General features: G+C 37.9%; 1 protein-coding gene across 1 annotated transcript; it reads right to left on the reverse strand.

Annotated features, from left to right (window-relative positions):
- Nucleotides 1–1,391: 1,391 nt before the first annotated feature.
- ZNF804B (zinc finger protein 804B) lies at nucleotides 1,392–46,672 on the reverse strand. Its single transcript, XM_064441820.1, has 4 exons — nucleotides 46,378–46,672; nucleotides 39,410–39,738; nucleotides 11,709–11,839; nucleotides 1,392–9,021 (listed from the first exon to the last, which is right to left on the reverse strand). The coding sequence occupies exons 1-4, from the start codon at nucleotides 46,670–46,672 to the stop codon at nucleotides 5,331–5,333; spliced, it is 4,446 nt and encodes a 1,481-aa protein (XP_064297890.1). The 3' UTR covers nucleotides 1,392–5,330.
- Between the last annotated feature and the right edge of the window lie 25,417 nt (nucleotides 46,673–72,089).

A 72,089-nucleotide genomic window follows, 5' to 3' on the forward strand; every position in this document is an offset into this window, starting at 1 on the left:
TGAGATCCTGTGGAGTGGAGACAATGTCTGGGTCTTCCTAAGGCTGGACACTGCACTGAGACAGTATGTTAACTGAGGGAAGTGAAAAGAACGTCTTGAAGCTAAGCTTAGGCATAAGTAGCTACAAATATGCTTTTCTTTTCTTTTGTACTGTCTCTAAATATCTGCTTCATTGGGCTTTCTATTTTTAAGTTAAATAAAATCTATATTTGCTTCCTCCAGAAGCCTCTCCATCTGGCAATAAGAGACATTTCAAGCCGGGCAAAACATTTGTTTTTTATTCTCAGGGAAGCAACAGACCTAAACGTAGGTTTGGCCTGAATAGACGAATTGTGTTAAAGAGATCTGGGATTCAGGCTTTAAGAAAGGGTAATTAGTAGCTAGCTTTACCAGGAATAGGAAGGTGTGGACAGCTTTATTTCTTCAGATATTACATCCTAGTCAAAACAGTATCACTGTTCAGCAACAAACAGGTGAGATCGGACCTCAACTGGAAGCCTACTATAGTTAACAGTTAATGATGTAGATATTAACTCACAGGGTATTTCCTTCAGACATGCCACACTTTTTATTTGTTTGCCCAATTCTGAATTTTGTTTTTAAGATGAAAAAACACAGATGAATGGAATTAGATACACTGTGTCAATTATGTCTCTGTTGGTTTGCTGTGATTTCAAGATTTTATGGAATGCCTGAGTCATAAGATGTCACTGCATGGTAGATTAATATTGTCCCAGAGATTGGCCAAAACATTTCCAGCTATGCAGACAGACCTAACAGAATATGACCTCTACCACAGCACAACTCAAAAGACAGTTTTATCTGTTACATGTACCCATGCAGAGACTTGTTTTTGCATTACTTCAGTTTTTGTGCTCACCTGGAGACGTGTAACTTCTGAAACTGTCTATTAATGGCAATAACTAGCTTTGCAATTACTATTAGTATAGCAGCAGTGCCTGGGACCTCCAAAGCTGAGTACCTATATGACAAAACCCAAAGCCTTGTGTCAGAAAGCTTACAATGCAAATGAAAGATAGATAGAAAAAGGATACAATAAATAAACTGGAAAAATACAAAGTAAAAGAGAAACATGAAATAAGGAGATACTTATCATGACTAAGGTAAGTTCTAAAGAATGGTTAAAAAGCGAATAAGTAATACTTTTGTGGATCCCACTGTTAGCTTCTTTACCGAAGCACCTTCTACACAAACATTAGGAATCATACCTCAGAGACTTTATTTGGGGATCCTGACAAGTGAGTTATAAAAGTAATTCTAAGCAAACTGATTAGTGCATAAAAATATCCAGGAGGATGTTGATCCATTAAAAGTACTTGCAAAAACCACATAGATAGAGTCATTTTTTAAAGGAATATTTATTTTCAGTTCCATTTAAACAACCCACTTTTGTAACACATACTAAAATCTTTAGGAAACAGTCTAAGAAATTTCAGGATTATAGCCACAGGGATGAATTAAATGCATTTCAGTTCTGCAGATTAAAATACAGAATATGTTTGCACCATTCTGCATTTTACTACTTTGCTGCCTTTTGGTATGCTTTACATTAAAAATACATGACTGACACTTTTTATACCAGTAAGCCTTTTTATTGAAAAAAAATATTATTGCATTAAACTACATTCCCAGGAATTCCTTGAATAACCTAAAAAAAAGCCGCATTGCATGTACAATAGTGCAATTCACTTAGCTACTGTATAATATAAAACACTTTATACAGAGAATACAAAACAAAATTACTAGTTTACATATTATACTAGCCAGAGTATTATCCAGTTTTAAATATAAACTTAACACTTTTAAAATCAGTATGGTCAAATGGCATTTTTATGCAAATCTGCACAACAAATATACAAGTTAAATGTATTCCAGAAGTGCCTCAGTTACCCCCAAAAGAAAACCCAACAAAAAAAAAATTGTCATTGTGTAACTCAGGAAACCTTTTTATTGGAAATTTTAGTGTGGATGACCTGTTTCCTTGGATTATGTATCAAGAATATACGACCAAGCCAAAATAGATTATTAACTTGGAGTGTATATATCGTTGCCACCAGGATACTGTAATTCTTTTAAAAATCAGTCTAAGTTAAATCAAAATTGTAGCATGGCTCCATACATCAGGCTCAATTATGCTTTTAATTACAATAATGATACATATTTAAAGTACATTGCTCATGAAAAACAAATATGGCTGCAAGTAGAGCACATATATCATCTCAGCTGTGCTGATAATTTTATTACATATCTTCAAGAAAATCCCTTCTGTGTACTAAGAATGATATTAGACATTCCCTTTGTTGGTACCCAGTGATTGCTGTTTTGCTATTGTGCTCTTTCTTTTCCATCTTAATCTTTTTTTTTTTCCATCAATATCTCTCAAAATCCGTATTTCCATTGTTCCAAGAACTAAATTTATTCTTTATTTTCTATTCATTTGCCTTACCAGATCATCCTTGTTGGTTCATTCGACGATGCATGGACATCCTATGATTTGGTTCCTTCCTAGAATCCCATTGTCTTGTGCATACATCAAGGGAAACGTATACAACTATTTTCCATGAATGATCTACGTAGTAGGGTGTGGTTAAGTTTCAACTGGTCATGTTTCTTGCCATAGGAATTTCTACAGTATTAACACTTCCTGTAAGAAGCAGGGATATGAAATGCGTGTGTAGGCTTTAAAGATGAGACTAGTCTGTCATTTCTTCTGTTCCACTTTTTTCTCTTAGTGTTATCTAATTAGGTTCAAATGAATTTTTATACACAATGAGAACAGCTGTTTTTTCTTGAATGAAAATGGAACTGGGCTCATAAATGTAGAAGTTTGTAGGGCTGGAAATGCATCTTTTAGGCCGGTATTAGCCCTGACCTGGTAGTAGTGGCTGTGCCGCTCAGTCAACCTCTTCTAGGGTAGAGGTTGACCTGTTCCTTTAAAATGCCCAATTCAGAGTGTTCCTACAGAATTATAACTAACGTTTCCGAGTGGTCCACTGAGTAAGGGTTCTCCATCTGAGCAAGCAAGTACTAATTTTCAGAGGTGTTAAGTCACTTTCAGTGAAATATGTTTGATTCTGAGAAAATAAAGTTTCAGAAGTATAGGAATGATTTGTAAATTCAGATCTAATTTTGAGAATATTTTAATCCAAAAATGAAAGGAAGAATTTTAAAACTGTGGAAATATTTATTTTTAACATCTTTCCCAAAGAAAATTTCTGGCTTTGTTAATTCTGAAGTAATATTTTTAATTAAAGGAGTTCCCTACAATTAAAATGAGAAAATTAAACCGTAAAGATAAGTAACTCCAAAATGACATACCATTTTGTTAATAAAATTAATAAACCAGATGGGAATCCAAGCAAAAGATATTTGAGGATGCTGGTTTCACCAACCTTTTTCAATACAAAAATGTTTTGCTTCTGCTGACTCTCCAGATTTTTTTCCTGATAGCTTTTTTGATGGTTAAAACATTAAGTATCCAAAGAAACTTTAACTTTGAAATCAACTGCAAAACAAGCCATCACAAATTGTAAAGCCATTCGAAAATTCGGCATAATACCAATTTATGCTGAAGCAGCTGCTTTTAGAAATTAAAACAATTCCATTTTATTGCAATGGGTCAATCCAGTTTGACTAAAACTAAGTTAGAAAATTGGTCCTAAGTTTTATTTTAAATAATGAACTTAATTGCGATTAGATTTCTCATTTTCTTCAGATAGCCAAATATAATGGAATAAAATACTCCAGAAGTTTTTTAATGTGTTTTTTATCAATTCTGAAAGATACATTATTAATTGTGCACTACATTACTGCAAATGAATTGAAATTTTTTCAAATGTTTCTAATCCAAACAAACAGGTACTGTCCATCAGACACTTCACTCTCCAATTATACTGGGAACCATGCCTGCAGTCTAACCAAAATTTTAAGCTTAATTTCATGCTAAATATCTCATGTTGAGTTAGAAACATTATAAAAATACTCAGAATGTGCCATTCAAAGAGATGCAGAGCCCTCACCTCTTTCCAGATACACAGTTATTACTAGCAACTTCAACCACACGTTACCCTGAAGGCTGGATACATGCATTCAAACATTGCAGATTCAGAACTTCAATTTGTATGTTGAGAGTTTAGGAAGCCATGTGAGAATCTAGACTTATTTGTTTAGATTCAATATACCCTGAAGTGCTGAGAACTGTGTCATGGTTGTCTATGAGACTTGACCTGGAGAGCTGGTTTCTGCTCAAAATTTTACTTCTGCATTTTTTATTATTTTATAGGACCAGCCAATTGTTTATGTTATTTGTGAAAGGGACAAAACATATTTACACATTCCTTGGGCATGTCAGAGCGCTGTTTGGTAGGAAAGAAGTGTTGTGGCATTGGTCAAGGGTCATTGAGATTCAAGGCCGGCACATGCTGCTTGGCTACTCTGGGCTGCTGCAGCCCACCCCTGACATACCCTATGCTACAGCCACAGGCAGGCAATGACAAAGAACTTCGCTTCATCCCCTTCTTTCCTTTGCCTTCTTGGATGCTTGGCTCAGGGAAAAATGTAGCAGCCTGCTTGTGCCAGCACAGAGCCCCGTACACTAAGGGAATTTTTTGTTGTGTACCTGTGGCCAGACTGCAGTCCCTTTGCACTGTACGAGCAACACACCCTAAGGATAAAATCAATAAAGTATCTTTGAGATGTTGTTGTGACCCTTTTCTTCAAGTGTTAACTCATCACCCCTCACTCTGAGGATCCCCAATCTATTTTGGACAAGAGACAGAACCAGGGACTTGTGGTCCCAGATACCTTCTTTTTTGTTCAGTCTCAAATACCTTAATGAGACCAAGTACTATGCCGTTGCACATACACACTCAGAAAATATACTATGGGCATACACACTTAGAAAAGCAAACCTTTGACATGGTCAAGATTGCTCTACCTTAAATTGCACTGCTTGAAATCATTCATCAATGTCGACACTGTTGGTCCTATTGTATCTGGGAGTTGTGGTCCTATTCCTACTGTCAGTCACAGACTTCACTTATGGCTGTTCTTTCCAACATTCTGTAGAATGACACTAGCTGGACCCTGTCCTCCTTGTAATAGTATCATAAAAAACTTTAAAACAGCTTTTACTCAGTGATATGAGAATTAAATCAATATTCGTATGCCGTCAGCCAGAATGTGGACTTCAAAATATTTGCCATTGTACTCTCAGCAAAACAGTAGAATTCCCCTCAGACATGAGATTGAACACTGAATAGTTTATTTTATTCAAATTTGGTTTTGGAGCCATGGTGTAATCATTTGGGCTAGTTTAAATAGCTAGAAACACTGAAAACCTCTTTTATTGTCGGTAACTGTTGGGTCTGGCTACAGCAAGAATGGTGATGGGGCTCTTGCCCTTGGAATAATGGATGAACTAAGGGATTTGGATGTATAGCAGAAGGTGTGGCTGCATTCAAGTGTGGTGTGAATAAGGCTGGGATATATGCACTGTGTGGCAGTGCGGGGAAGGACAGTGGGGAAGGGTGGAGGGGAGCGGTGGAGACCAAATGCAATGGGTGCCCTGTCAGCAGAGCAGGGTGGGTGGGAATGAGGGCTGGTGCTAATGGGGAAAGTGGTATGGGGGCAAAATGTGCCTGAGAGAGGGGGTGGAGGTGTGCCAGGGAGAGATGGCTGCCTTGGGGATGTACAGATGCCGAGACAGCAAAGCGTTGCAGCAGTGTGTGGTGGATGGTGGTGACAGTAGCATGCTGCTGAAGAGGGAGGGCAGGAACTGCTGGTGTTGCAGAGAAGGCAGCTGGTCCTGGGGCAGGCAAAACTTTCAGGTGTTTTGCCAGAAGTTGTTTCTGCATATGCTGCTGGGCTTGCAGCTGCAGCAACCTGTATTTGTCTACTTCCTCCGGTGAAAAAGTGATAGGCTGCTGTGTTAAAGCAGGGGAGGTGGATTTACTGTACACTTCTGGGTCATTTACTGTATCATCATACTTCTGCATAGCACTGTCACAAAGAGAGTCTGAACTGCCTTCTGCCCGGTTTGAGTCCATGTTTACATCACGTAGTTCTTCTTTGGTCTCTGTTGAATTAGCAACAACAGAATATATATTAGAGGGAAAAGCACCAGGGAAATCATTTGGTACTGGGTCACAGCTTTGTATAAAGGGCTGCACTTCACTAATGAAGAGATTGGATTGTTCCTTTATTGCTGTGTTCCTTTTTATGCTTGGGCTCTGATAGTCTGTTCCTATTTGAATGATATCTTTAAATAGACAATGATCATAATCAGTGCCTGTTGAAAGAGCAACATTAGTTATCTCTGATGCTTCAAAGTTGTTTTTCTTCAGACTGTTTTCCAACGAACTGATTTCATTATGCCCTGTGTCATTTTTACCTATGCTTATCAGTTTCTCTGGCAAAGGTAGCATTGCAATGTCTTCAACCGATGATGAAAACTGAAGAGAAAAGTGACTTTGGGACTGATCCTTTAATTCTACCCCACAACTGTTTGAAAATCTCTCTGAATTGTGTGTTTGTTCCTGGATTTTCTTGGACTGCACTCTTTCTAAAAGTAACTTGGCTGTCGGTGACTTTCTTTTTTCACATATGTCTTTTGCCAGGGTTTCAGAAGAGCAGGTGGCAAAGTTTTTTGACTGACTGTTCACATTCAGAGAGTCATAATGTGCAGTTTCAGTTTTTCCCAGTTCAGTGTTAGAACTCCTTTCTGTGTCCTCTTTTGTTTTGTTGTTGCAGTTGTCAGTCTCTTTTGAGAAGGATCCTGAACTGCTACCTCTTGATATCCTGCTACTAGATGATCTTTCGCTACTTCTTGAATCTCTGGTGGAAAAAGTTTTGGAGCTATGGTAGTTTTGACTTCTACTATGCACTTTGCCAGAATGCCTATGTCTACGTCTGCTGTGTTTAGATCTGTCTCTGTGTTGTAAAACTTTACTTCTTGAACATCTTTGACATTTAATTGTGCCCCTCTGTGTACTGTTTCTAGTTCTGTGACTTCTACTATGACAAAGATAATCCTCGTCCGTATCATCAGAAGCGAAAATACATATGTGCTTTCTGTGTTTACATCTGTGCCTTTCAGCTGTCTTTCTTTTTCTTTTACAACAAAAAAGCAAATTATTTCTGCTGTGATTGTTTGATTTGGGACTCACGTAGCTCACGTAGCTACCTGTACCACTAACCGAAGTGTCTGAATAGCTGGAACGTCTGTCAGAGGAGGACTTTTGAGGAGATGGAAAACTCCAGCATCTTGTGTAACTTTCACATCCTTCATTTTCTGAGTACCTGCTGCTTGAACTGGATTTATAACTAAGGAAACTTCCACTAGAGTCTTTTCCACAGTCACTTATGTCACTGTTGCTGCTGGCCATGTCTTGAACGGATCTGCAGTCATTTTGGCTTTCACGTTTTTCCTCAGAATATATTAAATGACATTTTGCAGCTTTAGACTTTTTAATCCTAGACATAAAAGCAGAATAGGAAATGCTTTCATTTCTAATGTTCTGCTTTTTTCTTTCACAGCTATGAAAATGATGCTTTAAAGATCTTCTCAGTGTTGTTGCATGAAGACTTTTTTCTGTCACATAATCCTTTTGTGAGACATCAAGGTAAGCAGGCACTTTGGGTATATTTTCATTCAAATAATCTGTAAAGTATTTTTGACCATTTTCATTCATCTCTTTCCCTATGTCTGACTCAGCTTTTTGCTTGGCCTTTCTTGGATTTAGGGAACCTTTCATCTTCTTTGGTTTCAACAACTGATTATCTTGTTCATTTGACATTTGCTTGTATTTTATTAAACCTGAGGCTTCATTTTCATCTGCAGTCTTATTTATAGAGTGCTCTTTACAGCTTGCTTTGTTTGTTTCATGCTGTTTACCATCTCTGTGATTTAAAGAGAGTCTGAAGTCAAAATACAATGGATTACAGCCATATGAAATACAGGGCTCAGTTTTTGTAAACAAAAGTAATTCTGTGGGCCACTGCAGAGCAGTGGTGCCATCTTTGCTCACAACATGGAGGAAAGGTAATGCCTGTGGCCTAACCTCTTTAACCATGGTCTCTCTTGGAAGCGTTTCCATATTCCCATTTGTGGTTTCTGAACTCTCCAAAGATTTTTCTCTTTTTACCATCCCAGGACTGTCATTAATACTGCTTGCGCATGCCAGCTGAGGTTCTGGCTGTTGTGGGAGCTCAGGTAACTGCTCAGGCAGGTGGGCATTGCTGTATTTGTAGGTGTTTGGCTGTGTACAAAAATTGCTAGCTTGGTAAGAAGGTGAAATGGGAGTTTCCAGCAATTGTTCAGACTCATTCAATTGGCTCTCTTGCTCTGTTTCTCTAAGTGATCCAGAAAAATCCAAATTTGAAAGTTGCATTTTGACTTTGCAAAATGAAGTATGAGCACGGATCTTTTCTTCTATTTCTCTATCACTGCTTTTATCATTTTCCTTTAGCATTTTAGGTTTTGCAGGTACATAACTTGATGCACAGTTATGCAAATCCATTTGCTCTTGTGTAATAAGTGGCCCTTTATCCAAGCTTGCTTTTACATCCTCATCCAAAAGTGAACCAGAACGACAGCCCTCAAGAGCTTGCTTTATTTTATGGTTGGGGGATTCACTACAATCATTTCCTTCTTCAGAGTTCTCACTGAAGACTGATGCCGAAGACTCGAGCTTCAAAGAGACTTTTTTAGAGAATGAGAAAGACACTCCCGCCCTTTGAGAAGCATTGTTGCTATCTGGGAATAATTGTGAGACTTGATTTCCAAGTGCATGGGGTCTTTCAGCAGGGAATTGGTGCCTATTTACGATAAGCTGCTGTTTCTCTAGTACGCTGCTGGAGAAACCTTGTCCTGCTCTTGCGGTGGTTCTTTGAGAACTGGCTGTGAACTTGCTGCCCTTGTACAGGAAAATGTCATCTGGTGATTGCTGTTTTTCCATGACTAATCTGGGGGCTTTAAGCAATGGTCCACTCCCAGTGATGCTGTAAGGTAATAAATAAATAAATAACTAATTAATTAAATAAATAAATAAATAAGAAAGCAAGCTGTATTAAGTAACCAAGTTAAGACAAAATTTGCATTTGACAATGTCTGTCTGGTAAAGAAGGGTGTCACTCATGCCAAAACGAAGTTTCTGAAGTTTCTACAGGGTAAATGTGCAGCCTAGCCCTGAGCTTGGGCTTCTGTCTGGACAAGACAGTCTTTACATACAGGAAATTTTAGGATCTGAAGTTACCACATGAATGCTCTTTTTCAGAGTTATGCCCATGTACATCCAGAATAAACAGTATTGTCTTTACTCTGATTTTATATCAGTGAGAATCTGGTCTGTGCTAAGTCTTGGTTTTCTGAGAGACCACCACAAAGGAAATCATGTTCAAAATGAGACACGGACTTGCAGCATCTGCAGAATCAAACTCTATAAGAGAAAAGGCAGCATTTTGCTAGCTTGCGGGGTGGAGGGATGTATGTACAACATTTTAAAGTGTAGATTTTTATTTTATCTTTATATTATTCCATAGTAAATGACTTCGTGAAATAGTCAAAGAGATATTAATGCTAAAACTATCACCAAACATTGGTGGGGACAAGGACATAGGTGGATTTCCATCAATATTAATGGCAACATCACTGCTCTCAGTATCAAGCACCATTTGACTTACTTTGCCATATTCTCTCTTTCTGTAGTCTACTTTCATTAATTACATCTTTCCTCTCCCAAAACCTCTCAGATTTTAAATCTGTGGTTTAGGTTTTTTGTACTTACAAAAACCCCACAACCTATTCTAAGAAGGCCTTAATAAACATGGTAAATCATTGATTTCTTGCAATATATAATTAACTGAGATTGGAATGAATGTTGCTGCTTTCCGTTAGAGATGAGACATATATACCTACCGTACAAATGTTATTCCAAGTAATATTTTAAACATACATTTCATTAGAACAATTATCTACATTTCCTATCAATGCAGTACTACAGTACACTTACCTGAAAAAATTTTGGAACCAGCTTCATTAAAGAGTTTGATTAAAAATTAGAAAATATTTTAATTAAATGTAAGTAAATTACGACTGCCAGATCTGTGTAACAGCTATCTATAAATAGGCTAGCGTGTTTTATAAATGTTATAAAAATGCATTGATCTTCAGCAGTAGGAACGACATAAAGACTCCCTGGAGTAGGGTCAGTTTGGAGTATGAGAATATGTATGCATTTCTGAGAATATATTTGCATTTGCCATGATTTTGGCATCAGGAGATACTAATTCACCCCTATTTGTACATCAAGAAGGAATTATCTCTTGAAGGCGTGTAAACAGATCCTTTTCAAAGTCTCCTTGGAACAGCAAAATAAAACTGCATTTTCAATTTTCCTGTGCACAAGATTAACAGTAATTTGTTGTCAAATTTCATTAGCTCGTTGTAAGGAACTCTGTTGGAACTGAGACACAATACTCGGGGACAATAACAATTGTGTGTGTGTGTGTAGACTTTTGCGCAGAAACGCTGACTTTCTGTCTTGCCTGAGCATCTGGGAACGCTACCCCTCCACCAAGATCATGGTGCTCAGCCACGCGTCAACCTGTTAGTCATTACGAACAGGAAGAGCAAGCACTGTCTTTCCAGGCTCTTGGTGAGGGATTGTGGACTCCTGGCTCTTTCTAAAAGCAAACCTGGTTTTCCCCTCCCAGTCTCACTCTGGCTTTACTTTTATCACTGACCTTATCGGTCTCTTTGAGACTACATCTTCAAGTGCACGGGCATAAAGGCACCTTCCCACAGGCAGTTACATTTCTTTCAGTAGATTTGTATGAAAATAGAGTTGTAACCATAAAAGTGATACATTAGCACTAAACTGTTACATTTCAGCAGATTACTCAAAAGCAATTACTTAGGCCAAAATGGGTATATAATAAACTGTGAATGTTATTATTTCTGGGGTACAGTAAGCATGATATGAATTTAAAAGGATGTCAGTTTAATTATCTACTTAACTCATTATGGTCATAGATTAACAGAAACAATTGTTCTGGTGGCAATCTATTCTACTGAAGCATTCAGTGTCATTAAAAAAAGGAGATTTCTGAAATGTAGATGTTTATTAGTGCAAACTTTGTACTGTATCTTGATATTCATCAATACAGATAACAGTGTTGGGCAAACTTAACTCAGTTAATTACTTGTTTTTCATTCACTTAATGATACTTCTATTACTCTATAGAGAAACTGTGAGAATAATCTCAGTATACTAAAAGTAGTGAAAATGATTCACAGACTAAGTACAGATGCTCTAAAAGGCATTTTTCCTCTCCTATTCACTTACTACCAAATGATAAGACAGTTATACTAATCTATTCAGGTCAGTTTGAATAAGATAAAATGGTGATGATATAAAAACATCTTCAAACCTCTCAGTTCAGAAAAGAAGATATTAACTAGCTACAGGAGAAAAAAACACAAACCTTCAAACAGCAAATAATTAATTCAGGAGCTTTCAATTTTATGGTTTGCAGAACAGGAACATTTGGAGTTGGGGACAGCTGAAAACAGGTTACAGTATACACAATCTCTCTGCATTACAGAGTGTAGGAGTAAAAATGTGGAGATTTCTTCTGGGACTGAGGAAAGAGGGCATTAAAACATAATATAAATTTTAAATACTTGCCATTCTGATTGCTTCCGTAATTCTGCAAGCTGGTGGAGCCGCTTGAGTGCTTTTTCCTGTTTCTTCTCATCTTTCCATGACTTTGAAGCCACATTTCGAGCAAATTCCCTTTGTTTTAAATCTTTCAATCTCTGTGTGAAAAGAACAAAAAGAGAAAGGATTAAATATGTACACAGCAGATACATTTCCTCTTACTCAATTTATTTGCTTTTGTTGAAGTTAGTATGCAAATAGAGAGCAAAAATATGCATAAAATGTTATCATCCTAAGAAAAGATTGAAAATGCTATTTTTGTCTAACAAAACAACATGATTGGACCATCACTATCTATCTATAATATACCCATATATGAACGATAGCTTTTTAGTTTCTTATGAATACACAAATCTTTTGTGTACAAATACGTTCACAAAAACGTTTAATGTAGTAGAAATTTTCCTATTTAATTCAGACAGTTGGAATTTAATCCATAGGCAAATACTGGAATAAAGCTGATCTCGTGTGTGTAATATATTTTATAGATCTCTATACCTGCACAAGTATGCAGGGAGCTATGTGTGTTTCTGTGTTGGTTTTGTAGCTTTTAAAGACTGCATTTGTTTTTCAAAAGAGAGAACTACTGTCTGAAATATTTGATCAGGAAACCCTTTTATGGCCATTTTCACAATATGTTTTTTATCTCCTTGAGCATCTATAAATCAGGTAATTCCTGTTGGAGAGAACAAAATTCTTTGCTTTTATTACATTTTTTATTACATGGTTTTGCACTGCTGAAGGAAAGTGAAGAAGAAGACACAAACCAAAAAGTATCAGAAACATCCTCTGCAAAAAAAAAATAAATGTTGCTATCTTGTGTTTGAATTCACTGTGCTCTCTAAGACTCATCAGGTCATGTCCAACCTTCCAACTTCCTGGTTCAGATCCATGCTTCCATGGTCCGTGGCAGAAACACCTTCATCCCTTCACCACCTCTCCAATGCTGAGGTGTTTGGGGAAGGCAGGTCTACAAGCCAGAAGGGAGCTCTGGTGCATTCAGCCAGGTGCCTAAACTGGAAACCTTGAGGACCAGGACTGAGAACTAAACCGCTGCATCCGTTTGCCCCTTGGTCTGGAGGTGGCCCTGTGCTCTTCTGTGAAATTCAGAACTACAGTAACAACAACAGGAAATGCTAAATTTTCCATGGATCCCAGAGAGCTGTTTTAGCAAGCTAGACTTGAAGAAAAGCTTTGGTATATCAATCATTTTTAAACTTCCGCTCAGCTGCCAATATCTATGCCTACTTGCCTGTCCACCAGCACCTAGAGATCAACATCCTAATCACTGCCGTCGTCTCATGCTGTTGTTTCCCTATAGCATGACCAAAAGTGTAACATGCGTCAATCAGTAGGATAAACTGGAGGCTGACCCAGCATTGTAGCAACAAATACTGCTTTCTGCAGCTCAGGTATGTGGAGCAGTCTAGCCATGGCACACAGCTCTGCACAGGCCAACAGGTACCTGCCTTTGAGAAACAGGGCTGAAGACAGAGAGTCCTCAACCTGTAGTGGTCAAGAGAATGATGAATGCATTAGAGAGAACTGCTTTCTGGAGAGAGCTTTAGCTTTTGTCTGTAGACAAAGAGAATAGGTGAAAACTACTGTGTCGTTGCTGTATACAATCTAAAGAGATGGCAGCTTCTTCTTTCTCCAGCTAAAATAAAGTCATCCAGTTAGTGGCAATGTCATAGTATGACAGAGACGCATGGAGGAACCCTTGGTGGAAACAAGTCATACAGGGTCCATGACTACATTCTGTGAAGAGTGCTGGAAAGCTGTAGTGAGTGTCTCCTACTACTGTCACATCAGCTGGCCTTCAAGTACAGGATTTTTTAAAAAGCCAGATAACACCTGTGAAAGAAAAATAAATGAATGCTGGGAGACTAAGAAGAGATGTTTCTTGTTTGCTCTCTGCATTCTGGACCACAAGACATGTGCCGCTGAGCACTGATCTGGAGGTCGGGGGAGCTGGGCTGCCCATGAATGAGTTGCTAAGGAAGCTTAAGAGCTGCTTCTCAACATCCTTGATGTCTCTGCACAGGCAAACTCCCTTGGATGAGGAGAGGGAGCTCCTCAAGGAAATGGTACAGCTCCAACCAGCAATAACCGTCCTGCTGCCTCTGCCTGTTGAAAGTTTAGCCATATTCATCAGAAATATTTAGTCTGTCAAACCTGTATGTTTCTCCAGAAAGTTTCTATCAGCTCCAACATCTAGTACTTCACCGAACTAGACTCTGAAACAGGACAGCTGCAAAGTCCTCTTTAAAGCTCTTAGGTTTCAGTCCTTGGGAAAGAAATAGATGCTCCACCTCATTTTTAGCTTTTTCCTGTCCTCTTACATGCCCTCCCTTACTTTTCACTTTCCCCTTGCTTGGCCAGTTATATAGCGCTCCATTCCCTTGACCTCATTCCCTGCAAATTACAGTAAAATGGATGAATATGTAAGACAACATTACTTTTGGTCCAAGAAAGAAGCTTTTAATATAATATGTTAAAGCCAAAGCTATAAAAGAAATTAGAGAATATTCCCAGAATGAATCCACACTTTCTGTCACCTAAGTAATGTTTACAAGTGCGTAAAGCTATTTAAGCAGTAAAGATCCTATCCTCCATAGAAAAACACAGGTAGTCGTGAGTCTTATTAACATCTTCAGTGTGAAGAAAGGGCAAAGAAGCACACTTGAGAAATGTCCCTTAGTGCCGCTTGCTATGGTTTAGCTGTCACCGTGAGCTGTTCAGTATCATGCATAAAGCATTCATGAGGAAAAACAGAAACAGTTTCTACCTGTCAAGGAAACAAAGAACAATGTGAAAGCTAGTACTATGGAGCACAGGTACTGCAAAGCAATGCCATTTCACTTCTTTGACAGTTAGGATGATAATCAACAAAGCAAATGGACCAACACTAAGAATAGAAGTTCTAGCAGTATTTTTGCTCTCTAAAGGCATACAGCATGTGTCAGGGAAGTAGAGAAAAGAATAAAAAAAATATAAGTAAGCATAGCAGAGGACTCATCAACTGGAGATGAAATCCAAGAAATCAAAAGCATCTACAGTCTGAACAGAGAAAGGGCTCTCCCTGCACATCCCCTCATCAAAACAAAAAAAGCTGCACTGCCAGAGCTCTGGTTAGGAATTGTAATGAAATTTGTCAGCTATGTTAGATAGACCATGGGACTGCCTGCTGAACCTGCAAAGCCATGGTTTTCCTCACTACTAACCTGTGCCAGCCTCCTGACAGGCACACAAATATTTTCTGCAGGTGGTGCACAACAGCATGCAACTGAGCAGGTACCTGAATGACAACCCTAAGCTCAGCAGGTGTGCTTGAAAATTAACATCACTTTACACAGCAATTGCATTTTTCATGTAATTAGGTACTTAACTGGGCATCCAAATACAGGCATGTGTAATAAATTATGATTTATTTAATAGCAGTCTTGTACTCTTTCCTTCACTTGATACAAATATCATTGCCTTGGAGTTATATTTCATTTTTAGACTCATGTTCTATTTTTTCTCTGGTTGTCGTGTACATGTGTGTGTGGACATTGCCATATCTAAAAGTAACCCATACCTTTTTTATAAGCACCCACGCAGGATATTAAAAGAATACGAAATAATATTCACTGTTATGGAAAGGTTTACTTATATAACTAGGCCTGAGTCACGTTGGCTTCTCTGTCTAAGTCCCCCTCAAAATCTTCTGAATATCTTCTTGTCCTCCTGAACTCTGGTATGATCATCTGGACATCCAAATGAGTTAATGGAGCTGCATCTTCACCACCTACTTTTGCTAGGCATGAAATATCAGTGGCCAAATACCTGTACTTTAACATTTTCTGCTCATCCTTAATGTTGGCTTGTTTTTAAAAATTGTTGCTTTACTGTGGCCAGTTGTCATGGTTTTAGCTGGGATAGTGTTAATTTTCTTCACTTCAGCTGGCACAGTGCTGTGCTTTGAACTTAGCATGAAAACAATGTTGAGATAACACACCAATGTTTTGGCTGTTGCTGGGTAGCGCTTGTACTAGTCAAGGCCTTTTCCAGCTTCCCATGCTCTACTGGGTGCACAAGAAGCCAGGAGGGGAGGGGGCACAGCCAAGAGAGCGGATTCAAACTGACCGAAGGGATATTCCATATCATGTAATGTCATGCCCAGTATATTAACTGGGAGGGGCTGGCCGGGGGAGGCAGGCAGCAATCGCGGCTTGGGGAGGGGCAGTGTCAGTTGGCGGGTGGTGAGCAGCTGTATCGTTTGTTTCTGGCTTTTTTCCTTTTCCATTTTATTATATTATCATTATTGTTAGTATTATCATAATCATTATTATAATTATTATTTTATTGTAATTATTAAACTGTGCTTATCTCAACCCACAAGTTCTTTTGCTCTTCCAGTTCTCTTCCCCATCCCACAGGGGTGGAGGGAGTGAGCGAGCGGCTGCGTGGTGTTCAGTTGCCAACTGAGGCTGAACCACAACACCAGTACTTGCATTTCACTGACCTATGAGCACCTGTAGCATACTTACCACTGGCTGCATTTGTAGTACCAAGATTACTTTCTTTCCAGAGTTATCATCCTGATTTCTATTCCTCCCTGTGCAGGTGAATGCTTCTCTGGATTGCTATTCATCTGATCAAAGTTTGATGCCTACAGTGGTTGCTTAGATTTTTCTTTACAACCACTGGAAAGAAACAAACACTTTTAGGGACCTAATCACCTCTTCTTAAGGCAACTGTCTGAAACAAGTGGGATAAAGTGAGATGTGAAAGTACCTCCTTCTTCTCGTTGTGTACAGAGGGTATTAAGGTATGTTGGTTTCGCTGGGATAAAGTTAATTTTATTCACAGAAGCTAATATGGGACTGTGCTTTGGATTTGTGATAAAAACAGTGATGATAACACAGGGATGTTTTAGTTACTGCTCAGCAGTGCTTACACAGAGTCAAGGCCTTTTCTGCCTCTCACCCCACCCCACCAGTGAGCAGGCTGGGGGTGCACAAGAAGTTGGGAGGGGACATGGCTGGGACAGCTGACCCCAACTGACCAAAGGGATATCCCACACCGTATGACATCATGCTCAGCATATAAAGCTGGGGGAAGAAGAGGAAAGGGGAAACTTTCTAAATGATGGCATTTGTCTTCTCAAGTAACTGTTACGCTTGATGGAGCCCTACTTTCCTGGAGATGGCTGAACACCTGCCTGCTGATGGGAAGTAATGAGTGAATTCCTTGTTTTGCTTTGCTTGTGGGAGCGGCTTTTGCTTTACCCATTAAATTGTCTTTATCTCAACCCACGAGTCTTCTCACTTTTCGAATTCTTTCCCCCCTCACAGAGGGGGAGCAAGTGAGCGGCTCTCTGGTGCTTAGTTGCTGGCTGGGGTTAAACCACCACATAAGGGTGGCTGTCTCAGACATGGACTTTTGACAGACAGAAATGGGTGCTATCGATACATTCACATTGCTACAGACAATATTCATGTTTACAGGTTTCATAAAAGAGTACTTTATATTAGTGCACTTTTGGCACATGTAATAGAAAGAAAATTGGGGAAGATATCTGGGGTTTTTAATAAAGCATGGACAAGAATACAGAGAAAATTTCATAATCTGCATTTCCCTGCCAGATTTGCCACCCTTCATACTCCAGGGCATCTCTGGCTTCAGGAATAATTTTTTCTATATTGCTTTCTCAATCACTCTCTCAGTTTGGGGACCAGAGGGAACACAGAACAGGGGGACAGCATTACTTCTTGAGCATTTTGCTAGGGGCCATGTTCATCTCATTATATAGGTCTACCTGGGGTTCTCAGTATAACTGTAGTTCAGTGCTGGGGCATAACTGTTGCTGCAAGCACACTGAGAAGCAAATGATGTTGTTATTCACAGTAGCATAACTGCATTGATGTAAACAGAAGGCAGCTTTGGAAAAAAAAAAACTCCATGCATTAAGTTAGAAAATGGCAGGTTAGTATGAGTTAAACATTTTTTTTCATTTACATTCAGACCTTTTTTCATAACGCATCCTCCAAAATATCCATCATTCTGTAATGCATTGCAGCCCCAGATAAAAATATTGTATGTACCTCTGCTTTCTTCGGTCAGCATTAGGTGTATGTCTCCTGTCATATGTAGAGAGCCTTCTCTGAATCAAAGTCCATAAACCAATGTGAGTGTCTGAGTGCCTGATCGGCTTTAAAGATTGATTTCCACTTTGCTGAAAAGCTCCTTAATTAAAATCTAAACAAATTCACCATAGAAGGGTTAAATGAAAAAACAGAATGTGACTTTCAGCAATTATTCTGTTGCCTCTAACCCTAACGATGGAACCAATTACATTATTTGTAAAATGAATTCACACTGCAAACTATCAAATGACAATGACAGTTACTAAAGAACGTAATTAGACTTTATGTCTGAAGCTTACGGTATTAGCTCTCTGAGTGAAAGGGAGGAAAGAGCAGTGAAGAAATTTGCTTTTAGTATGGTGAATAAAATCCTAAAAATAAATCAGAAAGGCTATTACATGCAGGAATTAACCGTAAGACATGAAGCTCAAAAACTAGCTAATAAATTTTCATTTGTTTTACCCATAAATAACTACAGATCACTTCGAAGAATGTGACAGTGATTGTTTTTTAGAGCAAATTATATTATAGTAACTCTTAACAGATTCAATAGTGTTAGCAGGAGTGAATGGGAAGACAGAAAGAAAATATCCTGGTATGACTGGGTTAGGGAATGAGATGATAGCAGGAGAGGGGAAAAGTCAGCCCTCAGGCATGCCCTAGGGAGCCCATCTGTTGATGAATGGGATATTGATCACAGATCCAACTGCAAGGATAAATTACAGATGGCTTTTTGGATGGCTTGTTTTTGCATGTCTTCATAGAAACTCCTGGTAAGTCTTTATAGGAAGGTAGTCTGACCTAGTGCACTGGGTCTTCATGCCAGAAAACATCAAGACCTACTAGTGCTTACCTGTGCCTTTTCTGTGGGAGCTTCTTACTGTTCAACCAGATCTGCAAATGTTCCTGGTAATTAAACTGATTTCATCCATTGCCCAAAGTGTGAGTTTGGACAAATGAATTTCAGGGTACATTTGTACTGCTCATGAGAATCCCCCAAGTAAAGTTAAAACAGATGGATTTAATGGGGGCCATTTCCACAGGGGAGAAGACAGAACAAGCACTTTGTGGAACCAATTCACTGATCTGAAGGCCTGAGCTATTTGTGGATCCACCATATGCTCCACTTGACCACCCACGTTTATATTAGTTCCAGTGAATTTATTGTCACCTGTTCCAACAGCCTGGCTGCGCACTGCACAATTCGATTAGACATATTCAGTGCCATTGTGGAATACAGAGTAATTTACTTAGTAAAAGCAACACATTTGAATGGTAAGAAACTTGGGGGAGGGACTGTATCTTCACTGCATCTCCATATATTACCTCACTCATCGAGGTGTTGGGCTCTATTTCTTAGCCAGAGGAAAAACAACATCTCATGTATTTTATTTCTTTTTCCTTCTCTTTTAAGCAGCTTAAAGAGAAGAAACTGGTATTACAGACCCTGTGCAAGATTAGCTCCTTTCAAAACTTCCAGCACTTCTTGTAATCTTATTTAAAAAATATTTAAGCCTTTTCTATATCTTTTTGAAGCCTGTCTTACCACACTGTATTACTCTGTTCTAACTATAGCAGGCAGAATACAAAATCACCTACATTTTAAGGAAAAGAGCTAAAGTCTGAATTATCCAATAATTTAACAGGCAAGTCCAAAGCCTAGCATCAAACTTTCTTCAGTGTGGTCATCAGACTTTCAGACTAAAAAAAAAATGATAGTAGAAATGATCAAACATACATTTTACACAGCAAATTCCATAGAGCTCAGGCTTCTTATGAAACAGGCTGTCTTTACCATTTTATCATTTTAAAATAAATAAATGAAGGCAAAGAGAAATGGAGTGACTTCTGAAAAGAGCAGGGAGGAGGCTGAATGAGCACTTGTAAATATATGTTTAATTAGTATATCTAATTCTTTATAAGCCCATTGAAACAAGAGAAAAAATGCCAGACATCTGAATTAAGCCTACATTTGATTTACTTGTATAATCAGTTGATTCTTGATAACTGTGGTAGTGCTGAAGGAATAATGACAAAGTATGAAAGAATAAACCTATTAGAAACTATTGTGCTATGTCCATAGGTTTACAAAAAGAAAGTTGAGTCAGCAGACCACTAAACAGCGACTTTGAAGTGCTGTACCAGAGAACAAGTTCATCGCTAAAAAGAGTCATTTTAATATGTACTTGAGATAAATCTAGTGTTGTTGATAGGTACGTCTCACTGCACTTTAGATGAAAAAGTGTCGTCAGGGCAAATAGTGAAGACTAATATGTGCATGAAGGATATTAAAAGTAGCTATAAACAGAAGCCTCATCAGATATCTCAAGGAAGTAAAATATTGCTTTTTCTAATAGGATGTAATAGTTATCCATAAAAAGCATTTTAGTGTTTTGTTTTTCTGTTCTTCTGTGTGTGTTGGTTTTTTTGTTGGTTGGTTGGTTGGTTTTTTCAGTCAAACCCCAAAATATTCTTCTTTTGTATTTGCTTAAAGTAGACTGTTCTCTTCTGGAGTAAGAGAGTTGAGGTAACTGGGAATCTAGCAATAATATTAAAACAAAATGCCTGCTCAAAGTAAAGGAGATTTAAGAAATGACATTTCCTTGCAGTTTTTGTCAATAAAAAAAGGCCGCTTTTCTAATCACCTGATCAAAACTTTTCAATAGCACAAGACAGAGGACATCCTGATTTGTTATCTTTTAATAGATAAATTGATAGAATCAAGCTACTTTGACAAGATCTATTTTACATAAACCACATCAAATGAAATTAATTACTTTATCACTTGTTAATACTTTATGGAGTTCTGTATTGGTCATGCCAGTATTTTCCCTGGCACTATGTCAGGATGACAGATCATCTTATTTATTTTCTTTAAATACTAGCATGGCCTTATCTAGCTTCTAGATTGATGCATTTTCCTCTAGTGCTCTGAGACTTACTAAAAATCAACTTTAAAGATTAGGAGAGTTTACAGCCATCTCTTTTCTAATACTTAAATGTTGGTCACTTGAACATGCTCATACAAAAATATTTAGCTCTAGATTGTTGTTTAATATCCTTCTCAGCTATTGGTAGAGTGGTACTTCACAATCATCATTAACATTATAGGTGTGACTAAATCGTCTGGTTTAGCGCCAAGTATAGAACAGGAATCTGTATTGAACAGTTCTTTTCACATAACTTCTAAGAAGTTACTAATTTCTATTTGGAGGAAAAGATTCTTTATGTCCTCAATATACTTTCAGAAACCTTCTTGCCCTCACCTCTCATAATTAGAGATTTTCCTTATGCACTTTCATATTGGGTTTGCATGGCAAGGTTTTGGTAGCAGGGAGGCTATAGGGGTGGCTTTCCTGTGAGAAGGTGCTAGAAGCTCCCCCCATGTCCAACAGAGCCAGAACCAACTGGCTCCAAGACAGGCCCACCACTGGCCAAGGCTGAGCCCATCAGCAGTGGCAGTAGCACCTCTGGTATTACATATTTAAGAAGGTGGGGAAAAAACCTGTACAACTCTATCTAGGGAGAAGAGTGAGAATATGTGAGAGGAACAACTCTGCAGACACTGAGGTCAGTAAAGGAGGGGAAGGAGATGTGCCAGGCACTGGAGCAGAGATTTCCCTGCAGCCCATGGTGAAGACCGCTGTGAGGCAGGCTGTCCACCTGCAGCCCATTGGAGGTTAATGGTGGAGCAGATAGCCACCTGCAGCACATGGAGGACCCCATGCCAGAGCAGGTGGATGCCCAAAGGAGGCTGTGACCCATGGGAAGTCCACACTGGAGCAGGATCTGGGCAGAATCTGTAGACCCATGGAGAGAGGAGCTCATGCTGGAGCAGGTTTGCTGGCAGGACTTGTGACCCTGCGGGGAACCCACGCTGGAGCAGTCTGTTCCTGAAGGACTGCACCCTGTGGAAGGGACCCATGCTGGAGCAGTTCATAAAGAACTGCAGCCCATGGGAAGGATTCACATTGGAGAGGTTTGTGGAGGACTGTCTCTTGTGGGAGGGACCCCACCAGGCTTGAGCAGAGGAAGAGTGTGTGGCGTCCTCCCCATGAGGAGGGAGGAGCAGCAGAAACAAAGTAAGTATGATGAATTGACCACAGTCCCCATTCCCTGTCCCCCTGCACTGCTGGAGGGGAGGTAGAGAAAATCAGGAGTAAAGGTAAGCCTGGGAGGAAGGGAGGGGTAGTTGGAAGACTTTTTAAGATTTGGTTTTATTTCTCATTACCCTGCTCTGATTTGATTGGTAATAAATTAAATTAATTTTCCCAAGTCGGGTCTGATTTCCCCATGATAGTAATTGGTGACTGTTCTCTCCCTGTCCTTACCTTGACCCATGAGTCTTTCCTTATATTTTCTCTCCCCTGCTCAGCTGAGGAGGGGGAGTCACAGAGTGACTTTGGTGGGCATGTGGCGTTCCAGCCAGAGTCAAGCTACCACACCTCTTTACTTCCTCCATCACATTTTTCCAATTTCTTGCCTTCTGATTTATGATTTTTACCATCCATTTTTCCTTTGTTTCCTTCATTACAATTTTAAGCCACAGAGAACTGACTTTCCTTCTAAATGAAATTAGCTGTTTATAACCTATTTGGTTGTTTTCAGTTGTGGGATTTGGGTTTTTAAACCATCTGCCCTGTACTCTGTTGTCTGTAAAATTTCTTAGGTCTCTTTCACATCTTTCTGTTTGAATTCCTCCTCCCTGTCCATTTGGCAAGCTCATTCACCTGTATGAAACTAGATTCCTTAAATAAGTGTATGTTACAGTTTGTTTTATATACAGATTTGTGCAAATATTGGATTTGCATTTACTAAATTTCCTGTATGCCTGTGTTGGTCACCACAATCCTAATAATGTATAGATTAAAGATCACTTTTTTAGACACCAATAATGTGGATGAAGTATTTTTGTGCTATTCTTGACATAAGGGAGGCCCATAGAGGCAGCAAATTCAGATGGATAATCTGTTAATTTTAATTTCTACATGCATGGGATTGGAGTTGCAGTTTATGTTCCAGTCCGTGGCTTATTTACAGGAGGAGATGAACAGATGTCCCTTTTTTTTCCCAGGGTAATTAACTCCTGAAATATCCTGGTTTAGCTTTGCTTATCTGAGACAATCTTCTGAGAACACAACTCAGTAAATTATACTGATTTAAAAAAGTTTATTTTGATTATATGTTTTTTCTTTTATCTAATTCTTTTCCAATTTTGTCTCACATTATGTGTTATCTCCTTTGACTTTAGTGTCCTTTCTTCCCTCTACTTGCCTTATCCATCTCACTTCCCAGTTCAGCAGCATTTCCCTCTGAAATAACAAAAGCAATAAGGTGCTTCCTAAGCAAATTTAGTGTGTCATGGAAAAAGATGACCAAACTGTGCAGAGTGAATGATGTCCTAATTTTCCAGTTTATAAAGGCAAAGATATTTTGGCCTATCTGGCACCCTTTTTATTGCCACATGCTTAAAATATTATTTATTTGCAATTTGTTATTTGTACTTGGTCTCTTTGAACATACTGCTGTTGCAACCTGCAGTGCCTGAGGTTTTCACTGAGAGAGTGAGATAAAAGCAAGCACATGGTCAAGATATGCAGTTCAGCCCAGTGGTGTATAACATATCATCGAGCTGCAACTTGACACCCTTCAATTATGATTCCATAATTTAAAATTAAATTAATACTGTAGAAACTGCTCCCTGGAAAGAGGGTGGAAATGAGCATGATGCACTCTTGTAAAAGCAATCCCAGACTACTACTCGTATCCCCTCTGCCCTCTTACCCATGCTCCAGACTCTGTCTCTTCATATTCACTCTTATATCAAATGTTGCTGTAAAAACACATCTAGTTGTTCATGTAGACATGAATATTTTTAATATTTTACAGCTGATCTATTGCTCACTGCTTCTGAAATGCTTTATGTTACTTCTCAAATTCTTTGCCTCTCACTTGACACAACCAACCTTTGAAGCAAGCTTTACTCTACTACTCCCTCCCAGGAAAATTTTATTCTTGTAACATTTGAAGTTGATCTTTTATTTATACCATGGCTTCTTATTCTAGTAATCCATACTTTTCTATGCTCCTGAATTATAATTATTTCTTGCAAATAAAGAAATATTGTGAGTTTATGTGCTCAAATGGAACAACAATCCTCTTAAAATATGCACCAACACATACAATATGGTGATAGTGTCTTTATATTCTTCGGACTTGGTGAGTTAAAACAATACTGTGAATTATTCTGGAGACAAGGAGAAGTAGGGCAACTAGATTATATGTTATAATTTTAAATTCTGGAAAAAAAAAATTCCATTGTTTTTCCCAGATATTACTGGTTTTGCTTTTAGAAGGACCTTGTGCAAAAACTAAAAAAGGAATTATATAAAAAACTGTGTTCATTTCCTAGAAATAACAGAAAATTGCTATAACAATTATTGTACACTTCCCACATGCTCCATGTTCAGATTTATTAGGCTATGACTTGCTGTTTTCTGTGTGTAGAGGCCCAGTTTATGATTATTTTCAAATTACAGGCCAGAATCTTCATTTTCGGTTTTTAACCAAGCAAAAGGACATTATGCTGTGTTAAATTTCAAAATGGGAAGGAAATCATAATGTAATGTGGGCTATTGAGAGCCGTAATTATGTCAATAAATTGAATGTTTGGTGTAACCCAGGTTCAAATGCTACAAAAGTAATGCAGAATTCAGAAAATATGGTCATTAGGAGCTGGTGAGAAGACTGAATTTTGCTTTGAAGTAAAGAACAAGATGAGGTTAATCTGACTATTCTGGGTGCCTTTTAAAAGGTAAAAATTGTATTGTACCTTTTAGGCAATATTTTTCTATACAAATATTGGTAATTATGTGACTTAATAAACTGTATTGCTTTACCCCTAAAATGATATTACTTTACCCTATAATTTCTCAACGAATTATGATTTGATATTCATACAGTCAGATCCTTATCTAAGACTGGAGATCCAGGGCAGGTTCAGAACACAAGCAATAGGTTTTATCACTCCTACTGGATATGATTTATTATGTTATTGAATCCCACAGAGCCTAAATGGAAAGTGTAAATCTAGAGCAATGGAATGTGACTGCATTTGCACTTTTAAAGATCAGTATTTAAGTGTCTGTTTTGAAGGAAGCAGTGCTAAGAATCCATCCACATTAGCTAACATGTTAATCTAATCAACATTCAACACGCTAAAACAAGGAGAGAAATGCTAACTTTAAGTAGAAAGTATCTTACAGGGTTGCAAAGGGGAATTCCTCTATACTTACACTCTTGTTTAAAGAACCAGAATTTCTGCTCTGCAGGAAACTTTGACATTTGGGATTTCTTTACTTTTTAGTCTTTGGAAAAATAGTAGAAATATTAAAATTTCAAGTGTTTCCAAGTGACTTGATGTCAATAAATCTAAATAGCAATGAAACATAATGTATTAAAGTTATAATTTTCATGATTTCTTTATCTCAAGAATAGTAAATATGTGTGCATACGTTGCAATTTAATTTTAATAGTATTTTTAAATACTTGACAATACATTTTTTAAAGTTTTTATAAGTAACACTGTTGAAGCAAAGTATTTCAATCTTTAGTTTCAATAAGATTCAAATGGTTCATAAATGATATAAACATTTCAAATGAAAACTGTTTTTGATCTTCTCACATTCCTGCAAAACCATTCTACTCTAAAGATAGCATTTCATAATAAAAAAGTGTTTAGTTGTCAATTTTTCTTTCTTCAGGAAACATTTGTTTTTTACTGTCCCATCACCTGTGATAAAATATTTGCTCAGTATTCATGTGAATATCATCTACATTTCTCTAGATATTCCCTGCAATTTAATCTGAGAAGGTGCTTCAAGAGCCCTCATCTTTTTAATGGCTCCTGGTGGAGCCTAATTATTATGAAATTGCAAAAGCTGTGAAATGGTAATTAGTCTGGGTTACCTCCTTTATTTTTCCCTTAGAGACATGTTAAAAAATGTTAATTAATGCTTTTAACTAAGTAAGGGTAATAAATGACTAATCTTACCATTTTTATTGCTGTCTTGGTGATGCACAGATATGTTTCTGGTTTGTTTTTAAATATTTGTTTCTGCTATGAATGCCCCTTAAAGACATACACAGCACATTGTACATTTCCTCAAACACAAACATAGTGGATTAGCATGACTTCAGAGCTCCACACGAATCAATCGCTCAGCTACATTCTTGCACATTAATTACTGCATAGAAGGTGCAGATGGTCAAAAATGAACAGAACCATAATAGATGCAGATTCTAGACAGATGATCCTAGTGCCAGATACACTTTGTGGATGCCAATGGGATTAGAAGAATTAAGAAAAGGCTATGGGTGGTAATAGTACCTCTCTTCTGAGAGGTACAGAGGCACCCATTTGCTGACCAGACATGCTTTCTGGAGAGGTGTGCTGCTTACTGGCAGCTTTTATCAGGGATGTCACCAAGATACTACCAAACCTCTTACAGACCACTGACTATTATCCGTTGCTGTTTCACTTGGGCACCAGAGATACAGCCAGGAGCGCTCTAAGGAGTATCAAGAAGGATTGCAGAGCCCAGTGGTAAGGGACTCTGGAGTGCAGGTAGTTCTTTCAGCAATCCTCCTGGTCAAAGGGAAGGGGTTTGAAAGGGCCAGTTGAGTCCGGCAAATCAACACATAGTTACAGGACTGGTGCCACAGCTAGGGGTTTGACTACTTAGACCATGGGACTCACTCTGAGAAACCTGATCTACTGGGAGCTGATGTGGTCCACTTGTCAGAGAAGGGAAAGAGTATCTTGGGTCATAGGCTTGCAAAACTGGTGAAGAGGGCTTTAAACTAAAGTTGCCAGGGAAGAGGAACCTCAATCCATTCCACTTCTAACAGTTTGATGCCAATGCCAGCAACAGATGCCCACTCTCCTAATGGGAGAAGGATTACAGGTCAGCAGGAGAGCATCTGAAGAGCAGCACAAAGGAATTCCAGCCACTTAAGCCAGTAAGCCAGCTTCATCGGGGACCAACTTAAATGCCTCTGTGCAAACAAATGTAGTATGGGGAATAAACAAGAGGAGTTAGGGATGTGTGCATGCCTGCAGGACTATGATCTTATTGGCCACACAGAGATGTGGTGGGATGGTTCCCATGACTGGAGCGTTGGAATGGAAGGACACAGGGTCTTTAGGAAGGACAGGGAAGGAAGACAAGGAGGGGGTGTCACCCTCTCTATCAATGACCAGCTGGATTGCATGGAGCTCCACCTTGGAACAGATGAGAAGCTGGCCAAGAGTTTATGGGTCAGGATTAAATGGAGGGCAGGGACTGGTGATATTATAGTGGGGGGTCTTCTACAGGTCGCCTGACCAGGAAGACCAAGCAGGAGCAGCCTCATGTTCAGGAGCCCTGGTCCTCATGGGGGATTTCAACCACCTCAATATTTGTTGGAGAGACAACATAGCAGGGTAAAAGCAATCTGGGAGGTTCCCGGAATGCATTGATAATTTTCTTCTCCAAGAGATAGAGTAGCCAATGAGGAGAAGTGTTATGCTGCACCTTGTTCTCACCAACAAGGAAGGGTTGGTAGGGAAAGTGAAGCTCAAGGGCAGCCTTGGCTTCAGTGGCCATGAACTGGTGGAGTGATAGAGTTCAAGATCCTTAGGGCACCAAGGAGGCTGCACAGCAAACTCACTACCCTGGACTATAGGAGAGCAGACTTTGCCTCTTCAGGGACCTGCTTAGTAGAGTACAGAGGGCTGGTTAATATTCAAGGATCGCCTCCTCCAAGCTCAGGAGTGATGCATCCCAACAAAGAGGAATTCAGGCAAAAGTGCCAGGAGGCCTGCATGGATAAACAAGGAGCTTCTGGGCAAACCCAGACACAAAAAGGAAGCCTATAGAGGATGGAAGCAAGGACAAGTAGCCTGGGAGGATTACAGCTAGGGATCAGGTTAGGAAAGCTAAAGCCCTGATAGAATTAAATCTGGCCAGAGACATCAAGGGCAACACAAAAAACTTCTATAGGTACATCAGTGATAAAAGGAAGACTGGGGAAAGTGTGCACCCTCTCTAGAAGGAAATAGGAGACCTGGTTACCCAGGATATATAGAAGGCTGAGGTACTCAGCTACTTTTTTTGCCTCAGTCTTCACTGGCAAGTGCTCAAGCCACACCATCCAAGTCACAGAAGGCAAAGGCAGGGACTGGGATAATGAAGAACCGCCCACTGTAGGAGAATGCCTGGTTCAAGACCACCTAAGGAACCTGAAAGTGCACAAGTCCATGGGACCTGATGAGATGCATCTGTGGGTCCTGAGGGAACTGGCAGATGAAGTTGCTAAGACACTATCCATCATATCTGAGAAGCTGTGGCAGCCTGGTGAAGTTCCCACTTACTGGAAAGGGGAAACATAACCACCATTTTTAAAAAGGGAGGAAAGGAAGATGCAGGGAACTACAGGCCAGTCAGTCTCACCTCTGTGCCCAGCAAGATCATGGAGCAGATCCTCTGGGAAACTATGCTAAGGTACATGGAAAATAAGGAGGTGATTGGTTCACTAAGGACAACTTGTGCCTGCACAAATTTGGTGGCCTTCTACAACGGCAACTGGCATCATCTACCTGGACTTGGTCAAAGCATTTGATGCTGTCCCATACTACATCCTTGTCTCTAAGTTGGGGAGTCACGGATTTGACAGGTGGACCTCTTGGTGGATAACGAATTGGCTGGATGGTCACACTCAAAAGGTTGTGGTCAATGTCTCAATGTCCAAGTGGAGATCAGTGATGAGTGGTGTTCCTCAGGGGTCGCTATTGGGACAGGCACTGTTTAACATCTTTGTCAGTGATATGGAGCATACACCCTCAGCAAGTTTGCTGATGACACCAAGCTGTGTGATACCCTGGAGGGAAGGGATGCCACCCAGAGGGACCTTGACAGGTTTGGGGGATGGTGGCCCCAGGTGAACCTCATGAAGTTCAACAAGGTCAATTACAAGGTCCTGCAGCTGGGCTGGGGCAATCCCTAGCACAAATACAGGCTGGACAGAGAATGGATTGAGAGCAGCTCTGAGGATAAGAACTTGTGGGGTTTTGGTTGGTGAGAAGCTCAACAGGACCTGGCAATGTGTGCTCGAGGCCAGAAAGCTAACTATTGTCTGGGCTGCATCAAAAGAAGTGTGACCAGCAGGTTGAGGAAGGTGATTCTTCCCCTGCTCCACCACTCTTGTGAGACCCCACATGGAGTACTGTGTTCAGCTCTGGGGACCCCAACATAAGAAGGACATGGATCTGTTAGAGTGAGTCTGGAGGAGGGCCATGAAGACGATCAGTGGGCTGCAGCACCTCTCCTATGAGGACAGGTTGAGGGAGTTGGGGTTGTTCAGCCTGAAGAAGGCTCTGGGGGAGACCTTCAAGTACCTGAAGGGGGCCTACAAGAAAGCTCAAGAGGGATTATTTACAAGGACATGTTGTGATAGGGCAAGGGGTAATGGCTTTAAACTGAAAGAGGATAGATTTAGATTAAGTATAAGGAAGAAATTCTTCACTGTGAGGGTGGTGAGGCACTGGTACAGGTTGCCCAGAGAAGTTGTGGATGCCCCATCCCTGGAAATGTTCAAGGCCAGATTGGATGGGGCTTTGAGCAACCTGGGCTAGTGGAAGGTGTCCCTGCCCTTGGCAGGGGGGGATAGAACTAGATGATCTGTAAGGCCACTTCCAACCCAAACCATTCTATGATTCTATGATTACATTTCCAAAGGAGGGAAAAATATGAGCAAGAGAGCACTGTTTAAAAGTTAGGCAGAAGCCAACAGAAATATAATTCTTCTGTGAACATTTGAGGATACATCATTTAGCCAGCAAAGCTAATTGCCCAGTATTGCCAAAAAGCTGACTATAGCACAGAATTGCCTCAGGTAAGATAGGTACAGATGTGTTGTAACCTGCACAACAGATTCCTTAATCTGGCTCAACAATACCTTCTTCTACAAGTCATTCCACAAATATGAATTAACATACTTGTGAACAGACAATAATCAAAGACAATTATAACATCTGGCAGTTCTTTGTCCCTACCACCTTATATTTAAAGCAAGACTTGTAAAGCCTGACCTTTAGATGACACCAGTTATTCCAGATCTATTGATTTAACAGAAAAAAAAAAAATCACAAAAACACCTGCAAAATATATAGCCTGTAAAGAACATTAGGTAATGTTTGCCAGTCTTTCAAAGCTGGCACGTGAAATTCAATGTATGTCTGTGTTCAGTCTTGCCCAGTTCTTATTAGTTCATGGTGAATAGACATTTTTGCATGAATGGTAATATTTTACATAGAAGTAGGTAGAAAACATGCTGTATGTTATGTTTCTTATGTCCTTATTACTAGCATTTAAAAAGTGTAAAAGACATCTGAATACAGACACTTAAAAAAAGGAGAGTAACACCAAGTATAATTTATCCTATTCATTTATCAATACAGACACCACTCCAGCCTGACTGTCCTAAAGGTTAACTGAAAATTAGAATAATAATTTAAACATAAATGTTTAGGTTTCCATATCTATCCTGTTTTCTTAAGTAATATCCTATGTACTCCATGTAGTAACATTTCAGAACTGAGAACCAAAGAGGAATACGTTGATTTTAATCACTCCTTTTTACACAGTATGAAAAAGTGTGACTGGCTCAAAAAAACTTTTTATTTAAATGGAATGTTTCAGGAAGTCTTTCATTTCAAATTTTATTGAATTTATATTGTAATTGCCATGTAAAATTAGTCATAACAAAATTTGGTTTTCAAAATATTTTTCTTATCCGTATTTGAAATGGAAGCAAAGGTCAAAACAATGGAAAATTATTTGAACCAGAGATGATGAGTTTCAGCCAGATTTATCACACAATTTGTCTAAATATAATTAAATAAGAATATCTTTCTTCATGTTCTGGGTGGGGAATTACTGTACAAAATTAAACCCTAAACTGATATTTTGGGGCAGAATTTCATATTTGTCTGCAGTTTGGCATAATCTGGGGTTTTTTTTAAGAAATCTAATCCTGCAGATTCCTTGCTTATTTGAATAAGCCATCCGTTACACTGCATCAACCATTCCTCCTGCTTGAAAAATTAGTTTTAAAACTTTAGTAATTAAGAAGTATATCCTCTGAGAAGAATGGAAAGGACAATAACGCGGGCATTAATGGAGAGCACTTCCTCTAACTGACATTCTGGTTATTACTATGTCTTAAATGCCAAAATCTGATAATACACTTCTGTAATTCCTTATATAATGAAATACTTAAGAAATATCTTACAGTCATTGGACCATCACTAACAACTATGAAATTAGGTGTCCCATAGGTTTTTTTTCCAATTTAAAGAGGGTTAAATTGCTAATTTACATGTTAATTAGCATTCATTCTAAAGAACACCAAATGTAATTCCATAGCATCTAGCATTTAACAATTTAGCTTATCAAGACATTAAATTTAAAAGAAGCTCTGCATTATTTGCAAGAAGTTTTTTTTGAGGCCTAATGATAAAAGGAATCTCATTATTCTAAGCAACATGCAATTTAAAAAGGATGAATACTGGCCATTTATTTACTTTATCACTGAGTACTAAGAAAGCAGCAAAGCATTGCCAGGGCAGCAGGTTCAGCAATTCTTAATAATGCCCACTGACCTGCACAGATTTGTAACTTTAAAATAAAGAATTGTTTCTGGTGACATTTCTTTGGAATCTGTTGCCTTGAGTCATGCCCAATCACCAGAGTGTGCTCAGTGGTATTTGCTAATGTTGCTTCTGCTGCTCTGGAGCTGCTCGGGTACATGCGCTTGCTGTAGTGTGCAATTGCAACATCTCTGCGTAGCATAGCTATAAATACAAGCCTCCCCTCATAACGTTTAAGAAAATATTGCATGATAACGTAAACTAAGCATTCACTTTAACATCATTTCAAACTGGCAAAATAAATATTCTTCATACATTGATGCCACAGAATTATCATATTGTTTACATCTTGCTTTTGCTCATATGCTGTATACTCTCTTTGCTTAAATGTTGATGTCATCCTGTATTGCTTTATGTTAACTTTATTTACATCAGTTTCTGTGATGTGACACGACCCGATTGTCTGTTTCACTGCACTGCTACTTCAGTATTTCAAAGATGCTGGATTGCAGGTATTTTGAAGCACGGTAGCTATGATGAAAACATGCTTTTAGAAAGGCAGGTTTTCTCTGTTTCTAAATAACAGAAGGAAGTGTTCAGGCCAAGAAAATAGAGTATTTTGGTCTTATATTATCCATCAGTGGCAAAAGATGGAATTGTACATGAGCAGCAGCATTATACATTCATTCTTTGCTTTTTTCCAGACCCCAGTCATTTTTAATGTTGTGTAAGTCTGAATTATTTTCAATACAATATTTTGTGCAATAAAACATCTGCAGTATTCTTGTTAACAGAATTAGTGTTGTGAAATGCAATTTTCATATAGCCTTTCTGGTTGATTTATTCGGTTCCTCAGCTCTAAGTGGAATGGCTTAGACATTGGTGGCTTTAAGTGGCTGACATTGACAGTCTCCTGTGCTTTATCCTGATATTCCCCATTATTTATGGATTATTTCTCCAGGTCCTTCCTCTTTTAACTCGATTTTCTCTCTTTGTTGTACACACCTTTCATTGTCTTCTAATTTCAGAGTGATACTGCCATGCCTTTCTGTTCTTGCAATTTCTGTCTCTCTCTGTTCATTACACCTATTCCCATAATTACTTCCTAAACCCACTTCGTCTGTTTCCCCCTCGTTTCACATCATCAGTTCTTTTGTAGCCAACAGCTTCATTCCCTGCACAAGATGGATTCATTCCTCAGGTATGGTCCATCTTCAGTACTGAGTCAGAGAGTTTTCTTAGAGAAAACAACATGCAACCTGCAATTAAAGATTTTATTAAAGAGCAGAGATATAGAAGTATCAGGTTAGGTTGTCCAAACAGTATTAATTCTGGTGCCTTATCACTTCCTTATTCTAGACTTTGCAAATACTATATATTTTGACTGTAATTTACTAATGGTTGGGATCCAAAAAGAAAATTTCAGCCCAATCTCTGAAAGCAACAGAAACCTGGGTCTTAAAATGCAAAATGTTTGGAAACCTTAATTATAAGCATCACAGCCAGTTCGGCATCTAACAATCCACTAGAAACCACGGGATAATATAGTTTGTAATCAAAACTAATTTAGGAACAAAAGGGACGAATTAAAGGGGTTAATTCACAGGAACAAATTCTGAAAGAATGAGAACTTTTAAAGTTAATTATGGGAAAGGCAGTGTGAGAAAATGAAAAGTATTCAGCAAGAAATTATCAAAAACTTGCTCTTCAGGATCAGTTACAGTCAGAATGGAAGTAATTTTGGGGAGTATGAACAAGAACACACACCGCAAAATCAGTGTATGATGAAAAGCTAAGAAAGTGTGAAGCTATAACAGAAATTAGAGAATGTCATAAGCATAAGAAACAGTAAGAAAATAGCTAGTTTCAAAATGAGCAAGAGAACAGCATGTCTTTAAGGCAAAAAGATACTGAAATCATAGGATAGACTATAGAAATTAATTCTTTCTTTTAGTTTTTGTTTTCACATGAAAGAAAACAAGACTTATGCCAGAAATGTAGAGTATACTGTTTCCAAGGGAAGAGAATGATGTGCTTAAAAGAAAGAGCAGAGAAAATTGAGTCGGTATGTGTATTGTAGAATAATGAATAAAGTAACAGTAAAGAATTCCTCAACATCAACACCCCCCCCCCCCCCCCCCAATTCAAGAGAAAATAAATATTGTGATGAAGCAGAAGTGTCTGACAAAGGGTGTACAGGCACAGATGATCATTCTAAATAATTGTCTAATGGTGATGGTTAAAACATAATAGGTAATAGATTTGCCTGAAGCTAAAATAAATGGGCATTTCACTGAAATTAAAGAATAATTTGTGGAAAAATCTAAGAAACTGTTCACCATATTGAATCACAATTTCAGTATTTTGCTATATGCAACAGAAGCATCTAATCAGGCTAGAGATACTTATGGTAAATGTTCTGAAGATAGAAAAAATAAATAATAAGTAATAACCTTCATCTCTAAAACCCTTCTCCTGTAAAACATCTCAGCATCCTGCATTTTGTGCATTTGAATGTTCTCCTTTATTTTTGTGGGGCTACTTATAGACATACACCTTAGGAAGTTCACAATTGTTTTCACGACTGAGCCTAATTAACACCCTCCAAATTGCACACACATAACCATTTGTGTATGTGGTAGTTGCTTTTGAACATAGCAATCTATTGGTACCTAAAAATAGGGCAATAACTACCACACATACAAAATTCCTTTATCACTTCAAGTCCACTTATAAACCAGCTGTTTGAGGGAATCTAACATCATATTACTGTTTCTCCCGCTTGACTCCTTTTCTTTTATCTTTAATACAATTCTGGTTCAGGGTTTCTTACTAGGGATGTAACAAATGTGAAAATTTTATTAAAAGTATGCAGGCATTTCTTAACAAGCATCAAACCAAGGTGATTTTTGTGAGCTTACAGGAGCAGAATGCTGATGGCTGCAGGCAGCAGCTCTCGTTAACTGGGAGAAAGAAATGCTGAGGTCTTTTGCCATTCAAGTTGTTTTCTGAGGAGGCTATAGAGAGTACAGACCTCATGTGCAAAACCTGGCCCTAAAAAAGCAGGCAGTTCTTAACAGCCAGTGTCCTGATACAAAGAAACAGAATCAGGGCTGCAGGGAAGGACGTTAACCTTGATCACATGGGAGTACAAGAGGGACAGTGGGTCCACCTGTATATCAAGGGAAAACAGCAGGGACCCCACAAGCACACATAGTAGTGGACCTTCATGGCAGTGTAGCCCTTTCTGTTTGATTGGTGTGCTCTTACAGCTAAATATATGATACTTTGTCCAGAAGAAGATTTCTTGGTGTTGCTGTGTTTGCCTAATTTCCCAGATCCCAAGGTGAAATCTTTCCGATATTGCTAAATCTGTTGCCTTTCCTCCAGATGAGTACTGTTTGGGTAATAGGAGAGGTGTACCTTAGGGCCAAAATACAAGAATTGCTTTTCCTCCAGTAAACATGCAGATGCTGGAAAAAAAAATCCTTAAAGATGAACGAACAAGATCTCAGCATTACACTTATTCCTGGCGCTTTCTCTGTGTTCACTTATCTGTGCATTTTCTAGGTGGTAGATGCAATGCTAGCTAAAGTGTAAGCATATTTGCTAGCTTTGATGTTTAACAGGAGCTAAATCTCTGCCTGAATTAGAGTTTAAATCCACAGGCACTATAAAGGCTTAATGGCAAGTGCCCACAGCTGTACGCACTAAATCAGACTTTCATGCAAAAAATACACCAAAGTGCTAGTATGCATGGATTTAAATATTAAAATACAGGTATGTGCATGTGAACTAGCGTAGACAGAAAGTTCTGTTCACCTACTTATACAGTGATGCCTGCTTCAAGTACACTAAAATTTATAGATTTTATTTTTCATCAGAGAGAATGTGATGTATTTAACTGTATGGCTAAATTTTGACAACAGAACTAAAAGACCTGTTTTGTCATCAGAAACCCCAAGATGGCAATACAGCCTTGTTTTTCTTTGCTACTTATTTCTATTATTATTATTATCATTACAATTATTATAGTGCAGTACATGGAACAGATTTGTGATTTTCTCCTTTGCTGACATCTAAAAGTCTTGCTGATTGCTAAGGATTATTTATACAAAAACTGAAAGCTCCAACTACTTTGACATTAACTGAATGGATGAATGCTATGCATGACCTGGAGGTATTAAAAGATTCCATTTAATAACATCGACCAAATAGACATCCTGCTCAAGTTCAGCTTCCTTTTAGAGAAGCACATGACTTAACAACCCTGTTAAAAAAATCTAAACTTCCATATTTTTTCAGCTTAGCATGTAACATACATCCACATATATTACATTTTCAGGCAGCAGCCTATATTGATTAGCTATATACTAATCACTTTTGAACAAATTCACATGAGGACCTTTAGCCTTTTCAGTGTTCAGATAGTTTCAACAGTGTCAAGGTAATCAGTCCTGATGCAGTTAACTTTTGTTGTAGAGAACACGGTGAGCAACTGATAGCACTCATCGTTCACCTTGATGCTTGATTAGAGATACTGTGGATTTATTAGATGTGCTACTGCCCGTGACTGGTGCCCAGAACTTTATAAAGTCATAGATTCCATAGCAAAGGAAAAACACAAAGGAAAAAAGCTGTTGATTTCAAGTGGGTTAGCTGGTATGCACCGATGAAGCAGGTATGCACAGGGCTATATGGTGATGAAAGTTTAGGTGGTCCCAGGAAAGTCACCCGCACTCCCACCCAGCCGTGTTAGGTATTAGGTTTAGCAATAGAGAGCTCAAGAAAAGCTGGATGGGAACACAGCCTTCCACTCAAACAGATTTTCTGAGTTTACTTTATCCAACTTTGCACTGAAAGAAATTAATTTCCAATAACAGGTAATATCAATGAAAAATTATTATAGAGTAGTGCATCAGGAAAGATGTTGACAACATTAGTTAAGACTAATGCTGACTAGACAACCAAAGAAATAAGAGCTGTTAAATACTCAGACAATATTACTCAAAAATATATAAATCATATTAGACCCCTCCAGGGTCATTACAGTGTTAGAAGATAATGAAGATATAGGCTGGGGAGATCATTGATATTCTGTCAAAGTTTTCTTTGTATGCTTATGTGTGTATATATGTGCATATATATATGTAGGTTTTATATATGTGTAAGTAATAATGTATGAGTATACAAAGAGAGAAAGAAAATGTTTCTGACTATACTGCTTTAGAATAACCTAACACAGTAGAAAGGCCAGTTAAGCAAATGGGGCCAGATTGTCATCATAATATTTTGCACCCATCTGAGGACAGGGCTGGTATGCCAGCTCCTAGATCTGAGACCCAGTACTTTCTGCTTTAGCAACTGCTTGAAATTATAGATAAGAAAATGGATCACAAAATTAATTTTATAAAACCATAATATTGGGAGATTAGAGTCATAATTCTTTGAATAAAATCTGTTTCCTCTGGAAGAGAAACAAAAAGCTTATGACGAAGTACTCAGTGCAACATCCTTTTTTCTGCCTTTATATCTTCTCTAAACAGCATTGCCACTTTAATACAAATTTTGAAGTAGTAACATTTAAATGGGAAATCTCATGAGAGGTCTACACTGTATTGTTTCTGTGATGGAAAGAGTCCCTCGTTTTAATTTACTCTCCATTAGAAGAATGATGCTTAGAACACATCCCTGCGGATGACTGAAGGTACCCTTACATTTCTGCTGGGAAACAGAAAACATACCTTAGGAGAAAGAAGATTTCCAGGTGGCTACTATCCCTTCCATAAAAAACATTTTGAAACTAAGCTAACTAAAACCACAGGAAGCGATAAATTAACTTGTTTTCTTTGAAGATTACTCTGATAAAAGTAAGAAGAATAAAGGTTCTTCCAGACAGACTATAAAAGTCAGAGAAAAGGGTACATCCACACTATTCCTAGAGGCAAAGTAATGCTGTTCCCATACTTGGTTGAGCAGTCAAGAAGTGAGAGGGGAGAAGAGACTGAATTACCCTGACACATCAGGAGGGTAGCTAGTTAATCTTGCGCTAACTGAACTACATCTGAAAGGACAGGATGGGGTGGGCTTGTACTGCTAGTATGTCTTGTGCATTTCCATACAGACTCTTAATTCCCAGTACTATGTCTGCCAGCTTTTAAAGCAGTAAATTTACCTAAAAATTGCTTAAACATCCCCTTTTATAACGGAAAGCTGCCAAAACTTCCCCTGCCCAACAACCCAATCATAGATGATACATCAAGCAGGCTGTTTTATTTTTCATCAGCTGCTCTTTGCAGGGTGTGTGTGTGTGAAGAGGGAAGGGCACAAATGGACTCATTTGAGTTCAGATGCATTTCTGGCAAGTAAAAAAACAGCTGAAGGGTGAAAAAGATTCTTTGTGCAGCAAATGAGGATTTATAGGGATTAGAGTCACATGTTTAGGATCTGGAAAAGCATTTGTCTTGTATTATTATAACCATTTATATGGATTAATTAATGGAATGGTGATGTAAGGAATTGCTTTTGATTTCATACAAAAATACGTTAGATGAATCTAGCCCTGTTTTGGAAGTGATGGGCCAAAAGAGTCCCATTAATATCCATGGATAACTGACTCTGGGCTGCTTGACTTCAGCGGGATGTTTCAACATGATGGGTGGGCAGACACTAGGCAGTTTGTTAATGCAGAGCGGTGATAGATGCATGCAGAAAATTCCAGGCTGATTTGCATGCGCTATAATACTGCAAAAGACAATAAGATTGCTTGCAGCAAGAGTGAGGAGGTTTGCCTTTAACACGGTTTGTTTTACTCAACATTTATTATTTCTAGTCCTCTGTCAGAAATACCTCCAGCTTCTAAATGATTCATATATTTGCAAGGTAGCTCCTGACCCCCATGCACCCAGAAGTGTGATCACCCAGAAGACACTAATACCCTGGTGACTTAAATGCACAATATACATGAGAACTTGAACTGTGTAATGCATGTAAGTGCTAGTAGAAAAACAACTGTGGAATCCTGTTCAATGTTCTTATGTCTTAGATTAGCAGATAACATCTGTTCATCAGAAGTTCAGAACTGCTCAGTCCTGAACTTTGCAATGTTCTTCAAATTCTGAAGTGCTTATGTGACTTAATTGCATTTTGTTTCCATAATGCCAACTGAAATAAGGATTTTGCTAAAACTGGAGGAAAACTAGGATGTAAAAAGCAGACATAGAAGGTTAATAGGTATATATGGGTAGGATATACCTACCATACAGATCTGATAAAGTTGATACAAAAGCAATGACAAACAATTAGCATCTATTATCTTTTCCCAAGAACCTAATACCTTGTTCAAAAGTAGCCATTATTTTCTATTATGTTCTGCATGCAAGGCAAAATGTATTCTACCCTGAGAAATATTAAGAGACATAGATTTCAACTTCAGAAACATATGCTTTTTTAAATAAAGCTTTTCTGTCCTTGAAACAACATGGTCATATGCCTTCTGCATCCAAAAGAGGGACCTGGATATTTGACGAAGTGGTCCTTTCTCCTCCCTCTAGTTTATAAGCAATTCCACATTTCATTTAGATCTATCAAATTCAGTGTGAATATTGTTATTGAGCACCTATCTAAAACTATAGACAGTGATCTTTCAGTCAAAGGGGCTTAAAAAATTGTGGTAAAGATTAAAACAATTCATATTTCACATTTTATTTTAATGAAAAATAGCATGTTGAAGTCAAAACCATCAAATGTTAAATTGCCTTCTACTTGTGTGAATTTAGAAACCTCCCGCAATCAGTGAGGGACGAAGATGGACTACTGTAACATGCACGGACATTTGTCAGGCTTACCTGCTTGTGAGCGTGATCATAAGAATTGATGTGGTTGTCAAATTCCTGGTGTTTGTGGTACTGCTTGTCACACAGTTCACAGTAGAAGTTAGCCTTCACATCCTCCAGAGCCTTGGCTGCAGCTTTCTCCTTCTCAGCGTAGTCCTGCAAAGGAAGAAGCAAAGGAATGGGTTGTAGAGGAATACCATCAGGACACTGCCTAGCTCCTGGGCAGGAAAGCTGAGCAGTGGAGAAGACATGAGCCACCAGGTATGCAGGGTTAGTCTGTAAACTGTTACAGCACTGTCCCAGTTTGCACCAACATGTGTCTGCTCTTTCAGGTATTATTGCTTAGAAGAAAGAAACTAGTTTTAGTCTGATATTAAGGCTGATTAACTTTTGTGTTCTGCTTTCTACCTTCTATGAAACATTCAGCAGGGCCAGGCTATGGCTGGCTGAGATTTCCCTGGAGCAGAGCCACCTCAGCAGGAGCCTTTTCCATGCCACCCTGTCCCTTCCCCATCTCTGCGTGAGGGGACACACAATCCAGCCCACCCAAACTGAATGTAACTCTCACCCACCCCGCACAGACCCCAACCACTGGCAAGAGCTCTAACTCATGTCCAGCCTCAGGCAAACACAGCCAAAAACAGGAAAAACACAATTAGTTCCTATGTAGTCCCCCTCCATGCCTCCCTAATGACTCAGGTGGGTGCTCTGGAGGGTCGAGCACATTGATTTCAATATACAGTATTAGGTAAAAGAGAAAATTTAAAACTTAGGAGCCAAAAGTTACTGAGGTCCAAAAAATGCACTTAAACAAGGGGACTGATATTCAAAATTGGCAGCAGCCTTTGCCAACCTTATTATTATGACACTTTTTAAACATTTTACATTAGAGGTTAAAGAGCAAACTTCTGACATGGAAAACACGAACAAAAAAGTTGGTAAAAGCAATTCATTTTATATTTGTATTGACAAGTTGATATTACTTGAGTGTATGTAATATATTGCCAGAAATTGTAGTAATTCATCATTTGCTGTATCATTTTACTCACCTAAAGAAATGGATACTTTCTGCCACCAGGCTTTCCATGCTATGCAGTCAGTTCTGTCTACCGTCTACATGTTTTCACTACCCTTTGCATGACAAACTCAAAGTACACCAAACCAGGGACATACTGCACATCTGGGACACCCTGCTCCTAGTATATCCTGCTGCCCAGCACTGCTCTAGGGACCACGCCAGGGTGGAGGCAAGCCTCTGGGCACAGCAGATCAATGCGAATAAACATTCTGAGCCTTTCAGAGGGGGAAGGGCTTTCTTAATGAGTGTCACATGTTTCGAGTCAGAGACTTGACCAAGCAGGAGGGGTGCTGGTTGTCAATGTGACACTGAGCTTCGGACAGCTCTGTGCTCTGAGTCCTTCTGCTCTGCCCTGGTCTTTATGCCATCAGGTTGGTTACAGTAGGTCTTTCTCACACAGTAGTTTAGAGGCTGCTGTTGCTAGTGAAATTAACTTCACCTAAACTAGACTGTCTAGAAGTTAGGTGTATGATCTAAGGCAGTATTCTAAGCTTCCTCTGTAAGAAATAGAAAAATGATAACCACTGCCAAAGGGTGATTAATTCCATCTATTTCAAAAACCTGTTTTAGGATGAGATGAAACTCTCCAGAGGTGCTATCTCTCTCCATTGACCACTGCAAGGCTCTAAATTACTAACCTGGCCTACATCTTTAATTCTTAGATTGCTGAACTCAGGGATAATGAATTCTATATTGTATTTCTTTATATTCCATTCTAAATCCCCCCATGGAACTTGCATGAACTGACCTGCTTGAAGGAAGGAGAACAAAGAGGAATTTTGTGCCTAGAATTTTGATTTTACGTCTTACAGCAGATGCCAATGACATGCCAGTCCCTCCCACAGGGCAAACACCCAAATAAATCTCTTTCCTACATACATACAGCTCAGGTGGGTTAGTGTACTGTGGTGTACTCAGATTGGCCAACTGTGTAAACAGGTAGCCTGAGCTAACATTTCTCCTCTTGAGAAGCTGCTCAGTAATGGTAGTTAATACCTGATTGTATCAGGGGGAAATATTCTTGCAATCAAATAGTTAAGTAGCTTTCATTAGTTATTTAAATCTACAAAGCCCATTAAAAACTGATACTTTTCGGCTTATGCTTCAGACCCATTCTTTTGATAGCATTAATTATTCACTGGGCCTTTGGTATAATTAAAATGCATAAATTAGAATGTGGATGCAATAGCATTAATTATGCAGAGATGTCTTCCCTGGAAGTCAAGTGTTGGGGGGCAACATATTTTTATTCTAAACTGGTAAAAATGTAAGTTTTGCACTCACTGGCAGCCAGCCAATGCATAATTCTTTTTTTGGTGGGTGGGGTTTTTTTTTCCCCGGGTCTGAACTGTCAATTAAATGTTTACAGCCTACTCCATCTTTGCTTCTGCTGAAGGAGAAGCCTAATTGTTTAGGGCAAACACACCACATTACTGTCTGTGAAGCACAACTGAAACTGCTGCTCATGAGCATTCCAAACTGCCAACTTTATCTTTCTCAGCAGAAATTAATACAGTTCCCTTAGCATAAAGATGTTTTAAAATAGCAACAAGGCAGCTCCCAGGTGCACCCTAAGATAATCACAACTACCTCCATTGCCTTATTGCTTAATTATGCTTGTCTACCGCGGCAAAAGATATAATTTCCTGCTTGCTTATCGATCAGATGCAGGGAAATTGAATGCTACATCACATACTTTAGAAAGGTCATGGATTTTTCTTTCTCTACAAAGACATAAGAACTTCTAGCACTACAGTAAATTGTGCATAGTCAAATGAATTTTCACATCCAGACTGCTAATATCATCTCCCTAGGACTATAGTTACTGGTGGTCAATTTTGGCATAATAAATACGGTCATGTGAAAGAAAATCTGTAGAATTACACCTGCAGAAAACATATGTGACCATGAACGCCTGACTACACCAATGCAGACACAGGAAAGCAGGAAAGATGCACCAAAGTTTTTTAAACTAGGGACCACCAATGGTAATGAATAAGTGTGTCACAGTCTCATAAACTATTCTGGATCATACGCTACTTACTAATGACATATAGCCGGGGTTAACAAATGCATGCATACTTATAGGATAACATACATTAACAGTTCTGTCTTTGAACCATGGACAACAGTAAGTGCAAGCTGATGTCAGGGATGATGCAGTCGTCGTAGGTAAGAATTCCTAGAAACCACGGGCTAACCACCGTCCATGTTGCTGGATGCAGATAGCATACTGTATAAGGATATATGAGTGCAAAATATACCTAAATGCATTTTTTTCCTAGAAGCCCGCAAAATGATTCCATATTATAAATTGTAATTACATTCACATCAGTTTGGCCCACAGAGGCATATAACTGTAATTAATGTTTATATATTGGATTAATTTAAAAAGAATACCTCTATTGCCCGTTAGGCTGGAAGTGCTTTCGCTTAGCAGTTACTTTTGCAGTATGCTTCTTATTGTGAAAATGCAATTAATGGTATCTGACATTTCATTTTCTAATATAGGGAAAATCAATGAAAAATTCCATGTAACTGAATTTTCTAGAATGTTGCCACTGACATCTAGTCAATTAGAAATCATTTATTAAATCCAGCGTCTGTAAGAGATATTTAATAGACTGCATGGCCATTAAAGTATGCTGATCTAGACAAAACAATACCACATTGCCTGCCTCCGTAACTGATAGTAAATATATCTACTCTGTTCAAATGGATTAAGGTGAAAAGTAGGTCACTTGATAGAGCAAAACTTTCAGAGGCAGTTTTCTATAAACCCATGGATTTCTACAAATATAGTGGAGTAAATGCATAGTGCTCGTAAATAGAACATGACAAAAATATTACATTATTAGCCCTCTTTTGGTCACCTGTTTCTAAATTGGAATGGAATGCAGATTTAGTGACAGAACAGCTAACTCACATTAATGCAGAACTCAGTAAGTGACAGACTGCTCCCTCTTTGGGGACATAAGCAATCAGAGTTGTTAGAGTTTGATAACTTAAATATAATTGTGTGAATCAGATTAGATATGAGTGCAAGTATTAAATACCGATGCAACTACTGAGATGCCTCTTGGGCATTCTCAGACTAGAGGTTAGAGAAGAAGTAGGACAAATATAAGCTACAGAACTATATTCTATGTCTAAGAATTTTAAGTATGTTTTCATTAGTGACTTAGATGACAAAAATTAATTGTGATTGTGTATGAAATATATGAATGATAGTAATTAACAGCACAGGGCATACAAATGCTTTAGGGACCAGGATTGTGATTCAAAATTACTGTAATAATCTTGAGATATGGTCTGAAATCAGCAAGATAAAATTCAGTAAGATGTGTGTCAAGTGCTGCCTTTTGGAGAGGGAAATCTCATTCACAAATACCAGATTGTGAGTAGCTGAGTAAACACCAATGCAAGGGAAAAAGTTCGGGAGGTTAGAGTGGAAAAGAAATTAAATGAAAGTCAACAATGAAAGTCAAGGCGAATCACATTCTGGCATGTTAATAGCAGTGTTATATGTAAGACGCTGAGGGTAATAATTTGACTTGATTCAGTATTGGTGAAACGTCAGCTGTAAAATACTATTGGATACATCTACACCAGCAAATAACTTGGCTCCTGGAACCTGGCCCTCCATCATCCCCACTCCATGTGTGACAGTTCATTCTCAGCCTTTCATTTCGGATTAAACTTGCTGGTTCCCTTTGAGATAAAAATGAGTGCAGTTCTAGAATAACATTCTGTTCAGGGACCACACTCTACAGGCAGCAGGGATGAGACTTCACCAGGCTCTCCATGCCTTGTATAGTCTTCCAACAACCATCAGTCTGCATTCCCCCAGGCATCCCCATCTCATGACCTCCCCCAAGGCAAGCAACATGTGTATGCCATGAAAAAGCATTGCAGCATCATGCCACAGAAGAACTACCCAGGCAGTATTTTAACATAGCGCTCACACTTTTTCAGACAGACTGAAATAAAAACAAATATTGAAAATATACCTGAGGGTACGGCCACACAGACCTGAGGGGACTTAGGCCAAACATGGACATAACCTGTTTGTCCCAGGATGCAGTGTGGCTGACAGTTTTTTCTACATCACTGGGCCTGAGATACTAGGTCTGCTTGTTGGGGCAGATCAAAGTGTAGATGTAGCCTTAAAGGCAATTTTGGTCCCCACGATTTGAGAAAGAAATATATGTACCTGGGAGATCCTTGAGCAGGACAGTAGGGATAAGAGGTTTAAAAGTGAATAACATCCTTAAATTAGACAACCTAGATTTCAATCTATAATTCATATTTTCATTGGATCATTCATGTAAGCACTTGTAATTAACTTTTATTGAGGGAAATCTGTAGAACTGTGGGGGCTGGTACAGAACATCTCTGGGGGTCAGGACCTGCACATGGATGGGTAGAGAGAGCAACTGTAGGACTTTCATTTTGAGTGTTCATTCACCACTTCTTCCTCATTCACCAATTCTTGGGATAACCACATGTAATTTTTAGGCCCTTATCTTTTCTTCTGCAGCTACAGCGAAATAGATTTTAAAAGATTTCTAAAACTTAGTAGGCAGGTGATAGAATGCAGGAAGTAATCAAAGTACTTGTGTGCAGTGTGAAACTTGAGTACCAGAAAAATGTCCTTATATTAGGATATGTAACTGAACATCAGGATGGTTGAATTTCCCTGAATGCCCTCTTTTTTTCCCCCAGGAGAAGACTCTGCTCTCTTTCCTAAGGAATTTCCTAGGAAAGTTTAGCTGTGGAGATAGAATAGAAAGCAAGTAATGTTGTTCAGCTGCAATAACCAGCAACACAGAACACTTTCATTTACCTCACACATGTTCTGCCATTCTCCACCTTGAAAACTCTATGCAGAGTTTCTGCCAGTGTGGGATCTCTGGTGAGGAATTACAGAGTTGTCTGTTGCAAAGGAATTCTTTCTTCTTCAAAAGCAGCCAATACTACCATTCTCCACTGATTTATAGAGGGCAGCTCCTAACTTCTGCAAATAAATACATCTTCATATTTTTCACACGCAGCCAATTACTGCAGCATTTTCAATTATATGCGCTTCCATTTGCTACTAGAATGCTGAGACCTGAGAAGTGCAATGCTTTTAGCAGGTCCCACATGCCCTTCAGAGTACAAACCTGCTGGAACTAATAGGACAGATAGAGAGCTGTAACTTTAAGGAGTCATAAACCTATTCCTAACTTATTTAGTATTAATCAAAAACATCAGTGCAGATTGGGATCAGCCTTACAGGACACATGAATTCAAAGAAAAGCAGCAGAGCTATTCAGGTCTTCAGCAAATCTTTAATATTCTAAGACACACTACTGCTTCTCATAACTTTATAAGGACTTACACTTTGAGATTTTCTAAACACTTTTTCAACTTTATAAATGGAGCATATAAACACTCAAAATCTTTGCTGTGGATATAGAAGACATTTTTCAAACATCTCAATGTGATTCAACATTTTCCCCCTCATTTTCAGAAATTGGTGGAACTTAAGCAGCTACACCTATTAGATTACCTGAAAATATGATCAAAAGTTGACCTGCAAAGGGAATTAGCTACCTAACTGAAAGTTACATACAAAATTGTATGTGTTCAGTTTAATTTTAAAAGAAATATATAATAAAGTGCATTTGAGAGTTTAGATAATTTTTCATTGCAAAGGGATATATTTAAAGAGCTTGAAGGAAGTAATTAGCAAAATGTAATTTCTTTAAGTGAACAAAACTGCCTGGAATGACACAAAGTGCAGAAACAAGGGTTCTAGGATAAATAAGCAGCTCAAAGAGGATATTAGAACCAGAATGGAAATAATATAAATAATAAAGAAAACTGAATCACCAATTTCAGAAAATGAAGGCATAACGTGAAGATAAGCGGTGAGTGGTGTCCCTCAGGGGTCCATACTGGGACCAGTACTGTTTAATGTCTTCATCAGTGATAGAGACAGTAGGATCAAGTGCACCCTCAGCAAGTTTGCAGATGACACCAAGCTGAGTTGTGTGGTTGACACACCTGAGGGATGGGGTGCCATCCAGAGTGACCTGGACAAGCTCGAGAAGTGGGCCCGTGTGAACATCATGAACTTCAGGTGCAAGGCCCTGCACCTGAGTGGGGCAACCTGCAGCTGAAACAGAAGGTGTTGAAGGATCTGCTCTCATGTATTAACCAACTAGTGAGATTCAGATGTAGAAATTATAATATTTTAATACAGCAAATGCAGAATTTCCAGAAGAGATGGGGAAATACACCCAAATGTTTGCCCAGAGAGGTTGTGGAGTCTCCTTCCCTGGAAACATTTAAAACCTGCCTGGACACGGTCCTGTGCCCCCTGCTCTAGGTGTGCCTGATCAAGCAGGAGGGTTGGGGGAGATGATCTCCAGAGGCCCCTTCCAACCCCTGCCATTCTGTGGTTCCGTAAAGACCAAATGGTACACAAAGCCTTCACTATATTTAGACTGGAATCCACAAGGTTTATTATAATCAGTGGAAGAGACTTAAGAACAGCCTTCACATTGAAGCAGGGGGTGTCATTTTAAGATGGAGCATGATACATTTATGAAGGGAAATATATGATGTCCTTTGGATGACTATGCTACTAGAAAACTAAGTTTGGTTTGAAGATTTAGGAAAATCTACAGTTATACTAAATCTGCTTAATGATATGTGATGCTGCCTGATTTGTATCTCTGATCTTCATTGTTAATCTATGTCCTCTATTAGTGCTATGATTAGTATTTGACTTATTATTTTGAAAGTATTTTCTAGGTATGAAGAAATTAAATAACAATTTCCAAATACTAACTCTGCCATTAAAAAAATATTGTTGTCATTCTGTAACTAGAGCAACAGCCCAAAAAAGATGAAGGGATGTGACTCAAGGACATGAAAACACAAAGGATATCAGAACTGTCAGGGTTGTGACATGGTTGAAGAGGCTGAAATGATTTCTGGGATAACCATAGAGATGAATGTGGTTTTATTACTGTTAAGATTATATTCTGGCATTTAAAAGCAACTTCTAAGAGACTCATGAGTATGACTCAAAAGATAGAAAATTATAGAGGATCTCGGAATGTTTCCAGCTACTCTGCAGATATGGTGACTAGTGTGACTGCTGTAAACATAGACTCTCTCCTAAGGCTTCAGTTAAATTATATTTTAGTATGGCCATCTTAAAATGTAGATAGAATAGTAATGTTTTTTCTAAGTTGGACAGAACAACTGTTCCTGTTACACAGAAGAAGAAAAAAAAGTACATTACTCACTTTTTCCTTATAGTCCTGCTTCTCTGCACAAATGCAAGTCCTTCAGTGAATCTGATTGTGACATTATTGTCTGCCCTCCATTTAAAGTTAATTCCTTCAATTTGATCACTGTTTCATACTACTTTCTCTCTCCTTCTCTCAAGTGATCATTTCTTTTACCTGGTTTCTGATGAGTGAGGTATTATCAATTAATCTGAAGAGTTAGTCCTCCATTTTTCCCTTACTATTCTCATTCTTCCAACTGCAATTTTTGGAGTACAATCCATGTTCCAGCACTGCATTTAATAGATTGTGTGATGTTGTATTTCTTTGTCTGACACATCTTTTCAGATGAAACCTACTTGACATAATTTAAAATCTTTGTACATTTTGACCTAAAACCTTCTTCTATAGAACACAACACAATTTAACTTATATGCAGGGTCTTTCATATTTGAGTTAGCTAAAAGCACTTTATAATAATGGTATTGATCACACAGTAACTGTGTAGGAAGATACAGCATTTGTTATGAGCACAGGAATAGTTATCACACAACTCATCTGTAGCTTTTAGAACTGTTTTTTTTATTAAGTGACTTTTTCATAAAATACAGGCTAATCATATCAGATAGCTTTTTATAGTCTTTAATACCAATAACATTAAACATTTACATCCTCTCTCTTTTAATATTGTTTGACTCTTTCTTTGTAGATACCATAAAATTAAAGCCAGTTCAATATCATAAATGATGCAATATCAGTGGGTTTCTATTGCTCATAGCAATGGAGAATAATTGTTAATTTTATGATAAAATATTAAAAAACTTCTAGTAAATCCAGATTGGTAAATTTATTTTCTTATATTACGTATATTTGCAGTCTACTTCAGAAAAATATCCTGCAGGATAAGCATTAATCATAAATTTGAATTATACCTATACTGCACACCTTCTCTTAAAACTTCCCCATAAAATACTGCCTCATCATTGCGTTGTGTAGCATTTGATGACGTTTTTATCCAGAAGCCAAGGTATTTCTGCACATTAGCTTTTCATGTGTCCCTTTTTGCATTTTTTTTCAACAGGAGCCCAAAACACTGATTTATGAAAGCTTTGGCTTTCCTCAGCACTTGAGGTTTCACTGAGTTCACTTGAGTGAAAAAGAAAGAATTCCAAATTGCTCTATAAAGACCAAATGGAAAAAGGAAGGTTATTTACACACACATATACCCCTCTTCCTCTGCCTCTCCCCAAATGCATTTATGTGAGTTGCAAAACTCTATATACTTTTTTTTTTTGTGTTAACTCTGCAGTTTTATACATGTTTCAATTCCACTGATCGGAGTCAAAGCAAAAAAGTTCCTTTCATTCTTCTGCCAAATGAAAGGTTACTGTTTGCAGTCTGGTTGAAAAAAAATGCATGGGAGGTTGAGAAAGAGGAAGTTAGGAAGGAACAGAGGGAGGGAGGCAAGGAGGAATAAAGACTTTTTCTAGCTCTTTTCTAGCCAAAACCCACCCTGCTTGAAATCCGCCCTGCAGCACACCTGGCAATTAAAAGTAATTTAATTTCTAAATACAACTGGGCACTCAAATTGCAGATTAATGGCACCATTATGGAAGTTTCCAAGATAAAACTCTGCCATTCCATGCTCAAATGCTGTCATACAGGAATAATTAATTACCTTGTAGTATCCCCTGCACCTGAAGGGAAACAACTATTTTCCCAAGTTACTTCTGTGTGATAACTTGGGAATACGTCCACAAGCAAAAGACAGTAGTTACTGAGATATCTAAGGAATTAATATGAATATTTGATTGTTGACTGTAGAAAAAAATTATTGACTGAAGACATTAATTCAGCCTCTGTCCACCACCTCCAAACTTAAAATTGAATTAATGCTAACTATCCCAAAACCTCTGCAAAGTCTACATTCTTGCATCATATCTTCAGTTCCAACCTTCCCCTAGGAGAGACTTTTCAAGATAAAATGCTAGTTTTTATTTTCAGCATGATGAGGCCTCCTCAGCAGGGAAGAGCGAATGCATTAGTGAAATGAGTGGAGACACACAGGAAGTGACAGCTCAGCGGCAATGCTGAGCACTGCTGCAGGTGAATGTGATTCAAGGGCCAAGTAGTTTTCGTCACAGTTTCCATGCTCAGTGTACATCAATTCCAGGCCATGCAGCAGAATCCTTCCAGCCCATGGTATCTTGTTCAACTTATGGCTGATCCTGGATGACTTTGTGCTTTGTGTCTTTGTTCACTTCCCTCCTGTTTTTTGGTTTTTTTTGGTTCCAGCTTTCCTTCATGACAGAGACAGAACCCTGGTCCTACCTGCCAGTTTCTGTGTTTACCAGGCAGTATAGTCAGTAATGATGTTAAACAGCTGCAAGTCTGCAATGTGTTTGATTATTTATAAACAGAAAAGAAAGAAATTTTAGTCAGATTATATCATTGGTGCAAATTCCCAGCCCTCGTGAGAGTGTGGAGAAATCCCCACTCTCGTGATGGGTTGGGACACCTTGGTGCCACTTACCAACAGCTCTTACTGTTCTTTCACCCAGGGTAAGGACATATTGCAAAAGGGCATGAAGGACTATCTACAAATGTTTGCCTAAAATACTCCACTCAGTCCTCACCTCTTGGTGAGGTCCCTCCCCAGAAACTGGGAAACAACAAACCAGAGAGTGTAAGATCCAGCTATAACAAACATAATACATGGAAAAACAAAACATTCAAAAGAGAAGATAAAATTTACATTCAGGGGGATTTCCTGATATTATTAAAATTATTAAAAGGGAGGGTGAGCATATTCTTGCAGAGGCAGATTTGGAAAAAAACCCAAGATGTGAAAAAGGAAAAGAATACCTCTTTATAATCAAAGACTACATTTTTTTCTGCTGCAATATTTTTATCAGCCTAATATGGTACCAAAATTATAGCAAACATCTATTGTGCTCTTGGATTCACTATACATGATCGCTGGTATTAGGAATGGCGTTGTAGAATACAACATGCAATTTAAAATAAATATATCTGGGGCACAAAAGGTCTTAAATAGACACTTTGTTGAACAAATAAAAAATGATCCATCCTCATCTCCCCTGAAATGAACAAACTGTATAACATAGAACTAATTCTGTCACAAGTACTTGGTTGGGAATACATTACCCAGACTTAACAAGCACTTCTAGTGCTGCCGTGGAGACCTGAGGCTTCCTGTGACAACAACTCAAGCAGCTGATTACAGCCTGATGCTGTTTCACGAGGCTTCCTGGGATGTCAATTAATCCCATGAATTTACTCAACATAGTGCAATGTTAGAGGTTCTTGATTTCAGAAAAATGAGCTAGGCTGGTGTCTCTCAACTTGAAAGAATATTTCTGGCTTCACCTTAGAGATGGGGAGTTCTCAACTTGAAGAGTACCATCATTAAATTTCCTGTCTTACTCTGTCACTTTTATTAAGCTTGAGTCGTCTTAAAAACTGACTGAATTTATATCCATTATGGGCTCTGGATTCTTCTTTATTTTTGAACCGTGACTCTGCATTGAATCTTTAATGATTTTAATGCTATATAAGCGAGCGGAAGCACTTTATAGCTTTGATTTTAGATAACCTGCTAGCACAACAACCTGTGTCATAAAACAGTCCACAAACTTATAACAGATTTGATAGTGCATTTCCTTAATTAATATGAAAACAAGGGTATGAGCTCTCGAACTCTTGATCTAATTAAAATAGACAACTCAATGAATTAATGATGAGACATTTCCTCCCAGTATTTAAAACCTTCTTAGTAAACTGCCTGTCCTTGAATAAAATACAACAAACAAAAAACCTGCTTATAGTTTCACTGGCTTGCCACTCCCTTTACTAGAATATTTGGTTACATAACTGTATGTATGAAAGCAGAAGCAAATGAACAGTAATTTTTTTCTGGCTGACACTGTTAGTCATACAATTTAGTTTTAGGTAGACGTGCGAGGAGCAGAGGGTTGGACTCAATCCTTATGGGTCCCTTCCAACTCAAGATACTGGATGGTCCTACGATACTAGCAGCAACATAGTCCTCTAGTACATTGAGACTTCACTGAATGGCTACAGCATGAGAGCATCCAGGGGCCACACTCAGTGTTTTGTGTAACATCATGTATATGCCTGTAATCAATATGAATGTAATTTCTAAACTATTGGATAACTCAGACTGAGTTGGTACTTGCAATATGAATGAAAAGTTTAACAAAGAGTTAATGTGGATGGGCACAAAAAAAAATCTCTTTGTATAGCAAGTTTATTAATAAGTTTAGGGGAGCTATTTTACACAGTGTCCTGTTAATTACCTCCCTTCTGCACAAACTTTCCACTGCCTCAGTCTCTAAAACTCATTATTTTGTATACGTCCCATTGACACTTTATTGCTTACATTTTGTTTTAAAGTCACTTATTCTGGTACATTTCATCACCAGTGATTTTGGTCTAACTTTCATCCATGAGCAGCTTTCTGTTACACAGTCAATATACTGTCAGGAAAACCCAACAGAAAATTGGCCATTACAAGATTTGATGTGTTAATGTGAAGCTGGATTGTTCTGAGCTGGCTCACACTAGTATCAATAGCTGTGTGATGGGATGTGCGTTCTCAGTAGTGCAAGAATTCACAACCATTCCCCACACATGTTGGGGATAACACAAGTGCACTGTAGAAATGTTCAGGGAATATTTTTGTCAGCTCTCACTGCCTGTATTTAGAGATATTTTCCTCCCATTTTAATATAAGTACTACACCGTATGAAATTACTAAAGCAGAAGTTCTGACTCGATTCATTAGGGCTATGACTAGACCATTTGAGAAGCAAGTCTAGTGATTTAAAAACAATCAGATCTTCATATGCATCATGTCAGGGGTGACCAGGTGAGACTCAAACTTCATATTAGCAGTTACTGCTGTCCTCCAAATTTGCCTTTTCCCCATTTGAGAGGAACACAGCTCTTAAATGCAGGACACTCAGCCATATTCAGTGACCTCTATACAGTAAATTCCAGTTATGAATTCAGTACAAGATATTTTCATATATTCAAAATAACCTATTCTGTTCTAGTAGAATGACTATGACAAGTTTTGATGGAATTACTGTATATGTTTTATAGAAGGAAATATAAAAAGCAAATATGTCCATATGTGATTTATATGGTCATCTCTGTCTTCGTCTCTGAGTCTATTTGTTATATGGTTGCATAAGGTTACATCTAATATTCAAAACATTCTGAAGCCTGACTGACTCCTGCACTGAATGCAGTGCTAAGACTTTGGCCTCACCATTCTCAACTTTGCAGCACTGAACTTGTAAGAGCCCTGCCACATACTAGAACCTGTAGAGCTGAATTAGGCATCACAGCTGCCTATTGTGAGCCCAGCATAAATCCAGCATATTTAATGAGACAGTATTAGGAAATACCAAGACAAAAAATGGAGATGTATGTGTCTTTCAGGGATTTCCTGAAGTTAAACAGCTAAGCAATTCCTCACAAAGTTGTTGGTCTCTCTTTCACACTTGCCCACACATGGTGAATTTTCTGATTGAGTTGGGAACATGGCACTGCATTTATTCTCATCCCTTTTCTAATCACTTGGAGGACAGAGGAGCTCAGTACAACACTGTATGCTTCTAGCACTATGGAAGTGAATGCAAGCAGTGAGATGACATGAATAAGATTTGCCTGCAGGTTTGTGGTTGTGCCAGAAATAGCACCCCATGATCCTGCCTTAGCCCAGTGAATGGGCTGCATGACTACATCTTCAATAATTTTAGTGAGTGGAAGATATCTAGAAAGCATGGAAAAATACAAAAAAGAAGGTAAAAATGGTTAGAAAATAAAGGAACAAATGACAAGGCACTGGAGAAAATGAGGAAGGAGAAAATACAACCATGGAAGATGAGAGAAAATAAAACTTCATACTAATTACCTAGGTGAAAAAAACCCCCCATTGTATTGACATATGATTCAACCTTTCTGTCTGTTTAGTTTATATAGTATGTGTAGTTTATGTAATTTAGTATATATAGTATAACTATGAAACTATACTATAGTTCCATCTAATATACATCACATTCATTATATTATTATACTATTGCATCATTAGTATAATAATATAATAAAAATATAATGCTATATGTAATATCAAGTTAATGTTAATATTAATATATTATAAATAGAATATCGTCAGTATTGGTTTTTTGACATTCTTAATATTATAAATTAAAATATGATATTATTATCTATAGTATAACATTAGTGTAACACAATATAGAAATATATTGTGTGAAATGGTTACTGATATTGCAAGTCACAACATTCCATTAAACATCCAAGTTTCTGTATTAAAAATTTTATGATTAATTTCTACATTAGTATCCTACATATAACATTGTGTCACTGAGGATAGGCCACCTGCATTATGAACTAAAACCAGATACATAAGTGTGACTTTAAAAGAAACAGAAGTTGACATCACTAAATCTAAATAATGTTGCAACATTATGCTATGCCACAAGGAGAAATAGTGTTACTACCATCTCTGCTACCAACTTGGCTCTGCTAATGAGCTGCATTTTCACAAATCACTTCAAGTAAACCTATGGTTCCATCACTTCATGCATAGTATTAATATCTCCGAATTTACAGCAAAGTGCAGATTTTATGGGAACAAGTATTTTAGATTCGTTTGAATGTACAAAATTCTTGTTCTCAATATTTTTGCTTTTATGGTTAGTGCTGAAAAACATCTTTTTGCAGTTCTTTTCATTTTTACTTAAGATGTCATAAAAAAGGAGGCTACTTAAACTAATGAGAGTTTATGACAAGTTACATATTTTAATAATACCCACATTTGTCCTTTGTTTCTTTGTTTCAGATTTCAACTCAGTCTAATAATGAATATCACAATTTGTGGTGCTACTCAAGATAAAACATGCAGAGGTCAATGAACTGAAGTAATTTCTATAGTAGTTACTTTTTAAAAATTTCTATTCATAAAACTCATACTTAAATCCTGGCAATTCTTATTGCAACTGTTCAAGACGTACTGTTCTAAAACTAGCACTTGCTTGGTTATGCATGCATAATAAACCCTCTCACTGAATTTGCTTCTCCTTACCACTTCCTCATTTGCAAATGTAATACATGTTTGCATGCAGAATACGATAATGAAATTAATGTCATGCTTATATTTCCCATAAACAAAAAAGGAGTCAGGATACAATAAAATAATGGAAAACTAAAGTGACAAAGCAAACAAGATATTCATACAACAGGAACAAACCCAGCCCATTTCATATATTACTTTATTCTGAAATTATACTCCTGCTCAAAAATTTGTCATATATCAAACAAAATAAAATCTCTTTTTTTCACACTAATTGCTCACCAAGACATTTTCTGAAGCTAACTCATTTCATCTCAGATCCTGCATTTGATAATTAGTTGTATTGCCCTGAAATGTAATGATGTGACACTGGCATCTAATTTTGGATGAAATTCAACCCTGCATAGAAAACCTGCTTATGATTCTCTGCTCTCCCTTGGGCAAAAATTAGGAGCTTGACTAGTGCTCTGCACTGGGATAAATTCCATTTTCAATGAGTGTCAGTGTGCAGATTATGAAGAAGGTTTTCAAAGTTACTGGAGGAAGGGTGAGGACTGCATGTTGTCTGCTTGCGCTACAGTTTTAAGTGGAATTTAAGCTTATTTTTCCATTTGCAAGCTCTAGCAAAAGAAGCAGATGGGAATTCTGAGTTAGTATTCTTACGCACAAAAATGGACCCCTGTGTTTGTGTCCATCTTGCTTTCGTTGAAATAAGACATATCTTCTAGTCTCTTGAGTTGTCAAGGTCTTTTGGGGTTGGTTGGACTCTAGGTCCCCAAATGCTGCTGACATGCTCTTTTCAGATTCTGGAACCTCTTATTCAAGTACAGAGTAATCATTGCTCTGGTATAACAGTGCCTGTAGTCAAATCATTTCAGCCATGACACCTCATACAAGAGACTTCAAGAATCTTAAGGCAAAAGGAAAGTAGTTGCAGTGCAGAGATGAGAAACTTAAAAAAGCTAAGTTTGAGGCAATGTGTTTTATTTAATTTTTTCTTTATTTATACCAGAAATAAAAATCAGGCCTCAAGCAGGTGTTCTTCAGAGAATGTGGCTGTCTCTGCCTTAGTATTTTGGATCAAAGCAGTAGCAAGCTTTTGAAGCAAACCTAAAAGCCTTCTCCACTTCCTGCATGCTGGTTTGGTTCATGGAATAGCTTTGGTGCATGCAGCTGGCTTTCTTTCAAGGGAAACTACAAGAGATGATTTGCCCTGGGTGCATGCCAAATGGGCTCCAGCCACTGATGGAAACATAAAGGTCTAAACTAATGATTTATCCTGCAAACACCTTTGAGCCACATGTGTGGTGGGGACAACTGCTCCAAGTGAGCAGCCTAAATCTTGTCCAGAGCAAAATCTCTTAACAACAAGGTCAATGCAGGTGTCTCAAAACCAACTGTTTCAACTCACAAATCCACTCCTACTATACCGAATTATTTGTTGATGTAGACAAGGCCTGGCTACATGATAGTCATAGCAGACTAGGATCCCTTTTTTGCAATTTCCCCTATCAGGTGCTCTACCACTTTTGGCCATGATTCTCCTGAACTCAGTAAAGCACAAAGGTTTTGCTACACACCAGGAGGCCATTTGTCAGCATGCTGTATTATACAGACCCTTATACAGTTGGTCAACTGCTGGGCTGTTAGGCTTCTCTATATCTTTCTGGCTTTGGGGGGTTTACATTAAAAATGAGAACAGTAGCTTTCTGAGTTACACCAATACAAACTCACTAGCCTACCCATTAGCCTGCATCCAGCCTGTCACCAAGGAGAAGGGGTCAAACATGAGGATTGCTTTGTGAGGAAGTGAAGGGCAGTCCATTAGCAACCTGTAGCTTTAAAATAGCAGTGCAAAGGAAGTGAGCCCCTGAAGTGAATTTTCTCCCTCTTGGATTCAAGAAAAGTGTCGTCTATAACTTATGCATTAAGGTCACCACATTTAGGGACAGATTTTTCTTTTCAATCAAGGAGACGCCAAATATAGCTTAGGTTCTATAAAGTGAACGTTTTGATAACACTGCAGTCAGGTCAATTGAAACAGAACTGGTACAGAAACATTATCAAGCAACATTTCCATAGCATGTGGCTGTCTTCCAGGGGTTCAAATATCATTACAATATAGGAAAGCAGTCTATGAACTGGATTAGCTGAACAGCGTTATCAGCACTCAGGAAAATAATATCAGTGACAGTGAATTCACCTGCTTGAGTGGTTTAAATGTCCTGCCTTTCCATACTGATAACACTTGGCACCACTTGCAGGCTGAAGAAAGCATGACTTTGTTTGATCTAATTATAGAACCATAACAATTTTTGATAGAGAATAAAAGACATATATTCTAGGTGATCTTGTCCCTCTCCCTGTAACTGCATGACAGTTACATGCTCATGCACCTGAAGTGTGTTAGAGTAATACCCTCTTTTTTGCTTTTCTGTGCTTTTTTATTGGATTTATTGGGTGGCTTTTTAGTCTCAGAGCAGCTGAGCTCCTAATAGCAATGTTATTGGAGCTTTTACATAGGGCAAATATTAGTAATTTGATTTGGCAGAGAAGAATAAGAAAAGAGATGTTATTTTTAGAACTGTTCAAAGGATTTTCCTCTGGGGTTTAACCTCCCCAGCACAGGATGTCTGTACGGAGGAGTATACTTTGGCTTGGTACAGGCCTCCAGTCCAAAGCTGGCAATCTGGCTTGGAGGCAGTCAGGAAATTTATACTGCCAGGTGGATTTTGAAGTGATTCAAGACAAAGAATGGTTTAGAGACAGAATCCTCATTAACCAAATTATGCTTTCTGTCCTCTTAGTTTGCTTTACAGTATACACAGTTAATATATGTTGAATACGCTATATATGCTATATACACCATTTACCTATAGTAAAAGAGAATTTGTTGGATTTTATTTTTAAATTTCCTATCCATCTCTGCAATGCTTTCTTACCTGGGGCAGTGCTCTAGTAGTAATCTGATTGCTAGTATAGCACTAATTTCACCCTAGTTATAGGAATAGATTTTCACTAGCTATAGTTTTGCACGGGGAGAATAATGATGTACCATATGTACCATGGGTAGATCATATAGTGAGGAATTGATATAGCTATAATAACACCTATTTATTAAAAAAAATATACCAATAAAATGCTATCATCAGCTTTGAATAGTATCCTCAGATTTATCTGATGCCACTGAGAAGCATACTACAGTATATTATCAGGCTGTAAAGTCACCTGCTATGTGTGCACAGTAGTAAGCTTGCACAGTTCCATTAGCTTGCTCAGTTTAGGCACAAAATGATCCAACTCCAGATTCAACACCAGGGCAAGAAAAGCTAGAAAACAGATGCTGACCTTTGGCACCCAGACAGCATTTCCACACTCTGCTTTCCCCATTATCCCTGAGGGCATTCTCATTATCATCTCCAAGAGGTTTTCCTAAGAGCAGTGAGGCAGAAGGCACTGTAAGGATGCTTGCTCCCATGGAATGCCAAAGCATTACATGTAGCTGGGTAACAGAAGATGACTTTAACAAGACAGTCGTACTGAGCACAAACCCACGTAGTCATCAGTGCAGACATGTAGAAAGGTACTCATTTCATGACCTAAGGATGAGTGTCTAAATGTGTACTGTCTGGGCTCTCCTAATACAGTCAGTTGAGTGCTGGGGTTTGGTTCTGCTGCCCACACACATCCAGTGCTACCTAATATATCCTTAGCACTGCTCTGTAAGAGTATCAGTCTGCATTAGATCCTATCTACCACCCATGTGGTAATTTTCACCCTAGATGCTGTCAAGAGCAACTGCATCTAATGCCTTGTCAGCTGAGCAAGTGGGCAGGGAGAGACCAAACCTGCACTTGGGATTTACTTCGGAGCAACATGAGCCGTCCTCTAGACTATATGGCCTGTGCTGGTCAGAGGCTCAATGCAGGATTTTTGAGTGTCTTTTCAGGTGTTTGTGTTTATCAAGACATACACTGGTGGTACACTGGACCCCACTTAAGACTCACTCCTTTCTAGAAGAGGCACCTGAGGAGCAGGTGCAATACCCTTGGGCATTGAAAATGCTACTAGGTGAGGAAGCTCAAGCAACTGAATCCTGTCAATAGCCCATGTCTAGACACCTAAACTTAGATGTTTCAGTCTGGAGATGGGTCTCATCTTGGAACGTTGATTAAGTGCTTACAGCTAATGGAAAAACTGAAACCTTTTCAAATCTTTTCTGCTGATACCTACAGCTGACAAGGGAAAGAAGTCAACCGTGTCAGATTAGGACATGAGTTTGGAGACATTTATGTTTTTTTGTTCCTAAGCTTCAATAACTTCAAAACCTATCCTGAGTTAGGTTGGGGGAGCTTGTATCCTAGTAAAGCATGTTAGTAAAATATTGTTCTTGCACTGTCCTATTAACTTCACTGACTATTGACTGAACAGAGAAAAAAAGATTTTTTTAAAAATCCTAATTTTCAGGTCATTTATTACTTTGATTTTTCCAGCGTCAGTAGGGACCAAGAATCTCTTCATAGGCAGGATGTCCCTTGACAGCCCTTCTCCTTGGGGACGATGGAACTGTCACCTGAACAAACAGTGAGGGAAGACACTTATTCTGCAGCTGGTCCACCACATGCAGTTCTCTTTTATATTAGCTTAAAAGGAGAGTGGCCAGTGTGACCCCTATCAGTGTTCAAATAATGCGAAAACCTGCTTCTGCAAGTTATTTTTCAGCATAAAGCAAAAAAATCCAGAACTCCTCTTGTTAATACAGGGGGAGTAAGCGTTCGTAATGTGCTATCATAGTAAAGTAAATGGCATTAGAAAGAGACTCTTCAGAATTTTTTGTCTGTAAGGATGAATTTGTTTGTGTAGCTACACTCTAGCCACAGGGTATTTTGGTTAAAAGAAGAGAATTGACTTTTAACAAATTATAGTTTTTGCTGATATTTCATAAAGGTCTGTTGGACTCTTTGGGGGATGCCAGAGTTCAATGTGTGTTATAAAATCACAGCATACCTGCAATTTTTCCCTACAAATATTTGCAAGCATTGCAGGAATAAAAATAATGATTGCACTTTAGGTAGGCAATTTTCAGTTGCTATGTGCAATAGCCTAGGTAAAATCAATTTCATATGCATTACTCCTTAAGAAGTCTACACAGACCACTGAAGTCTTATCCACCTTGACTCTGAGACTGCCCAAAAAGATGTTATCAAATTTTCTTTTAGAATAATAGGAAAAAAGTAGGTTGTGTTTGTTTTTTTTAATTCTGTTCTCGCTCAGATAGTGTTAAATATTTTGTTCAAATGAATTCTGGAAGTGTTTATCTTTTGTCATACAGACTGATGGACGACATGAAAAGTGTTTTCCACTCTGAATTTGAAAATTTCAAAGATTTCACTTTTGAAATGCAAAATCTTAAGAAAATAGAGTTCCCTCCAATAATGTAGAGATCAATACTAGACATGATATCTCCAGTCCTCCCTAACTTTATATGGCTGCGATCTGAATAAAAGTAACCTCTCCTTCCTAGAGCCTCTGACCAAAGCCAATCATTCTGTTCCATGGAGTCAAAAACAGTAAGAGAAGCTGAAGACGTCTTTGTCCTGTGGTTTCAACAGGGGCATGTATTAAGAATTCAGGCTTGCAACCTGTGAGGTAACACTGGCTTCAGCTTTTGCAAAATTGGTTCCCCCAAAAGCATTAAACACTGACAAACCTTTTGTCTGAGCCTTTCTGTGGTCTTTGGCAAATGCAGTTATAGCTAGCTTTTACAATTATTCATCAGTTGTGCTAATTTGCTGGGCTTAAGACTAATTTCTAGTAGCTGTACAAACACTACATATACACATTCGTAGAATATTAGAATGATTATGTAAAACACCACAAATGAATATCAAGAGGCAAGAACAAAATTTCAATGTAAAAAGCTCTACTGGGGACAAAAAAAAGGTAAATGCCACATGCTGGGAAAAAAAGGTAGAGTTAGGAAACATAACGTAACTCAATGATAAAATAGCTAGAGAATTACTGAATCTGGAGAGAATACAAATAATCTAATTTTAAAAAGGGAGTGAATAAAATGTGCCGGAAGGACCAAAGAAATGGACTGATACTGACTCAGTCATTTCATTAAACTTCTGAATATTTTCATGCTTTTTAATTTAATCTTTTGTGAGCCTGGCACTTTCAAGCAGGAGTTTTTCTACCTTTCTCATGAGGTTTCACTTTTCCATCAGAGTGATGCCAAGATAGGATTACTCTGCCACTACATTGTGACTGGGGCAGTTCTTCTTCAGATGCTTCTCTAGAGCACTTCCTTACTGTTATGCCCTAATTTTTATACTTTCTTAATACTTCACAGCTCTCTTTAGCTGAATTGGGCTAACTTTGTGTATAAATGCAAGCACATTTTCAACAGCAGACTGCAAAACTGGCATGCAGCTTGGGAGAGCTCTGTGAAGAACCTGTCCCACTTTCAGGTTCACAAATCCACTAAAGTAGACTTAACTGTAAAAAGATATATGAAAGACAAAAGAAGAATTCATCCAGTCTGCTGGCAGTGTATTTCCTTATTCTCCTACGTCACTGGACTGAGCATTACACTGACAGGAGGTTAGAGGAAGGGAAAGACTCACTGGTATTGCTGGTAAAAGACTATTTACTTGTAGGACTGTATTTGCTATTGCATAATTACATGAAGATCAGCTTGATCCAAAGTTGGCAATTAAAAATGCTCATATTTCAGAAGAAGAAAAATATGACTGGCAAAGCTCTTCTGTTGAGTGGGATTTGGTCTCAGAGTTACTATGAATGTTTCCGGCACTGTGTCTTTCTCTGCTTCACAGCTTATGTTGTTGAGAAAGAAGTCAGATGAGATAGGAACTAATGAAGAGACAAGATCAATAAACTGAATGCTTCTGTGTTGTTAGGTTTTTCAAAATAGCACTGCCCGTGCTGTACACCAGACCATAGCTGTTGGTTTTAGCACAAAATACATAATATGCAGTGACTGCGATTGTCTGTTCCTCTACAACCTTAGAAAATACTGAAAATACTTGAATCAGAGCACATATAGAGGCACTGAAGTACTTGTCTGCTGACATGCAGATTAGATTTTTTGGGTTTGAGCCTATAAAGTTTGCAAAACTTCCAGCGTTTCCTAACTGTATCTTTTCTTCTAGGCCACAATATTTGCCTTCAAAAAAATAAAACACTAAATTGTATTTTATTTGTCTGTTCCACAATGCTAAAACACTAAATTGTATTTTATTTGTCTGTTCCACAATGTTTACCAAATTATCACAAGGCACAAGTCTGAACCTAGACAAATGATCAAGCACAAGAGTGTTAAGAAGAAGAAAATAATTTCCAAAAGCAAAAGGTGACCCATGCAGCTGTTGCTGCTGTACCAGAGGAACCAGCTTTGAATACGTCCCTGAGAAAAACTAAGGGTGGATGCACACACACACTCAGAGGGTCCCTATCACGCTTCTCACATGACTGTGTTGTAAGGAAAATGTAACATTTTGTGGGCTGCAGAAAGTGAACCCCGTTTTAGTGTTCTTCTCTAGCATCTAAGAAAATATCAAGCCTTATTGTAATGCTCCACCTCTATTATACACACATGCAATACAATTACAGTTTGTCAGAAGTTTTTGGAGATTTAAGGAACCTCAGGTCTGAGCCAATACTAGGGAAAATGCTCACTGATAAACATCATAGTCTGCTTCACAGGCACTCCTAGTCAGCTTCTAGGTGCACCTTGAACACATCAATACAATCAAAATGGCACAGTGGAAGTTCCTACATGCTAGAACTCCGGACAACACTGCATGCTGCTGCTGCTGTGTAACTACAAAGTCAAAACAGCAGAAGTTAAAAGCGTGCCTTCCAGTCAAATAAAAGATATAAGGCACATAGCTGTGGTCGGAAATGGCTGAAGCTGCAGATCTAGTGATAATATGGCCACAGTGGCTCTTTGAATCTTTTTGTTTTCACCTGTTCAACACTTGCCCATTCAGGTGTCTCTGCTGTATTCAATATGGATATAGAAATAGGTCTAGTAAATCTCATACCTGCTATTACTTCAAAGCCAAATCTTGTCCAGGTTTCTCCCAGCAGGGAAAAAATGCTGCCATAGAAACCCTTTTTTTCTGCTGTCCTAGCAATCCCCCACCCAGCAATTTTCTATAATGCATATTACAAAGAATATGCAGAAGTGTATAGTTTTGCCACAGTGTGTTTATTTATAACTAGATGAATGTTAAGAACGGCTGGTGAAGACAATGGTGTCAAATCAATAAGTGATACTAAATGGCCAGTAAAAACATTGATCTATATGACTATATTATCAAATTGATTATGTCAGCATTTGTTGTTTGTGTAGCTCAATATTTTTAATGAAGTGAAACATGAGATTTTAGTCTAGTGTATTCTTCTGTTCTTTAGCCTGTATTTCATAACTTCCTTTTATTTCTGGAGACTTAATGTCAAACCTATAAATACAAGGTAAAAGGACAAGTAAATTTTGAATAATCAGTATATTTTCCATGCCATTATGCATGTCTCTTTGATAACCACAGAAGAAAGTCACTTCACAGTGTATCCCCAAGCCTCACAGCACTGTGGCAGCCAAACGATGGCAGGACACCAAGGAGGGCTCACTGTCCAGCTCTCCTGGATTCCACAGTCTCTACAAAATGCTAAAAGGAGGGAGAATCTGAACACACTGCTAAGTACAGTGTCCTTATCTTGAAATACATCCAGCTTTGAATATGACCTTTGTATGTAGCAGTTCCCTCAGTACCCATTGTTCAGTAATGTTGGCTCTACTGACAGCTGTAAACCACAGTGACAAGAATCCTCAGGACAGAGATCATGGGAATATACCTCTCCCTGTCCTTGTCTTGAAACTTAATTTTCGCTTTACTATTTGTATGGGCTGGAGTTCGTCCGTTGCTGTGTCTGTGTTGGCAGACGGAAACTCCTTAAGATGACTAATTCAATTGCTTGCAATTTTGTGATTGTGTGAACATACACCAAACTACAATAGGTCTTGAAAAGGATCATTTTATTCTATTCTCTGATCAACAAGCCCACAGAAATCTGCTCCCTCCCTGAAACTCAGATACAGCAAAACTAGGTAAAGTTACATACTCTGTTCACACCAGAGCTGAGTATGAATTCATTGCCTTTGTTAGTCTTCATTGCCTTTGTTAAATTCCTTATTTCACCTTCCTTCCTTGCTTAGCTGTGAAAGATAATGCACTACCCAACACAATATTAATTTCATTTGCTTTTCAGTTTAAAATGAGGACAAACACTGCCTAAAACAAATTCCAGTGCTTTCACTGTTTGAACTACTGTTGATAATGCCAGTGAAAGCTAAGTCACGTATTAATCTTAAATAACTTGACATTTCAGTTTTATTAATCAAACTCTTGTCAATTAAATTACATTTCATTGTACTTTACAGATTTCAGCAGCACACAGTACTCTTAAAATAGCTGTGAAAGTTCAGATTGAGAGAATGGGAATCCACAAAACGGACATTGCATTTCAGCCACTGCTGCTTTATTTACATGTTTGTTCAGTTTTAGCAATCAGTGAAGATTTTTAACAAAAATAAAAACCCAAACAAATTTCACTCCATTTTAACATTTTAAAGACATCTCATCTTATACCTCTGCTATTTCTTCTCTGCTCCCATTAATAAAGGCGAAAGAATTTAGAGGAAAATGCAAGGGAGAAAGACAATGGAAATAATTTTTGGTTATGATTTTATTAGAGATTACAGGCCTATCTCGGTTGTACTAGAGCCATTGATTATGGAGCAGGTAATTCCTTATATTCTATTTGATATTAGATATCATGTTATTCTACTGCTTTATTTACAAAGCTATGCTCTGAAGCTCACCCTTGAGGACCAATGTTTCATGTTAGAGTTTTCTGAAGGGTCTCTAGTGTATTCCCTTTTTTTTGCGTGTGCATAGCTCTGTGTGTCAAAATTGCCCAAGGAGAGGCATGTATCAAAAATTCAGCCCTGAGCTTTTAATGCCTCAGATTCCCTTATCTAACAGCTTTGAATTACCTTGTGTCACTTGTGTTGCAGGATGTTCTTGAGGATATAACTGATTAAATGGCACAAAATCTAGCAGTGATGGAGCAACTTCAAATTCAAGGTCATTAAATGGATTCGCAGACTGTCAGGCTTTCTGAAAAAACCCTGAAGGCCAGAACAGATATTCAGTAAATTTTGAAGCAGCTTTAATGTTTTCACTCATTTTGTAATGAAACTATTGGAAAGGGCCCAGTTAATTATCCTTCAATTATGTAACTACTTCTCCAAAACAAGTTTCAGAGTGTGATAACTGGTGATTGTACAAGTCATGAACAAACTGAATTGCTTTAAAGATTTTGGGTTTTTATAAATCCATTCCTGTTGTGTATTAGCAATTAAAAAAAAAGAAAAGATATTGGAGATTTCCTCTTTTTGTAATTGAAAGACAAGAAATAATTATAATTATAATTATAATTGTAATTATAATTATATGGCAAGAAACATATTTGGTTGAATGTTGGCTAACATAGTCCCTGTGAGTTGAATGAAGCTCATGGAATATCTGTTGTTACTGTCAAAGCTCAAAGCTTATGCTCATGTTACCTATCGTGTCTCAGAATATCTCATTCTTCCTTGCTTTGAACTCAGAGTCTGACCTCATAAATGTGTATCTCTTAGTTGCTTGGATTTTAAAATACCTACCTTCACACTTGCTTACAGCATCTCCCATATGTTGGGGGACAGTTACCTATGAACATCCAGCAAGTCATGACGTCACTCTCCTTCACTTTGCTTGGGAAGCCTCTCCTTTGCTGTAATGCAAAACTAGAAGATGTTTTGGCTACTGATGTTGTATTATCTCACTGTTCCCTTTTGTTTCTTCCCCCTTCCTCTTTCTGTCTATATCCATCTGCTGTCCTTTGTATTTTAATTTGAATTATAACAAATCCAGGGCAGATACCTTCTGGCTGTTTGCATGTTACTTGCCACAGAAGGGTCCAGCTCCAAGCCTAGTAGTCCCAGATGGTACTGTAATAAAAACAATAAAGATAATCCCGTAATTCCCTGGGGCATCAGCCCTGAACCCCACATGCAGGGCCCACTCCTCTTCCTTGGCACTGATTGGGCTTTTCTGCCAAGAGAAATGCTCTGATATGACAAGGACTCTACAACATTTTTATGCCATTTCCTGAATCTACACTTTACATGATGAGTGACAGACAAGGGTGGCTGTCTGCAAATTTACATATACATTCACACGCAGACACACACACAGATACACATGCACATATTTTTTGAGGCTCAGGTGTTACAGCAATTTACTACTCCAGCCCAGATATTCAGCTTCTGCACTACTGCAGACATTTCTCTATTGTAGTATAATATGAATCCCTACAAAGTTATACCTGTTACGTGCTTATCTGAATGGAAACTGCTGAGTCCTGAGCTAGCCCTCAATGGCACATCTCTACACGCATGGTGAAAATTCATTCAACGTATTGCTTTACTAGCAGTGAATTGTGATTAATCTTACATAGATAGATTTACTCACCCTGATTCAACCGTCTAAAAATTACATTTGGTCTTAGACAGGACTACTCACTTTAGACTTCTTTTACAGCCAATGGGCAAATAATTCTCAGCTGTACAATGCCCATTGTAAAATAGGGGTCCTAAAATAGATGAGATAAAATGTTCTTAAGGCTGAGGGCCTTGGATGAAAAAATTAGACACCTAATTTTAGATTACTAAATTTAAATGAGATAGACCATTTTTGGATTGTTGTTTGCCTTGTTTTGTCTCCACTAAAGATGTATAAGATTCTGTGCCAGTATTTGTTCTGTTCCTGAATGTCATGTTGTGAGGGTGGCCTGTGGGGAGATTATGACTTTTTGTTTACCGCTCCATGGCTAAGCTTTATAGATGATTATCAAGTCTGCCTTCTCAGTTAGTTTATTTTATTTTTTAATCCTGACAGAGTCTTTTAATTATATCTATCCCTAGAGATCAGTAAACCTCCTACTCTCACGACCAGTTCCATAATCTAACAAGTATTTAATTTTGATCCTCTCTAAGGAATTATATCACCTTCTTTCTATGTGAAAACAACTGTAAAGATTTTTTTCCCAGGGTTTTCTATTGGTCTTTCTGGATAGTTATAATATAAAGCATAGGTCACCTCAACATTTCTGCCCACACTTTCAGGTCCATAAATGTCGAATATCAGAACTGTAAAAATGCTCGTAATGGATAGTAATTTAATACTTCTTTGCCCAGTGAATTTAAACACATGATTTGGAAACTTAATGGTATTCATAGGTAGAAACTGAGACAAAGCACACCGAACATCCCTGTTCTGGTATATTGCCAGTGGCTTCATAGATAAGTTCACAGGTTGTAGTACTAAGCAAGGAGGAAAAAACCATTCGGGACAGTATGGCTTTGGAGCTGGACATCAACAGGGTGTTTATGCATTGTCCTGCATTAGAGAATTTAACTTTTCTGTGAATTAATTTATTGTAAAATTAATCATAAAGAATGAGTCATTTTTTTGGAAGGCAGGTTTATGAGCACTGGTTCTTTGATTAAATGGTAAACAAACATTGATAAATACTATGAAACTGCAGTTGTATAGCAAAGATGTTCCTTAAAACTGTCTGCATGTTAGGAAGAAGATTATTAATAATTGGAGAGCTGTATAGCTTATTGTTTGCTTTTCTTGAAGTTGTTCATAACTGGCTGTTTGATCATCCCTTATCGTGCTGGAGCAAATGGAAGATGATTGCAGTGGCAAACTCATTTGCAACCTCTAAAATTCCAGGAATGTTTATTTCCACTAATAATGAGCTGGAATGAGCTTGTCATCAGGGTATTCTGCACCAATTACATGTAAATGCCCATTTTCCTTTGAAAATTCTAATCAATGTTTACATATTTAAGAACAAGGTGCATGAAAGCTCAGAATTTAATGAGCAGGTTGGCCAAAACCAGCTCCAATATGTTAGCAAAGCAATAAATTCTCTAGCAGAATGAATAGCTTCTCTGAAACCAACTAAAACCCACTGTAACAATTTTTTAATAACTCACCCTACCCAGTGGTTTTAGGAAAATTTAAAAAGAGACTGATTCCAAGGCACTGTTTTAAATAAATATTTAATCCATGTCAATAACTGCAGATATTTTCCTCTGTAGGAATTCTCAACAGGGAAAATATCTACACTGATTCTCTTGTTTACTAAGACACATAGTTTGTCTATTGCCATCACCCAAAGTTTCAATTTTGTGATTTTGGCTTTAGTAGTTTTGTGTTTCTGACATTATTATTTTATTAAGGTTTGGAAACTTCTCATGAAAAGGGTTTACCAAACTGGCAACACTCTAACTTTCTATTTCCTAATATAATCTGTACTGTATGCAACTGCCAAATCACATTAGATGAACAAATATTTTGGCTCTAAGTACTAAATGACACATTGAAAAGCAAGTCAAATAGTAAATAAAAATAGACCTTTTTTGCCAGTTTGTTGTGCTAGGCTTGAATGACATCATAAACCCATTGCTCATCCTGCATGAAGCTGCCATGTCTGAAAAAATGCAGCCTTATAAGGAATAAGTGTTTTGAGAGTGTTTTTCCAAAGGAGGGCAAGAATAATGAAAAATCACAAACTATTTTACCAAAAGAATGACATTGATTTTAGTTATCACTGTACTATTGTTTCCAGAAAGCACGATTGCTAATCAGATCAACAATAAATTGAATACCAATGTTCCTTTCCCTGTGCATTCAAACCTTATACTATTAGCATAATTCTAATTATTAATTATTTATATTGCAGTAGTACCCAAGAGTCCTAATCAAAATTTGGCATAAACACAGATGAACAGAGTGGTCTTGCATGAGAAATCTTAGTTAAGTTTTGTGAAGAAAGAATAATGACTACAGAATCTTGTTCCTAATGAGGAGAATTTGAGAAATACAATTACTTTTTAGGTCTTTCTCTAGTCACGAATTTGTGCCCAAATGCAGTCAGCTGAAGTTCAGTCCAGTTATTATTCTTCCATATTTGTGTTGCAAGGACTACCTTTGGAACATCTAGGATTGAAATCATAACAGCAAATGTCAAAGTTAAACTGAAAAGCCTTTAAAAATCTGGTTTCTGTGGCAGATGAAAAAAATCTATCATATGCTCAAGCAGGCAAAGAACATTTTCAAGGATAACTAAGCAAAGATAAATTAGGTCCATGCAAAGAGCAAAATTCAATGAAATTTGCCTTGAAGGACATATGATATTATAATTATTACTATCTTCACTGAATTATTATAAAAGAAAAATAATAGATTTCATTGACTTTTCCAATGCCAGTTATCTAATGTGATTTTTTTAAAGACATCATTAAAAAAAAGGTAAAGCATTAGCCAAGAAGTTAAGAAGATCCCTTGGAAAAGAGAGCTTCCCATTAATTTTATATAGTCCTTCCAGCAAGGGAGAAAAAAACGTATTGTACAACTTCATAGCCACAGCAGCGCTTGAGCAGGAGTTCGGACTAGAGACCTCCTGAGGTCTCTTCCATCCTGAATTATCCTGTGGTCCTATAATTCTGTGATGTCAGCTTTCATAAGCACAAATCAGAAACAATATGAATTTTATCAAATATAAAACGCCTCAAAACTCATATAAATATTTGGATCCTACATAACATGTACAGACTTGTTAACTGCCACGTCAGGGCATCTTGGGCTTTGTTTCTTTGTCTAACACAGCTGTGGCATTAAGCAGATGTATTATGTAGACTTAATTATTATCTGACATTCTTCTACATTCAGTGAGACATTATTCTAAATACAAAAGACAACTAAACTTCAAAGAAAATGATTTACAAGAGAGGAACAAATGTAGTTAGATAGATATATGGCTAAGTAAAAGGAAGTTTATATCACTAAGAAGCACGGGCTGTATATAATACGGATCTTTGTCTTCTTTATGGCCTACATAAAATTGAGTTTGTTTGGGCGTCTTAGCTATGTATTTGCATATTCTGACATTTTAGGTTTTTTTAACTGTTGGTTTTATATAATAATTTGTTTGTATGTAATTTAAACTACATTGCTATACCACTTTTTCTTCTGGATATAAAGTATGAATTTTAGCTCTTCCATTTAAATTATTCTAAAAGCTAAGCAAGAAGTTATTGTAGTAGGTATTGCTTTAAACATTTGCTTGCTAACAGAAGGCTGTAAGAAGCCAACATGCGTTTGGTACAATTGTGGAATTCTTATACAGTACATCTGCCTCAACTATTAATAATATGAGATTGGTACAGCAGAGACTGCTAAAAAGGAGCACATTGACTGCTTAGCTCTGCTGTCAAAGGAGTACAATGCACAGTATTATAATGAATGCAGATTACAGTGATTGTGGTTGAACAAGAAACTTTTCAGAGAATCTATTTATTTTAAATGCTTTAACAAGAGCAGTTTGAATGAGTCAAAACAGATATTTTCCCCTAAATTTCTTTCCATGTTCCTGTTTTTAGTAGATTTTATTTTATAAAGTCCTGACAAGTGGGGTGGTGATGACTTCTGTACAGAATGGCAACTATGCTTTTGTGTGATAAAGCCACAAACAATTTATTCAATTTATCTCAATTGACAATAAAATCCAGTATTCTGTCAATAACGCCTTCATCATCCCACTTTTCAACAAGATTATTTTGATGGTGGCTTTAAAAATATGTATTTATTTCATGTAAAACTAAACAACATGTTTATGTAATGTAATGTAAGTGTAAATGTTAATGTAAAACTAGTTATAAAAGGTCCAACTTCTTAGGAAAGAGAGAAAGAGGGGCAGTTCTAAATCCATTTAACATTCTAATTTATTAAAATATAATATGAAATATGACTTCATCTGTCTCAGCTGCATTACCCTCATTACATGAGGGTTCAGAACTAACAAATAGCTCTACATGGATTTCCATGCCTATGTGGTAAAGAAAAAAATGTAAATTTTTAGGATTAAAACAAGGAAAGTATAGAGAAAGAATAGATTTTTTTTTTCCTTTGTATGTTTTCCATGTCCACACATGTAAAAAACTGTGTTTAGCTAAGAAATGTTTAGTTGACATGGCAAGTTTTCCTAGAAATCTTGATAAAAAATTAATTAACCGAGCCACTATATTAGATTGTTTTCTCTAACCAGAGCTGTAGCAAGGGAAGCAAGATGGGTTTCCTCCACAAACATCCTGTTGATAGGAGCACCAAGAACAAAATATGTCCCACCAGTCCTCCTTCCTCTGCACTGACAACCACAAAGAAGGGTTGCTGATATGTAGTGGTAGGATGAGCAGGACAAGGTAACGTTTGCTCCTGGAAAGGGTCCAAGGAAGAAGAGAAGAACATCTGTGGAGATAGATGTTTTAGGTATTGGCACATCTTGATACTGTTCTTCCCATAGTGGCTTTTACATTATTTTGGCTAGAAACTAAACTGGATTATGGTTTTGTGGAACATCCTGGCAGCCTTACTGAATACTGACATAATATCTGTACTCCTTCAGCTTTCTGGAATACCTGTCATCACTGAACATCTATTTAAATATTTCATAGGCCCAGCTAAAACCAAAGACTTTTAGCAATAAGTGGGCTAGGCCTGGTGGCTTAGAAAAGACTCATATTTTTTGTAGACTACAGTTTAATGTTTAGATTAGTGATTGGTAAAGTAATAGAGAGCACTTTCTCGTCTCAATTCCATTAGCTTTCTGCTCATCATATTTGTTTTACGCAAATAGGTGTTGATTATATTTGGCTTCTCTGCATTATTTTATATATGTGTATATGTGTATATATATAAAATTCACACCTATTCGAAATGTGATTTTTCATACTTACAGAATATATAACTTTGACAATATTTATTTCATTCATAATGTATTTTGTGAAGCTCATAGGTCTTAGATCAACAGATTGCCTTTTACCCTGGTTTTTTATCTTCCTTTAAATAGTCTGTGTTTTATACTGCCATGTTTATCGGTTAATTTTTATGTATCCTTTCTTCCACTTTCTCCTCATTGCTTTACATTGACAATTGTTGTCCTTTATATTGCCACTGAGCTGCAATGAACTTTTAGAAA

This window comes from Phalacrocorax carbo, chromosome 2 (genome assembly GCF_963921805.1).
Source record: "Phalacrocorax carbo chromosome 2, bPhaCar2.1, whole genome shotgun sequence".
In the NCBI taxonomy this organism is placed as follows: domain Eukaryota; kingdom Metazoa; phylum Chordata; class Aves; order Suliformes; family Phalacrocoracidae; genus Phalacrocorax; species Phalacrocorax carbo.

Coding starts and splice junctions, on each gene's coding strand:
- ZNF804B (XM_064441820.1), bottom strand. CDS start 46,672: ATGAGAGCAGATCCTTCAACACCTTCTGTTTCAGCTGCAGGTTGCCCC. Junction 39,739..46,377: donor CACTCACCGCTTATCTTCAC/GTTATGCCTTCA, acceptor CTTTCTTCTAAG/CAATAATACCTGAAAGAGCA. Junction 9,022..11,708: donor TTACGGAAGCAATCAGAATG/GCAAGTATTTAA, acceptor ATTACCTTACAG/CATCACTGGGAGTGGACCAT.